General features: G+C 41.2%; 4 protein-coding genes across 6 annotated transcripts in view; 1 reads left to right on the forward strand and 3 right to left on the reverse strand.

The window, feature by feature from the left end:
* Positions 1–7,239: 7,239 nt before the first annotated feature.
* LOC120055927 (protein SMG7-like) lies at positions 7,240–34,812 on the reverse strand. Of its 3 annotated transcripts, XM_039003982.1 has the most exons (25): positions 34,620–34,812; positions 32,889–32,920; positions 27,527–27,644; positions 23,702–23,834; positions 21,868–22,039; positions 21,673–21,744; positions 21,350–21,500; positions 19,457–19,592; positions 19,007–19,169; positions 18,551–18,710; positions 18,268–18,338; positions 18,089–18,149; positions 17,847–17,966; positions 14,824–15,241; positions 14,491–14,629; positions 14,174–14,313; positions 13,705–13,962; positions 13,157–13,525; positions 12,090–12,236; positions 12,014–12,016; positions 11,354–11,428; positions 10,910–11,063; positions 10,586–10,756; positions 10,215–10,381; positions 7,240–10,032 (listed from the first exon to the last, which is right to left on the reverse strand). In XM_039003982.1, the coding sequence occupies exons 1-25, from the start codon at positions 34,643–34,645 to the stop codon at positions 9,919–9,921; spliced, it is 3,570 nt and encodes a 1,189-aa protein (XP_038859910.1). In that variant the 5' UTR covers positions 34,646–34,812; the 3' UTR covers positions 7,240–9,918. The 3 variants fall into 3 exon arrangements, with proteins under 3 accessions (XP_038859910.1, XP_038859909.1, XP_038859908.1); XM_039003981.1 differs by lacking the exons at positions 12,014–12,016; positions 12,090–12,236 and having other exon boundaries at positions 13,705–13,959; positions 34,620–34,803; XM_039003980.1 differs by lacking the exons at positions 12,014–12,016; positions 12,090–12,236 and having other exon boundaries at positions 34,620–34,794.
* A 2,352-nt stretch (positions 34,813–37,164) lies between these two features.
* On the forward strand, positions 37,165–47,855 carry LOC120055561 (nicotinamide/nicotinic acid mononucleotide adenylyltransferase 2). The gene is made up of 11 exons (XM_039003435.1): positions 37,165–37,262; positions 40,802–40,890; positions 41,583–41,650; positions 42,146–42,224; positions 45,233–45,362; positions 45,587–45,667; positions 45,790–45,834; positions 46,060–46,136; positions 46,500–46,601; positions 46,796–46,863; positions 47,537–47,855. Exons 1-11 carry the CDS (start codon positions 37,178–37,180, stop codon positions 47,637–47,639), a joined length of 927 nt encoding a protein of 308 aa, XP_038859363.1. The 5' UTR covers positions 37,165–37,177; the 3' UTR covers positions 47,640–47,855.
* A 3,357-nt stretch (positions 47,856–51,212) lies between these two features.
* Positions 51,213–61,912, reverse strand: LOC120055300 (laminin subunit gamma-2-like). Its single transcript, XM_039003176.1, has 18 exons — positions 61,843–61,912; positions 61,143–61,332; positions 58,335–58,447; positions 57,857–58,072; positions 57,415–57,591; positions 57,014–57,229; positions 56,730–56,866; positions 55,516–55,672; positions 55,055–55,260; positions 54,844–54,923; positions 54,600–54,737; positions 54,309–54,453; positions 53,674–53,820; positions 53,308–53,422; positions 52,697–52,893; positions 52,286–52,447; positions 51,997–52,096; positions 51,213–51,795 (listed from the first exon to the last, which is right to left on the reverse strand). Exons 1-18 carry the CDS (start codon positions 61,910–61,912, stop codon positions 51,542–51,544), a joined length of 2,820 nt encoding a protein of 939 aa, XP_038859104.1. The 3' UTR covers positions 51,213–51,541.
* An 8,754-nt stretch (positions 61,913–70,666) lies between these two features.
* The window catches only part of LOC120055928 (laminin subunit gamma-1-like), an 82,607-nt gene continuing 81,184 nt past the window's right edge, over positions 70,667–72,089 (reverse strand). The window contains exon 28 of the mRNA XM_039003984.1: positions 70,667–72,089. This exon is cut by the window's right edge and continues 1,108 nt beyond it. The gene's annotated coding sequence lies outside the window, so the exon portion shown is untranslated.

Consider the following 72,089-nt stretch of genomic DNA (forward strand, 5'->3'; position numbering starts at 1 on the left):
AAATAATGGATGACATTTTAGCTAATCAGGTAGAACAAATAAAATGGCAGAGTTAGGGAGCAGAACAAGTAGACATAGAAGTTGAAGATATACTAGCAGAACCCATGAGAATACTTTCCGGTAACCAAACCCGTATGTCCAAGATTTTGTGTCCAACAGGTGAATTACAGGAGAAGGTGATTCACTCAATCCAACCAGGAGAATGGGTGTGGATCCAGTCCCTGAGGAGAATAGACGGGAAGCAGCCCCGTTGGGAAGGCCCATACCAGGTTCTGTTAAACCACCGCCTTTGCCATTAGAATAGCTGAGAGAGTCACTTGAGTCCACGTTACCCACTGCAAGAAGGTATGTACCCATGTAAGCACTGCTGATCACACAGAGTTAGGAGAAGAACCGAGAACCAACAGGGTCCGGGGGTTACCTCAAACGAAGAATTCCTACCCCGACAGTTCCACACTGTGTGCGCTCCTAGAAGTGTGAGTATGGGGTGGTACCTAGCAGACTGACTAAGGGCAGGAGAGGGTTGGCGGTTTTTGGGAAGAGTAGGGGCTCTGAGCTGCATCCTAGTCTTTGAAACCTTTCTGATACATCCAAATCTACCACCTGTAGGTACTAATTATATGACGCCATTGTCATTGATAAGAAGTAAAAGATAAACTATATAATTCACTGATAAGTGACTAACAAAATAAGGAGTCAAAGAAGATCATGATGTAGGATTTAAGGTAAACATTAAACAATTACCTAGGAAAGCAAATAACTGTACAGGGATTGTGATGGCCAGATTAAAGTACTCGGCCAACCCACCTCGGTTTTAACTCTTGATGAGTGCCAGTGTTAAAGATACAAGGATGGCACCGAGAAATTAGATAATTTTAATGGCTGAAAGGTAATCGTTAATGTGACGGACTTAGGTTTGGAAGGACAGGAGACAATTCTTAACCTCACAGCACCTATAACTGATGTAGGGTGGGCTCGTACCAGCAAAGGATGTATACAACAGAAACTACCAAAAAGGGTGGTCAGGAAATTGCACCCCGGGGTTATTGGTCAAACCAGTTTGAGTTAGTCATCAGAGGCCAGTTATAGGAGGCTAAAGTAGGTACAGGAGGAGTTTTGACCAGGATGGGGTTTAGATGGATGCTATTGGCATCCTCAGGGAAGTTACAGATTAATACAAAGCTATGGATCAAATAGGTGAAGACTTAACCACTACATTATATTGGTGGTTGACAATAAATATAAATATGGATTGAATTAATGACATCTATTATAAGCAACAGAGATTTGTGAATGAGACTGGGGATGCCGTAAAGGGTTCTCTGACCAATTATCCACCACCTCCCACATGGCCTGGTAAAATAGACTGACTCAATATGTAAATTGGCAGAAAAGGGCGGGGTATGTAGAATGATTGGGATTCATTGCTGTACGTTTATTTTTTAAATAACACAGCTCCAGACGGATCAGTGACCAAGGTTCTGGCAGAGAACTAGGGGGTGGATAATTCTCTTACAAATGGATTTGACAGTACTGTATGTTTGGGAAATGGAAAATTGTCATAATCACTGTGTTGTGGGCCACTTTCACCTGTATGAGTGTTTTGGTTCCGTGTGAATGCTGTTTGATTCTGGGTGTGAAGGTCTCATTTCCAGGACTCTGGAGAAATCGATGACACTACAGATGGTGAGATACGGACCGATTCCGAGCTCTGACCAGTGGAAAGATGAATACAAGTCCCCAGACCTAGTAGATGGACCTGGCTCCTTCACATACGAGGAGCCTAAGCTGGATGAGACAAAAAACTAATACATATTGTTTTTTTGTGTGGTCGATTTTGAGTATAATAGATAAATCGAATGTAAATACATCTATTGTTTTGGTATATTCTTGTATAAAAATGAATGTTTACATATAGTGTTTGATATGTCAGGATTAATTATTTAGTCATTAAGGGTGGATTGTTAAGATATTTTATCAAGGTTTAAGATAAATGATTAAATAATCCTACACAGAAACTTAACCATTAGGATTAGAGGTTATGTAGCATGTACATGGGAAGAAAGGAATGTATGTGTGTGCCTAAAGAAAACTAAGTGGATCATTAACCTGTTTGAACTGACCAAGCTATAACTCTGTGGAGATAAGAGAAGACAGCGATAGCCCCTCCAGGTTTTCCTTACCTGGGGGGGGGGGGGGGGGGGGCTGGAACTGTCAGCTAAGTGGTAATAAACTGTGGTGAGACTTCAGGGGATAATCCAAATAAAGTGTGTATGTATGTGCGTTAGTAATAGAAGGGATAAAAAGAACGGTTTTGTATATGCACGACAGAGATCTCTCGAGAATAAACGCTATTGGTTAATTTGGAGACTGGTCTTTTGTCTATTTTATGCAAATAAGAAACTTACAAATTCTTAGAAACTGACAGTGTTTGCTTTGTTATAATTTAACTGGTTAACGAACACATAGGAAACTAATTCCTATAACAATGAATAACCCTTATGATGTAACTGGAATGATGATAGATGTTATGTTTTTGTTTAATTATTTCACTGCCATACTGTGTTTGATCTTGTCTAGCCATCTTGTCTCAAGAGGACCACAATGGAAATAAGTCCCAGACTTTGTGTGTTATCCTCAATGATTTTATTCATGTGCATGTATGGCTTTTAAGTTTTATGTGTGCTTTTCTTTTTTTTTATGGTTGAATTAATAAACTAAACTAAAAGAGCCCCAGAGTTCCTCTGTGGAGATGGGAGAACCTTGCAGAAGGACAAACATCTCTGCAGCACTCCACCAATCAGGCCTCTATGTCAGAGTGGCCAGATGGAAGCCACTCCTCAGTAAAAGGCATATGACAGCCCGCTTGGAGTTCACCAAAAGGCACCTAAAGGACTCAGACCATGAGAAACAAGATTCTCTGATCTGATGAAATCAAGATTTTACTCTTTGGCCTGAATGCCAAGCGTCACGTCTGGAGGAAACTTGGCACCCTCCCTACGGTGAAGCATGGTGGAGGCAGCATCATGCTGCAGGAGCAGAGAGAGAGTTTAGAGAGATCCTTGATGAAAACCTGCTCCAGAGTGGTCAGGACCTCAGACTGGGGCGAAGGTTCACCTTCCAACAGGACAATGACCCCAAGCACACAGACAAGACAATGGAGGAGTGGCTTCGGGACAAGTTTCAGAATGTCCTTGAGTGGCCAAGCCAGAGCCCGGACTTGAACTCAATCAAACTTCTCTGGAGAGACCTGAAAATAGCTATGCAGTGATGCTACCCATCCAACCTGACAGAGCTTGAGAAGATCTGAAGAGAAGAATGGGAGAAACTCCCCAAATACATGTGTGCCAAACTTGTAGCGTCGTAACCAAGAAGTAATTGGTAATTGTAATTGCTGCCAAAGGTGCTTCAACAAAGTACAACTTTTTTTAAACATCTCAAAACCAGTTTTTGCTTTGTCATTATGGGGAATTGAGTGTAGATTGAGGGGGGGAAACGATTTAAATCAATTTTAGAATAAGGCTCTAACATAAAATGTAGAAAAAGTGAAGGGTTCTAAATACTTCCCGAATGCACTGTAGATAGTGTGGTCTCAATCAAATGGTCCATAGCCTAAATAGCCTATAGGCGCACTTTGATATTGCGCTCCCAGCGGAGAATCAGAGATGAAGGTCAACTAATTCTTAAACTGAGAAATATAAACTTCCTCAATTACAAAGGACATGACCCTCCCAAGGACTACATAAAAAAAATACTAAAGCCTCCCCTTAACTGAAATTGAAAAGAAAAGCATGATCATACCCCATTTTCCTCCAGATACCCATTATGTAAATGTCGATCCATCCCTAATGTTGGAAGATTAGTGTTTATAGAACTATAGGGATAATAGTGTACAATAGTAGGCTATACACCTTCATACAGTTGAAGTCGGAAGTTTACATAAATGAGATTTAATGACTCCAACCTAAGTGTTTCAACCACTCCACACATTTCTTGTTAATTAACAAACTACAGTTTTGGCAAGTCGGTTAGGACATTACTTAGTGCATTACAAGTAGTTTTTCCAACAATTGTTTACAGACAGATTATTTCACTTAATCACAATTCCAGTGGATCAGAAGATTGCATACACTAAATTGACTGTCTTTAAACAGCTTGGAAAATTCCAGAAAATTGTCATGGCTTTAGAAGCTTCTGATAGGCTAATTGACATCATTTGAGTCAATTGGAGGTGTACCTGTGGATGTATTTCAAGGCCTACCTTCAAACTCCGTGCCTCTTTGCTTGACATCATGGGAAAATCAAAAGAAATCAGCCAAGACCTCAAAAGAAATTGTAGACCTCCACAAGTCTGGTTCATCCTTGGGAGCAATTTCCAAACGCCTGAAGGTACCACGTTCATCTGTACAAACAATGGTACGGAAGTATGAACACCATGGGACCACACAGCAGTCATACCACTCACAAAGAAGACTTGTGCGAAAAGTGAAAATCAATCCCAGAACAACAGCAAAGGACCTTGTGAAGATGCTGGAGGAAGCAGGTACTAAAGTATCTATATCCACAGTAAAACAAGTCCTATATCAACATAACCTGAAAGGCCGCTCAGCAAGAAAGAAGCCACTGCTCCAAAACTGCCATAAGAAAAGCCAGACTACAGTTTGCAACTCACATGGTGACAAAGATCATACTTTTTGGATAAATGTCCTCTGGTCTGATGAAACAAAAATAGAACTGTTTAGCCATAATGACCATCGTTATGTTTGGAAGAAGGTGGAAGCTTGCAAGCCGAAGAACACCATCCCAACCGTGAACCACAGCATCATGTTGTGGGGTTGCCTTCCTGCAGGAGGGACTGGTGCACTTCACAAAATAGATGGCATCATGAGAAAGGAAAATGTGCATATATTTTAGAAACATCTCAAGACATCAGTCAGGAAGTTAAAGCTTGGTCACAAATGGGTCTTCCAAATTGACAATGTCCCCAAACATACTTCCAAAGTTGTGGCAAAATGGCTTAAGGACAACAAAGTCAAGGTATTGGAGTGGCCATCACAAAGCCCTGACCTCAATCCCATAGAAAATTTGTGGGCAGAACTGAAAAAGCATGTGCGAGCAAGGAGGCCTACAAACCTGACTCGGTTACACCAGCTCTGTCAGGAGGATTGGGCCAAAATTCACACAACTTAGTGGGAAGCTTGTGGAAGGCTACTGATAAAATAATGTATAAAGATGATTAAATAATTCCACTCTGAAACCATATAATTGTATGAAATGTATTAGAATCATAAAACTATAATCTGATGATGTGTGTAGTTTTAGTCAGAATTAGAACAAGGACCTTTTGTTCCACTTAGTATGTAAGGGGTGCAAGTGTGAAACAAATGATAAGAGGAGCTATCGACAGACAAGCTGGACTACTGAGTTCCTTAGAGGACATTCTGTCTCCACCCGTGGAGGAGAGAAACTGTTAGGCTTGCAGAAAATTATGAAACATATTGCAGATTAAACAATGTATTTGTGTAGTGGAAAAACACCGACTGTCTGAGCAAGGCGTAGGTTAAGATTTGAACTTGTTTGTGTGTGTTATAAAGACTGGGTTTGCATTTTTGTTGTTAGAACGTTCTCGTGAATATACACTTTGATTTTTGTAAATTGGGACTCGTCTGTTTCATTCAACCACAATATTACAAACTCTGGGTTGCAGACTGAGTAGATTAATTGAAGTTTTTTTACATTGATAACAATTCTCATAACAGCTACCCGAAACGTTTGACCCAAGATAAAGAATTTAAAAGGCAATGCAACCAAATACTAATTGAGTGTATGTAAACTTCTGGCCCACTGGGAATGTGATGAACGAAATAAAAGCTGAAATAAAACACTATTATTCTGACATATCACATTCTTCAAATAAAGTGGTGACCTTAACTGACCTAAAACAGGGATTTTCTACGAGGATTAAAATGTCAGGAATTGGTTAAAACTGAGTTTCAATGTACTTGGCTAAGGTGTATGTAAACTTCCGACTTCAACTGTATAACGCTTGCACTAACTATGGAACTGTGCGATGACATGGCCAAGTACTGCATCATGCATTGTGTTCAAACTAACGGCTTGTTCTGTGCTCCTCTCCATAATGATTTAATTAGCCTACGTGTATTTTTTAAATTTATTATCAACTGTTACTAATGATCCTCAGCAACAACCACACGGCTGTGAGTTTTTACAGAGGAAGCAACAGGTAAGCGAAACAATGTAATTCCATTTAATTACAATGTAAGCTATACCAACTGAAGGAAACTAACAGTAAATTGGCTGTTAAATATGTGTGGTTATTAGGCCTACTGACTGATACTGATAGTGGCTAATATTTAACATGATAGAAATAGGAAAGAGAAAGTCGGGGTAGCCTATAATTAAGACATGAGTGCCCATCTCTGCAAGTTAAGGCATAATGGCACAGCATTTCATTAAATTTACGGTGGGAACATTCTCTATACACTTCAGTTTGCTGCCATACTGTATGACTGTTTTCACGTCTCCAATGATAAGGTAAAATAGATTAAAATAAGTCATTTATATTTACTATTTCCTTATCCAAAATCATTACTCATTTACCTAGCTCATATCAAGTTGTAAATTACAGCACAGAAAAAAATCAAGTAGATACTGGTTCCAAGTGGAAATTGCATGTTCACTTGATCTTATTCACGGTTTCCACCAAGTAAAGGTGTGCGGGGGATTACATCAGGTGAATAGCATGCTATTCATGCTTAAATTCAAGGTCAGAATACATGTGCATGTGGCTCGGACCGGCCCTGCTGACCAGTTGTATTTGTTTTTGTTCAGGAACATAACTAGTTTGAATCAATGTGGTAGTCCACACACTGAAATACCCCTCAGCAAAAACTCTTCAATCATTTGTTGTATTGATGAGAGACTAACAGGTGACTTGTGCATGTGGCAAGCTAACCTGAAACCACTGGGGTTTCCTGAGAGTGGTGGGGAGGGAGACAGAGAGCCTGTGTGAAAAGGTTCTAAGATCCTCTTGATATCATTTTTGTCAATGCTACAAAACACCAGTCATATTTGCTATTTAAATCTCTCAATGCTAAACTATTTGTGCGGAATTGCGAGCTGTAGGAAAAATGGTGCACAAAACACCATAATACTTTGAGAAACCATATTTAGAGTAGGCCTATGATAGTCAACAAAAAATACAGTTCAGTGAATAGATAGGGAGAACATGGTTTACTTTATTTAAAGACATAGCTGCTTCTACCGTTTCTGAATGTCTACAGAAAGACAATACAAAACAAGCCTATTTCTGAATGAACCCCCCTTCCCTCCCCATAACAAGTGAAGCATTCTGAATTCCAAATCCTCATGCAGTATCAGTGATTCTCTCCTAGGCAATGAACTTAAACTGGGACACAGTGCTTAATGTTGTTGGTTGGTCATTTTTCAGTGCCTGTAATGTCACACAGGACTATTGAAGTATGGAATGTTACACCTGCCCAAAGTGCAGGGTTCTCTTCCACACATCTTGCTGCGGTCAAACCAATGTATTAAGGATGGGGCAGAGAGGTGAGTACACATTAACAATGTAGTAAATGGCAGAATGCCCAGAGCAGGGCGTTTCCAACATTCTACCCATTACTCCCTCTACCACCCATCTAGACAGCAAGAACTGGTTAGGCTCAACACCACTGACAAACACCATTCATGATGATCCAAACACACATTTCAAATCAGAACCCCTTAGAATGAGCAGATAGGAGAGAAAACAGGGCCACAGTTCCACTCTTGGTTTGATGTGCTAAATAAGGTTGTTTTTTGTAAGCATTTCAGGAAAAATTTGTCCCAAGATTCAGTCTATGTTTTTAAAATACAAATTTAATGCAACAGGAAAAACACAGAAAATAGACACATTTAAAGTTGGCTATAATAAAATGTTCTCTACATGAAAATACAAACACTCCTCCCCCTCATAAAAGATTCAGTCTTCGTATACCTTTTAAATACAAAATGCTTTATGCTGCCTAAACCATAGAGGGAACCACTGCATATAGTCATCAAATTTCTAATCTTATCCAACAGTGACCCCTAGACTCAACTGACAATTTAGAGCTATGCCTCAGACTGGTCCTGGAGAGCCTCTTGAGTCTGCTGATTGTTGCTCAGTGCTTCAGGGATTCCATTATTTGGGAGGAAACAGTCATTATCTGGCTAAGGCGTTTGTCGTGACATCAGAGGAACTTAGCCAATAACAGATTCACACTGGCATACCCCAAGTGACAGGAACTTAATACCCAAACAATTAGTTCAGTTAGTTACACAATAGCCATGTAAAAAGCTGAGCTACGACTTTAGACAAGAAACCATGCAAGCCACTATCCGGGGTATAATATGACGATTACCACTATCCTAGAGGATGAAGCAATTACTTTTGTGATAATAGTAGTGGTTGGAAAGAGGTTACCATAAATCAATCTTTCTTCCCTATTCTGAGCCATGTAGGGGAGTCAGGGACTACTACACCTGTCCTGCCCGCTGTCCTCCAGCCTTAGCCCAGCCCACTGTCTGTCCATCTGGCTCGGCTTGTGCCCCATATTGCTGAACCAGCAGCTTTGCTGGACCCGTTTGCTTGTTTCAATTACAAGACAGTGCCAACCATGATAGTAATAATAATAAGAAAAAAAACTTACCAGGCACAATGAGAGCCAATAAAGATACTTAAAACTATTAAAAAGGCAGAACATGAACAAACGAAAACTACGCAGGTAAGCTAGAGTTACATTTCACCTCAAAGAAAGTTGAGTGAAGGGAAAGCAAGGGGAACGAGGAACATATAAATATAGACTTCCCCCATAAGCAGTAAACTACTGAACAGTTACCCAATATTTCATAAAGCTAAAACTGTTACGAACAAATCACAAAATACAGTATTTCTAATAATTGCAATCTATTAGAGCTAATAATACTATCCCTACATCTATTTTCTCATCCCTTTCTCCGTTTGTTGTTGAGCTAACATTGTGGTGAGCTTTTAAAGCATTCCCATCATCCTCAACTGACTTGGAGATGCACCTCCCTCCTTAGAAAACATTTACAGAAAGCAACAATCTGCAGTCCAATTAGCAAACTGGAAAATTCGCATCTATAGCATAACCTGCTTCGGTATTTTCAAACGATTCTGTGCACAGAAAGACGGGCACGCTTTTACCCCCACATCTTACCATCTGTGGAAATATATCTAGAACAACTCCACTCATTCCTTCATTCATTCCCCAGCTACATAGTCCATCTTCATCCTGTTTCTTAGTCCAAGATAAATACAATTAAGTCAAGAATTCAGTAAGATTTCAGTCTTTTTCCCCACCACCACGTCTACCATTTTAGGCCCACCTTGCCTTCCCAAAAACACCCTGCACCACCATTATTCTCCTCTCTTGTACAGTAGGTAAGTCAAGACAGAGTGGTAGTAAATCCACACCAAGAGCAGCACAAGGAGATTTCAGAGGAGACCAGATACATGGAGTCCAAGTGAAATGGAATGAAGGATGGTCGTTTATTCCCACACTCTCCAGAGGAATTCAGGTGTTGAGCATGGTGACTGGCTGTCAGAGGTTCAGTTTCCTCAACGTACGAATCCTACAAATTAGACCGCGCAGTAGCATCGTGCTCAGCAGCGAGGTGGAGTAGGTGGTGCTTGCACGCCCTCGTTGCCATGCGAGGCACAGAGAGAGCGCGTGAGAAGACTTCTACCGTTCCTCCTCGTCAGCCGAGGGGTGTTTTGAGCCTGTTGGGAAATCGTTTCACCTTCCCCAGCCTCCATATTCCGGTAATTCCGATTTGGAGCGCGTTTATTTTTATTTTTACTTCATCACACAAGTGCTTCTGACTGCAGGCCCTTCAGTGTGGAGGGTTCATGGTGCCGTGGCCCCTCTGCTGCTTCTGCTTCTGCTGCATGAGGAGCTGCTCCAGAGCCGACGGCCCCGGCTGCATCATTGAGCTGGACCAGATGGACTGGGGAGAACAGAGTTACAATATTCTTCTATGACACATCTATTCAACTAGTCTAGTGTAACTAACAGTAGCTAAACCTTACACATCTAAACTAGTATCAACTAGCTACAATAGTATTGTAATATTAGTGGCAATCAAAAGGGACATTGCATGCAATTCTGTTTGCATGTATCGTATGGTACCTTCAGACTGTCAAGGAGCACAGTGGAGGAGTCTTCCATGGGCGACTCCTGGGCCGCCCAGGAGCTGCTGGGGGCGTTTCCCTGGTGCCAGCTGTTCTCGGGGGCTCGGTGATCTGTAGAGGATGACACAGCGGGCAGGTAGTCCAAACCAAACCCACTCACAGCACCTGGACCAAAACAGAGGTTTTCATTATATAAAACACCATGACTTAACGATTACTTAAAAAGTGTAGTGTGTCTGTCATTATACGAAAGTGAAAATAAATCAATGCTAACATTAAAAATTACATTTAAATACTTCAGTGGGTGTAAGTGATTGAGGGGAGGGTTAGAAATATATATATGTATAAAAATAAAAATAACTGACTAACCAGTCTTTTCCACCTTCCAGCGGTCGACCATCCTCCTGTCTCGGCTGTCGGGCGTTCCTATGGGGCCGAAGTTCGAGAAGGGGATGGAGCCGTGGTTGTGTGTGGGTGGGGAAGAGGGTAAACTGCTTGGGTTGGAAGAGTGAGGGGACTGGCTTGCTGGTGTAGAGTGGTCTGTTATGGAAATGGAGAAATATCATTGTAATTATATATAAATTATTAAATGCTTTTCAATATGATTATATTGAAATAGTGACCCTTTCAGACGCTAATAGTGTGATTTAACATTAACAGGGGGGCTGTTGTGATGTTTATGGAGGTAAGTACCTGAGCTGGCGGGAAGAGATGGGGACCATGGAGTTCCTTCAAACAAGGAGTACAGAGAAGGTTCCTGGTGCAGCATGGGAGCATCAGGCTTGGGGTTGGGAGACATGTTCTTCCCATACGCCTGGCTGAAAATGCTGTTTTGATAGGAACTCTCCTAAACAAAAAAACATACCAAGAAAACACAGCTTTCAGTCATATCAAATGTCAGTCACTCCCCTTTGGTTTACAACATTAAACGTGGTATTTCCAACGCAACTGGGATTTAAGAGCAAACATCATTACAGAAGCTCTGTGAGACTGCAGCAACAAAGCGCTCACAGAGTAGCCTTAATCAAACTACTGCCTGTGAGATGCAGTCTACATTCTTTCCCGCACAAAGCAGGCAAAATATGTCTGGCAGCAGGCCTTTGAAGAGCAGAGATTCTCCCATGCATGCATACTGACCTGAATTGGAAACCCAGATAAGGGCATGAGAGAAGACGACTGGCCCATCACCTCAGCACCACTCTCCATTCTGGACTGATTTGACAAATACAGGAGAAGATTGGGAAAACGTTATCAGATAGAATGTTGTGGTTAGGAAGCGCCTTCTGATAAATGTAATTTATTCCATCAGTGTTCGTATGTTTGCTATGAATACTGATAGGGATGGAATGTACGCAATATGTTGGATAATGTCCCATTTAAATCACAGTTACAGTATATGTTCAACCTGATCATGTAAAACAATGTCTCTTATAGTGTACATTGTAGGCATAGCCTACAACATTTTGCAGGAGTCATCCAACATACAACCTCATCTTCCAAAAGCAGAATGACTGTTCTGACAAGTCAAACAAATATTGGGTTGACTTCTGTTAACATAGAATAATGAATAAAACCAACCAATTATATCAACACTAGCCTGGAAAACATATTTACATATACTGCCCTCTTATACAAAGTATGAGCCTTATCTCCCTGCAACTCAATTATTCTACTCACATCACATACTTTGTGAAGGTGAATCAGGGCCTGCATTCATAGTGTCTCAGAGTAGGATGGCTGATCTAGGATCAGGTCCACCCCTGTCCATGTAATCTTACTCATAACTGATCAGCACACTTTCTGAATACGGTCCCTGATGTTTAGCATGCTGGTTAAACCAGGAGGATTACATTAAGCGAAGTAGACTACATACAAATAGGTTTCTTCCTGGAGCAGTGCTAAGAGGACTCGCCATGGCCTGGTAGAAACCATGAGGCTTAGTAAAGACCAGCTCTTCCTCCTCAAAATTTGATAGACTTTTTAAAAGGTCTGGAGGTAGAAGAGGGGAGCTCTTGTTGTCCTAGTGAGAGAATGAAGCAAAAAGGAGGGGGGAAAAAAGAAACAAAGGTAAGCCAGTAAGAAATAGGTTGGCAAAGGGATACTTTTTTCAAAGATGAAGCTCATAAAGGTGGCAAAGAGGAGCCAATAAAAGGTAGTAAAAAGATAGGCCTAGCTTTCCAAAGATAAAAGACTTTAAACCAAGCCCTGTCCTCAAGCTAGGTTACCAAAGGAATGATTGTGCCATATAAGCCCATACATTCCAGTTTGAGTTGTTACAATCATAAAATTTGAAACTAATATAACAGTCCGGTGACTAATCATACAACCATATATTATTTCAACATTCAAATTCCTTCCTATACAAGTCAATCACCTTGAAAATGAGGCCAAAACAGGTGGGAGGAGCCTGCTCTAGTACCAAATCAATGTGATGGCAGAGCATTAAGTAATGCATAACATAACATGGCTCCCAATTGGCTACTATATCAAACAACAAGTCTGCTCAGTCCAATGACAGAACGTATAATCCTACATAGTGGACCTCATCTATCATGGGGTCCAGACGGGACTGGTAGAGTCTTAGACTTACAGCTGGACTTTCCAAAGCCTACACACCATTAGACTGACAGTATCTGCTACAAACCCCAGGACTTCAAACCACATTTTTATCAGTTTCTCTGAGGGAGGAAGCCACAGACCCAATGGACTCCCATTCAACAGGTTTGCTTACATTTAGAGTCAAGTTACCTACAAACATTCCAATAACACATGACAATTAAATACCATCCATATCCAAACCCGCTAAAGATGGAAAAAAAGAGCCCCAACTCCCCATTCCTTAATTCACATTGCTAGGCGGTTGAGGACAGACAATATCAGCCTAGTATATAATCTATCTTGTGTCCTATATCTATGGTTGAGGAGTTCAACAACACTCACCTCAAAGGGAGGTCCTCTGGGTGCGTTGTCCTGGTCTGGGTGGAAGACCCCTGGGGGCGGCCGCTTGCCCATCCTCTCCCCCACCATCTGTCTGTTATCTCCCATGCGGTAGGGAAGCTCCCAGTAAAAATCCTGCATTTTCACATCCGGGTACTTCATCTTCTTGTCCATGCTGTTCTGCTGCTGTAGCTGTATGGGCATCTGCCCAGCCGTTTGCACGGGGTGTTGCTCGAAGAGCTTCAGGGAGTCCTGTGGGGGCATGCCATAGAAGGGCTGCTTGACGGGCACCTGCATGGCCTGCATCTTCTGCATGGTGGGCTGCCCCTGGTGCTGGCCCCACATCTGGCCAGCCTGGTCAACCTGCATGTACTGTTGGTTAGGAGGAAAACAGGACACCTCTATAATAGACAAGCTTGTGCATTTCTTTGAAGTGCATTTATAAACCACAACACACTTTACAGTAGAAAAATAGCACTCCTGTAAATATAAAATGTTCCTGAATGACGCTGTATCTTTCCAGTCCAGAACTATTGTGATCTATAATTTACCTGATGCATCCCTGGATGGTGAGGTGGGCTTCTGCCCAGCTGTACTGGCTGCACAGGCTTAGTGGGTGACTGCTGCTGCTGTTTGGCCAGAGCCTGAAGCTGCACCGACTGCTGCATGGACTGCTGGGCCTGGGAGGGCTGCTGCTGGGGAGGACCCTGTTGGCCCTGGGGGGGCCCCTGGTTCATGGCTCCCGGCCCTGCTGGCCTCTGCTGGCTGTATGGAATGTGCGACGGCTTCCCGGCCTGGACCTGCACCTGCTGGATCCCATAAAAAAAAGAACGTCATTCATTTTTTTGTGTGATTGTTTTTTGGTTCCAAGCACTTTCATTTGCTTACACAAGAGGATATAGGACTGGTTTCCCAGGCAAATTCAGCCTACAGATTCTCCAATGAAAATACTTTTGAGTCCAGCATTAATCTGTGTCTGGGAATATTGCCCTTAGAGTTGAGCAGAATCTCTCCCTGTACCTGCTGGGAGCCAGGCTGCTGAGGGTGGGAGGCCGGCTGTAGGAATGGCCCGGAGACAGACATGCCTGTAGAGAAGGTGAAGCCGGGGTTCATGGAGAACGCCACGGGAGGAGGGATCACATAAGCCGGAGAAGGGAAACCTGGAAAGTTCAACATCAAGTTAGCTTAATGAATTTACATGGCAGAATACAATTGAACTGCAAACAGTTTACACATAAAATAGAGAGGGTTATTCGCTACTCTTAGATCTAAAAATCTTTTAAGTGTAAAACTGTCCAACCTAGGTATGTGATCACTGTGAGAGGTGGTGCTGGTACCTGGTCGGCTGGGCAGGGGAGGGAAGGCTCCCGGGTGGTGGATGGGGATGAACTGGGAGGAGCAGGTAGTCTGGGTCTGAGTGACTGGAGTCTTCCTGGCCTCAGACACTGGTGTCCTCATCTCCGGCTGGGCTTTCACCTGCACCAAGACACAAACTCTGGGTCAGTAGGTAGTAAAAACCCCAGTAAACATGTCTGCGTCCTAAATAGATCCCATAGGGCTCTGGTCAAAAGTAACGCACTATATAGGGAATAGTGTGTCAATAGGGACGCATACATACAATCACAGGATATATTCCACCTTTAGAAAGAAAAACAATGCATTCATGTTACCTGTTTCCCTGCATCTGCAGCCTTCTCATGGCTGTTCTTCTTCACCTCACTCTTCCTCTTGCCATCCCGCTTCTGCTCTCCTTTTCCCAGCGCTCCGTTACCTTTGCCGAAGTCCCAACGTTCCTTCCCTGCATCCTTATGGTGCTGGCTGCTGCTGGGCTCCCTGCTTTGCTCCTGGGGCTTGATGTTTTCCTTGAAAGTCACCACAGGTCTCTCGCCGATCTCCAACACACTGTTCTGGGTCTTGCCCATGGATAGGACTGACTTCAGACCCATGTTTCCCTCGTTGGGAGTCTGCTCTCCATTGGAGGTCTCCTGGAGCACAGGGGCATCCTTCTCCTGGGGCTCCTCAATGGCCAACTCCTCAATGTCAGTGATGAACAACAGCAGACTGTCGCTGAATTTGTACTGAATCAGCCTGGAATACACAGCCACAGGCATTGTCACATACTGTTGCATCTTGTAGGCTATTCGAGTAAGAAGGAAACTACTGATATATTGGCGCATGTGGTAGTTTAGTTCATAAAGGGTCTTTTCACACTGTATTGTTCTTAGTTTTGGGCTATCTTAGCCCCAGGCTAAGACTGTCCCTGGGCTAGCTTATCCTGTGTTTACACAAGCATTTGTTAACTAGAGGTGGGGAGTCGACTACAAAATAATCAATTCCTTGCCCGTCGACTCCCATTTCTGGTTGTCAAGCGTCAATCCACTAGGAATTGACTCTTAAGAGTCTGTATTTTTATTTTTTTTCTCAATGGAGGAAACTAGTTGTCAGTCTACTTCGAGAACCAACTCTCGCATATTTCACAGCAAAGAAAGAGCGAGCGAGAGAGAGAGAAAGGGGAGGGGCACAGCCAGGCCACCATGCAGACAGAACTGTGCATCGATAATCAAGATTTAGGCAATGTCTCGTGAAAGTTACCTAAAGTAGGCTGAGCTATTCTACACGCAACAGACTGAACACACACTAGCGTTTTGCGTAGCAAGGAGAAAGAGCAGGCGAGCCAGAGAGGGAGAGAGGATCGGGGCAGGCAGACAACCAAGATATACGCACGGTTTCGTCTATCTGCATCTCGCAATGTCTTGCCTAGCAAAGCATTGTAAATTAACCAAAAGTATATTAAAGTAAATTAATTCCTACACATCACCTATATTCAAACAAGTTGGCCTTTTATAGGCTAAGTTGCTGAGCAAAATCATGCTCATGTCAGTCCTCTAGAACGCAATTTTATTTACTTTTTTATTTAACTAGGCAGGTCAGTAAAGAACAAATTCTTATTTTCAATGACGGCCTAGGAACAGTGGGTTAACTGCCTTGTTCAGCAGCATAACGACAGCTTTTTTACCTTGTCAGCTCAGGGATTCGATCTTGCAACCGTCCGGTTACTAGTCCAACGCTCTAACCACTAGGCTACCTCCCGGCAATAATGAGGTGGTGAGTGCGCATCCGTTTTGGGAGTCGAGCAAGATATCACTCCGTCGACTCCAACCACAGGAGTCAGAATCAACTTTTTTTTTAAATCATGGAGTCGTGCACCACTATTATTAACCCTGGTCTAAGCTTCAGCCACGGGATGAGGAGTCACACTTGTATTCCAAAGCCATGGGCTTACGGACAAACACGTGACCAATGTTAATAAGGTATTTATTAAACACATCACTTCCTCATTATTTAGCTTCAAGCCTAACATTTTATGATAGATTATTTCCCGAGGTCGGACAGGCAGACTATGTCGTCCACATACAGCTGTGCACGGATGAGACATCAACTTTTCTCATCCAAATCAAATCATGCAACAATATTATCATCATGGATAACTATATCCAATTAAATGTCAATAGAAAAGTTATGATAGATGAAAATGGAGTGTTTGCTTTGCTGCCCTTCCAGCTGAAGAGTTTGACTGCCTTCAGTTGGCTAGCTAAGTGTAGTGGTGGGGAGTTGACATTTTTTTTTTTTTTTTATGTGATTCTTCGACGTCCAACCCATCAACTTCCGGTGTCGACTCCCATTTCTGGGTGTCAAGCGTCGATTCTGCAAGGAATCGACTGCTCGTCTCCTAAGATTTAGTATTTTTGCAACGGAGGAAACGATTTGCCGTAGTCGGTTGTAGATCCCCGTCCTAGGCAATAGATCGCAAAGCAGGGAATCCCCGCTAAACTTTTTGGAAATGGCCAGTTTATTTTCTCATTCATAAACAGTCAAGTGCAAATATGATTCAGCAAGAAGGACGTCTACTATGGATCCCTAAAATAATTATTAGGATCACACTTCAATTTAAATATTATGGGGACACCTTTGGCAGCCAAGCACAAGTTACCAGCATATTATATAGTCTAGACATGACGTTGAAATATATTCACAGCTACATAAAAGTCAATTAAATGTGAATAAATTAAGAATTACAAGGAGCAGTTTGGAAAAACTGATCCTTTGGGATTACTCCTCTGCAGTTAGCCAGCCTGCATAGCAACCATTTTTGTTAGCCATAGTAACCAATGTTTTCTGCTTTTTAAAAAATTGACAGGTGTTTGTCCACATGAGGATGAAATAGTATACATTTACTTATTAAAATACTGTGCAGAACGCATCACAGGCATATGCAAATTATGTGAAAGTGCCGCTTTTGTGATCGGACAGTGAAAATTCTATGTGTTGTTCTTGACCCTGTTTCACATTGGCTATTTTGCCACCAGGTTTCTGGGGCTAGCCCCAAAAAGTCGGTGCTCACCCTGCTCCAGAGCAGGGCCAGCTAGCCCTGGGCTAAGGTTAGTGCTAGCTCATTTTAGAATGAGCAAGAGTGAACACTCGCTTGGCCTTGGAGCTAAAATCTTCCTTAGCCCAGGGCTAAGGCGCAGTGTGAAAATGCCTAATAAGTCAGTAGTGCTAAGGTAGAGAGAGACTGTTGCATTTTTGAAAAGCAGGCCATTTTCAAAGATGGAAACTTTTATATTGGCGGTATGGATGTGGTAGTTGGTAATAAGTCTTTAAAACAGTAGTGGGTAGAGAGTTGAAGACTCACCCTGGTTGGTTTTCTGCAATCCATTTCCCCAGACTGATGAGCCTCTGGTGACGGGCACGGACTGGCAGACCCTCCTTGTCCACAGCAACACCCTGGTGGCCTTTACTGAAGTCAAGGATCCTGGGAAAGGGGTATACCAAAACAGACCAGGGTTAATACAAGAGAACATGGAACATGCTATGCAAACAACCACAGTCTATATGGAAGACAGGCTGAGACAAAAGGGTAAGTAATGCGTGTACCGTAGAGCTGGCCGGAGAGCCAGAAACCCCTGCAGTTCAAACTCCTCTGGAAGTGGAGTCACTGGAAAACAGATAAGGGACATTAGAGACAATCAACAAAATTAGAGCTGTTACACATAATTAGAGCTCTAACCAAGAATGAGCAGAGTATCAAAGCAGAGATTTCAAATGGGCATTACTTGATGCACAGGAAACATCATCTTCCTTCGGTTGGAAACTGTTCAGAATGGACACCAGCCAAGGCCAAACACTGAGGTGAAATAAGAGCAAAATCTTTTAACTAAAAACGCAGACAATACAAAAACACATTCAAAAGTATTCCTGCTATTGCTAAGATCTATAAGAAAGGGTCCAAAAATAATTAAACAATAAAATACACTACAACACCAGAGAAGCAGAATGTATCAAACTAAAATATGACACCTGGAGGGCAAATGTTGACATCGAAAGTGAAAAACATACTACTGTCGTTTGTTCACAGCACTGTCCTGAAAAACAGTGGATCGCAGTTTGAGCCAGTCCAGAGACACCTTGATGGCCGGCAGTGGACATTCTCCCATGATCTCCTCTCCTCGGTTCTTATTCAGTAATGCTTGGCTACACATGATACCCAGAAATGACACTGAAAGAAAGAGGGCAATAAAATACCACCACAAGTAAATCCAATTCTGTCATTCTAATTGGTGACATCCGATAGACTATGAGGTTGAGAAAAGCGTTTGAGACAATCTGCTAGCTGGGCCTTGAAGTTAATACAATTACATCTAAGATGCATGTTATCAAATCCATTGTCAGTACTTCCAGATTTTTAAATATAGAAAGTAACAAACTAAAAACTGCATAACCACGAACAGGCATGTCAACCACAAGGTGAATCGTCTCTTGCATGTTGAGAAACAATTGGAGTTGGGGACATACTGAAGAGGCCGAGAAGTTGGAACCAGCCGATTTGCTCGTCGGAGCTGAAGCTCTGGTCATCTGCTTCGTTGCCAAAGTCCCTCAGATGGTGCAGCTCAAACAGGTTGATAATCGTGATGTGGACCAGCTGCTGGGAGCTGAAGGCTTTCTGTCGAATCAGCCTCTGCAAAAAAATTAAATAAAACAGTGTTTAAGCTATTTTAATATATGGAATTGGGGTAGCTTCAGACACAGATTAAGCACTGGACTAAAAAGCTATTTCAGCAGAGATTCTCCATTGAGAAAGCTTTTCAGTCCAGTACAGGCTTAATCAGTGTCTGGGAAACCAGCCCATAGCTTGTTTAGTGCAGTAATGCAGAGACTTTCATAGAGAAGTACATATCCAAGATCGCTCCATCCTTAGTTCACCGTCAAAGGATTTAAACTTCAATTTTAAGTTGAAATCTTTACCTGAAACTGCTCTTCCAGCTTCTCCCTCAGGTTGTTGAGCTTCTCCAAACTCTTGCTCAGGTAAACGTGACCGTGGAACTTGATGAAGGCCTTGATGAAATCTGACATACTCCACTTTGTTTTGACCTCATCGTGGCTGAAGATAACAGATTGGGATTAAGCATGTATACAACAAGTTCAACTCCTCTCTCAAGTCCACACACTGTAAACTAGGGATGGACTTGAGTAATCGAGTATTTGAACGGACGTCAAAACTCGGTCTTTAACCAGAGAAAAAAAATATATATACACTGCAAAACTATTTGGTGGAATGTGCTGTGGCTGCCCGAATGTCTTGAAGACCACGTTAATTTGCTTTGACTTTAGTGTTACATTTGTGCATGTGCATTTGCGTGGCACAACAATAACAAATCACACCATTCTCGCTAAATTCCCTTCCCCCTCCATCTCGCTCACTCAATTGCGTTCCAACCGCTCCCTCTACACACACGTGCGAAGTCCACGCACAAGTTTCCGTTAGTCCTACAGAAATAAATGCCTAAGAAAACATCATACACAAGCTAGATCTCTTGCCAAAAGACAGTTTATCAGAAATTCTAAATGGACTTGTTGATTAAAGTAGGGGAATATGTTCCAACAACAAGTTTCAGTTTTGGAATAATTGTTCTGTCTTTTTTCTGCTTAGGCTACTCTGCTAACTGGCAGTGCCATTTAGCCTAGGCTATCCAATTCTATAACCCCCCCTAAACATACAGGTTCCACACTGAAAATATGCAAAAACAGTTTGATAAAGAGAGCGTATTTTGACGCATTAAGGCTAGGCCTACTCACCAAATTGATGTCATGGTCTTAATTTATCACTATGCAGTGTTCAACGTGGATTTTTTTATCCATTTAGAAAATTCCAAAAGAACAGGCAGAATAAACTAAATCTATATCAAAAATACAAATTTTGGTTTGTAACCTGGGAAAAAAAATATATATATATAAAAATAGTATATCAACTCCATTTCAAATGATGATTTTTAAGAACTGTTCCAGACACGAGATGAGCATCACTACGCACTGGCAACTTTTCACTTGGAAAAATATTCTGTTATATTTTATTCTGTATTTTTATTATAACACAGGTGTGTCTTGACTGTGATGAGGGCTCGGGAAAAAAAAAAAAAAGAGCGTCTTGTCTGCTAAATTAACACAACAAGGTTATGCCATTCCACAGCCATCAGCTTCTACAAGCAAACACCACTGTGGAGGTTAATGCCTTTTTGAAGACTGTGTTCCATGATATAATATAACCAGTTGGTTTCAATAAATTAATCTTAAAAGGATATGTTTTGCATGTCCCCAATCACATCTTCAAGATATGCGACTTCCTGCATTTGGAAAGTTACATATCTTTAAAACGTGATTTTGACATGCAAAACATTTTGGGACTATATCAACAATGGACTAATAAAACAAATTCCAAATATTGTTTGTGGGTGGAGTTTCTTTAAATGGCAATCGTTTTTTATTAAAAATATATGGCAATTTAGCTATTAGGATTTATTTTCTGTAATGCTACGATAAATGAGGCATTGTTGCACACTGTTGGAATATAGATAACTGCGCCAAATATTTTCCAGTGCAGGCCTTGTATTCTAAAAATAGACTTATTTTCATTCGAGTGCTCAGAAACACATTCTGTGAATACTCAGTCACAAATGTCCAAATGCCCATCCCTACTGTAAACCAGCTGGCTGATATAAACACCTGTTAAGGACATCAAACTTCTCACTAGTCCCTTCCCAAATGATGGTTGATTAAGGTTGGAAAATAGATACAGCTAAGCATAACACCTTTTGAAAAGAGTGGTTGACATGAGGCTACAATAAAAACACTCAATGATACCTTTCAATAGCTTTAGTGAGAGCTTTCTGCAGGTTGGTGGAGGCTGCAGGGAAAGGGAACTTGACGGCGATGCTCCTGCAGTAGTAGAATATCGTTGTGAGGTGGTCCCCTTTAGAGGAGGCCAGGATGGCCAGCTGATTGTAAGGCTGACCTGTTGGAGGAGAAAGACATTGGGACATCAGTGAAATTAACAGGTTAACAAAAGATTTCATATGCTGAAATGATTCTTATCAGGTGAAATTTTGGAAGTTGCAAAGAAGTACATTGATGCTCTGTGTACCAGTAAACAAATACTGTACGTTAAAACTTTTGTAAGTACTTACCATTTGAGGGGACAAGTTGAGCTGCATGTCTGTAATAGGACTCTGCCTGGCTGGTTTGGTTGCGATATCGTGCTTGAAGGGGGGGGTAAGGAGATAAGCAAAACTGCACTAAGCACTGATTGGGAGCCTGATAAAATATTGACCTCAAAATGATCTGCCCAGTGAAATTATTTTGTAGTGATAGTGTGAACTCACCAACGTCGCCAAGGTGGACAAGACAATGCTGGCAGATATAAGAGCAAGAGCTAGGTTGGGGTTTTACAATGGTGCTGGGGTTGGTCTGTTTATTGCTGATAATTCCAAGCTGAGATGATTTCACACGACACGGCAAATCCACGTTGAACACGGTACACAGCTCCTGTAGTAACTGTTAGAGGAAAGGGTCAAGTTACTAAGAGTTGAAGACTTTTGCTTCTGTCATTTCGACATTAAAAAATGTCCAGCATCATTTGTATTCTGATTAACATACTTGTCAATATGATGAACAGCTTACTTAATAAATTCTAGACATACAGTTGAAGTCAGAAGTTTACATACACCTTAGCCAAATACATTTAAACTCAGTTTCACAATTCCTAAAATTTAATCCTCGTAAAAATTCCCTGTTTTAGGTCAGTTAGGATCACCACTTTATTTTATGAGAGAAATGTCAGAATAATAGTAGAGAGAATTATTTATTTCAGCTTTTATTTCAGTGATCACATTCCCAGTGGGTCAGAAGTTTACATATACTCAAATTAGTATTTGTTAACATTGCCTTTAAATTCTTTATCTTGGGTCAAACGTTGCGGGTAGCCTTCCACAACCTTCCCACAATAAGTAAATTAATTTTGGCCCATTCCTCCTGACAGAGCTGGTGTAACTGAGTCAGGTTTGTAGGCCTCCTTGCTCGCACACACTTTTTCAGTTCTGCCCACAAATTTTCTATGGGATTGAGGTCAGGGTTTTGTGATGGCCACTAATACCTTGACTTTGTTGTCCTTAAGCCATTTTGCCACAACTTTGGAAGTATGCTTCGGGTCATTGTCCATTTGGAAGACCCATTTGTGGTCCTTCGGCTTGCAAGCCTCCACCTTTTTCCTCCAAACAAAACAATGGTCATTATGGCCAAACAGTTCTATTTTTGTTTCATCAGACTAGAGGACATTTCTCCATGTGCAGTTGCAAATCGTAGTCTGGCTTTTTAATGGCGGTTTTGGAGCAGTGGCTTCTTCCTTGCTGAGAGGCCTTTCAGGTTATGTCGATATAGGACTCGTTGTACTGTGGATATAGATACTTTTGTACCCGTTTCCGCCAACATCTTCACAAGGTCCTTTGCTGTTGTTCTGGGATTGATTTGCACTTTTCGCACCAAAGTACGTTAATCTCTAGAAGACAGAATGCGTCTCCCTCCTGAGCGGTACGACGGCTGCGTGGTCCCATGGTGTTTATACTTGCATACTATTGTTTGTACAGATGAACGTGGTACATTCAGGCATTTGGAAATTGCTCCCAAGGATGAACCAGACTTGGAGGTCAACAATTTATCTTCTGAGGTCTTGGCTGATTTCTTTTGATTTTGCAATGATGTCAAGCAAAGAGGCACTGAGTTTGAAGGTAGGCCTTGAAATACATCCACAGGTACACCTCCAATTGACTCAAATGATGTCAATTAGCCTATCAGAAGCTTCTAAAGCCATGACATAATTTTCTGGAATTTTCCAAGATGTTTAAAGACACAGTCAACTTAGTATATGTAAACTTCTGACCCACTGGAATTGTGATAGTGAGTTGTGAAATAATCTCTAAACAATTGTTGAAAAAAATGACTTGTGTCATGCACAAAGTAGATGTCCTAACAAACTAAAGCTTTGGCAAGTCGGTTAACAAGAAATTTGTGGTGTGGTTAAAAAACGAGTTTTAAATGACTCCAACCTAAGTGTATGTAAACTTCCGACTTCAACTGTATATCTGCAGAGCTGGCAAATAAGGTTTGGCCAAAACCTAAGATCTTTCAAAAACGTTAACCTACATTCTAGTTGCAACTTACTTGTGTGTAAAATCCACTAGCTGCCTCGAGAAACAAGGACAGATTGGCCTGCACCTCACTTCTATTGGGGTTGGCTCTGTTCTTGGCTTGACTCTGTAGTGTTGTTATTTGATTCTTAAAAGCATGGTTCCAGCTGAAAAGTGAGGTGAGAAAATCAAAGTATACTTTCTTGTTTGAGTTTAATCAAACATCTAATGATAATACATCTAATTCCAACAGTACAATAGTTGTATTGTGCTTGAGAGCAAATTGACTCACTCCACAGTTATTACTAGAGGTGGGACCAAGTCACTACTCTTCGAGTCACAAGCAAGTCTTAAGTGACAAGGTCCATGTCTCAAGTAGAACGAGTCAAGTCCATGTCGCGCATTCTAAGAGCAAGTCAAGTCACACGTTTTTTGAAGTCCTGTCAATATATATATATATATTTTTTTTTTTATCTTTGTCTACTGAGGCTACCAGACAGCCCTTTTCATTGTCTACAAAATATTTTGATTACGTAATAATTCATTTTAAAAACAACAAATTCCAAATGGTTAAGTAAATAAGCAATTTCAAAAGAAAAAGACCAGTACGCCTATGCTAGTAGTAATTGTTGCTCCATGACCCATTGCTGGAGAGCCTGCAAAGTACACAGTTCACATTCTTGATTAGCAAACCATTTTTGGAGCTGCATATTTGTGGCAATCTTCTCTCCCTACAATCTCGTAATACCGTGGAAACAATGCTATAGCTGTACAGCAATCCAGTCGCTAGCTCAGTGATCCTCAAACCTTTTGACACCTCCCCCAGGTAGCCCCTATCATCATCAACAATATCTTAATTTCTACAGAAATTAACATTCATCACATAATATTGAAGGCAGTGCAATGTTACAACTATCTTCAGACATAGCCAGTAGCCACCAGTCTATATGAAAATGATCAATGAAATTGGCTGGTAGCTTAGCGTCACTGTTCTGGCAAATAAGTGTCCGTAGTAGATTTCTTAACTTTTACATAATGTTTATATGGATAATATAAAACATAATCCTACTCATTTTTTTTTTTGCTTTTCAAAAACAAATAACTTTCTGGAGACTAATATGGATTTGCGCTCACGCTGATGAATGGTCATTGGTTAACAAACAGACTCACAATCTTCAGAACCAAAAACGGTATGTTTTTATAAACAATAATTTGTGCAATACCGTAGGCCTATGCTAGAAACCTGATAAAAACAAAGGTATAAAAAAGGTATGTACAGTGCATTTCGCAAAGGACATTCAGAGACTTGTCCCGAAGTCACTCCTGCATTGTCTTGGCTGTGTGCTTAGGGTCGTAGTCTTGTTGGAAGTTGAACCGTCGCCCCCAGTCTGAGGTCCTGAGCGCTCTGGAGCAGGTTTTCATCAAGGATCTCTGTACTATGCTCCATTCATCTTTCCCTCAATCCTGATGCTGCCACAACCATGCTTCACCATAGGGATGGTGCCAGATTTCCTCCAGGCTTGACACTTGGCCTACTGCAGCTCTGATTGGTTATGGCGCACCGGTCTGTGTAGAGTACAGGCCCTGAGTCATGCCTGTCAAATTAATAGAATCCTTCTCCGATGTGTTCGGTCTACAACAAAAATATCTTGCATAGTTACGTGTTGCATACTAAGTATTTCATAGTTTGTTTTGTTTCTTTATGTTGCATTGAAAGTGGCTAATATTGCATTGATCCTTTCACAACTCCAACAATAAATGGAAACGCTGACAGTGTTAACTGTCGAGCTCCTCTGCGGGGACTGATAATTCTTCTGCACAGCAGCCCCGGGTGAGCAGCGCGCAGTTTAGAGGGAACATTGGTCTCAAGTCAATGTTGTGTACCAAGTTATTTTATATCAAGTAGTCTCACGTCATCAAATTTGTGACTCGAGTCCAAGTCAAGTGACTTGAGTCCACACTTCTGGTTATTACTAATCTACTTTCTTTACAGTTGTCTTCCAATCTTACAAATGTAAAATCCAGTTACCTTCTCTGTGATAGCATTTTCACTTTTGGATGAATAGCATGCCCAGAGTGAACTGCCTCCTACTCTGTCCCAGATGCTAATATATGCATATTATTATTACTATTGGATAGAAAACACTCTGAAGTTTCTAAAACTGTTTGAATGATGTCTGTGAGTATAACAGAACTCATATGGTAGGCAAAAACCTGAGAATAAATCCAAACAGGAAGTGAGAATTCTGAGGCTGGTTGATGTTCAACTCATCGCCTATTCAAATCCCTGTAAGATATGGATCTGTTTGCACTTCCTACGCCTTCCACTAGATGTCAACAGTCTGTAGAATGTTGAATGAAGCCTCTACTGTGATGTGGAGCCGGATGGGAGGGGTTTCAGTCAGTGGTCTGGCAGAATGCCAGTTCCTGGTCATGCGCATTCCAAATGATATCGTCTTGCTTTCCATTACTTCTAGAGACACAAAGGAATTCTCCGGTTGGAATGTTATTTGATATTTATGATAACATCCTGAAGATTGATTCTCTACTTAGTTTGACCAGTTTATTCGACCTGTAATATAACTTTTTGAAGTTTCCGTCCGAGTATGCCTGCATCTGCGCGAGCGTTTGGACATGTGTACTAAACGTGCTAGCAAAAGTAGCTACTTGGAGATAATGGACATTATCGAACAAAACAACGATTTATTGTGGAACTAGGATTCCTGGGAGTGCATTCTGATGAAGATCATCAAAGGGAATATTTATGATGTAATTTCGTATTTCTGTTGACTCCAACATGGCGGAGAAATGTTGTTATATCTGAGCGCCGTCTCAGATTATTGCATGGTGTGCTTTTTCCGTAAAGGATTTTTATTTATTTATTTTATTAAATCTGACACAGCGGTTGCATTAATAACAAGTGTATCTTTAATTCTATGTAAAACTTGTATCTTTCATCAAAGTTTATGATGAGTATTTCTGCTATTTGAAGTGGCTCTCTGCAATTTCTCGTGATATTTTGGAGGCATTTCTGAACATAGAGCAAATGTAAACCGAGATATGTGGATATAAATATGCACATTATCGAACAAAACATACATGTATTGTGTAACGAAGTCCTATGAGTGTCATCTGATGAAGATCAAAGGTTAGTGATTAATTTTAACTCTATTTCTGCTTTTTGTTACTCCTGTCTTTGGCTGGAAAAATGGCTGTGTTTTTCTGTGGCTATGTACTGAGCTAACATAATCGCAAGGTGTGCTTTCGCCGTAAATCCTTTTTGAAATCAGACACTTTGGCTGGATTAACAATAAGTTTATCTTTAAAATGGTGTATAATACTTGTATGTTTGAAGAATTTTAATTATGGGATTTCTGTTGTTTTGAATTTGGCGCCCTGCAATTTCACTGGCTGTTGGTTAGGTGGGACGCTACCGTCCCACATATCCCAGAGAAGTTAAGGTCATTCAACAATTCTTTTTTTATTTAATTAGGCAAGTCAGGAAGAAATTCGTATTTACAATGATGGCCTACCCCAACCAAACCCGGACAATGCCCTATGGGACACCCAATCACGGGCGGATGTGATACAGCCTGGAATGTGATAACTACAACTAGAGTGACAACTATTGGACTAAAGAGTATGTTGATGTAAGGTCAAATGACTCAATGAAACAGGAATACATAACATAATTCTGTGACCTTCAGAAAGACAGCAAAACATTGTTTCCCATTATAAAATTAGGACCATCTTATTGTTACGAAGTGAGGCTAAGATCCCTAGACCTAGCAAGAATAGCGATAGAAGGCTGCCTAATAGGTTTAATTACATAACCAATTTAATGTAGACTGGGACTTACAGATCTTGCTCCACTTTCTTGTCCAAAGCATACTCCAGGTCAGTCACCAGCATCTTCTGGTACAAGTCCTGAAGAGCCTGCCTTGAAGTCCAGACCTCTGCTGCGCCAAGCTTAGAATCTAGGGGAAAGGAGGACATTATGCACATTTGTGGCCTGCTGGAGGTCATTTTGCAGGGCTCTGGCAGTGCTACTCCTTGCACAAAGGCGGAGGTAGCGGTCCTGCTGCTGGGTTGCCCTCCTACGGCCTCCTCCACATCTCCTGATGTACTGGCCTGTCTCCTGGTAGCGCCTCCATGCTCTGGACACTACGCTGACAGACACAGCAAACCTTCTTGCCACAGCTCGCATTGATGTGCCATCCTGGATGAGCTGCACTACCTGAGCCACTTGTGTGGGTTGTAGACTCCGTCTCATGCTACCACTAGAGTGAGAGCACCGCCAGCATTCAAAAGTGACCAAAACATCAGCCAGGAAGCATAGGAACTGAGAAGTGGTCTGTGGTCACCACCTGCAGAATCACTCCTTTATTGGGGGTGTCTTGCTAATTGCCTATAATTTCCACCTTTTGTCTATTCCATTTGCACAACAGCATGTGAAATTTATTGTCAATCAGTGTTGCTTCCTAAGTGGGCAGTTTGATTTCACAGAAGTGTGATTGACTTGGAGTTACATTGTGTTGTTTAAGTGTTCCCTTTATTTTTTTGAGCAGTGTATATATTTCTTCGCATATCTTTTTTTTCTAAAAACTCAACTTGAAAACACTCCCCTGCAACCCGCCTCACCAATTTAAAAAAAAAAAAAAAAAAAAAAAGTATTTTACACCTCAAATCTGAAATCCACAACAGAAGCTAGCCAGAAGTTAGCCAGTTCACTGGCTAACGTTAGTATTCAGCTAACCACGGTTGGCGGTCATCAGCTATCCTTTAGCTCAAAAAGCTATCGCCAGTTTTGCTCAGACCAGAGCACACCGGATCTATTTTCTCTCCATATCCCCGGATTTCTACAGCAAGCTCTGGACATTTACACCTGGATCTTGCAGCTAGCTAGCTGCTAACCGAGTGACTATTGGCTAACGTCGGTCCCGGAGCAAACATCAATTATTCTGGAGCTAGCCAACTGAAAAGTTCCATCAGCCACTTCTGGGCTACAATCACCTATCCGGACCCGTTTTACTGCCGATGCGGAGCCCCACCGGGCCTTCACGACTGACTACCAATGTTATCTGCCCGATGGAGTTATCCAACTGGCCCCTCCGTCACTACGTAACCTGAACGCCCATCTACGGCCCGCTAATCGTTAGCCGTCTTATCGGCTGCTATCTGAATAGGTCTATCGGACAATATTCTCGGGCCACTATAACTATATCTATTTTGCCAATTGGATTGGTCCCCTCTACCACACTAATCTACCGACGGAAACACACGAGGCGGCTAAAAACAGACCTCCATCCTCTGCCAGCTTGCTACCCATGACCCGGCTAGCTGTCTGAATCGCCGTGACCCCAACCAACCTCACTACTCACTGGACCCTTATGATCACTCGGCTAAGCATGCCTCTCCTTATTGTCAATATGCCTTGTCCATTGCTGTTCTGGTTAGTGTTTATTGGCTTATTTCACTGTAGAGCCTCTAGGCCTGCACATTATACCATATCCAACCTTTCAGTTCCACCACCCACACGATGACATCACCTGGTTTCAATGATTTTTCTAGAGACAATATCTCTCTCATCATCACTCAATGCCCAGGTTTACCTCCACTGTATTCACATCCTACCATACCTTTGTCTGTACATTATACCTTGAAGAAACCTGCTCCTTTAACTCTGTTCAGGATGTCCTAGACGTCAAATTCTCATAGCTTTTAGCCGTACCCGTATCCTACTCCTCTGTTCCTCTGGTGACGTAGAGGTGAATCCAGGCCCTGCAGTGCCTAGCTCCACTCCTATTCCCCAGGTGCTCTCTTTTGTTGACTTCTGTAATCGTAATAGCCTTGGTTTCATGCATGTTAACATTAGAAGCCTCCTCCCTAAGTTTGTTTTATTCACTGCTTTAGCACACTCTGCCAAACCGGATGTCCTAGCCGTGTCTGAATCCTGGCTTAGGAAGACCACCAAAAATTCGGACATGTTCATCCCTAACTACAACATTTTCAGACAACAGAGAACGGCCAAAGGGGGCGGTGTTCCAATCTACTGCAAAGATAGCCTGCAGAGTTCTGTCCTACTATCCAGGTCTGTACCCAAACAATTTGAACTTTTTAAAAATCCACCTCTAAAAACAAGTCTCACCGTTGCCGCCTGCTATAGACCACCCTCTGCCCCCAGCTGTGCTATGGACACCATATGTGAACTGATTGCCACCCCATCTATCTTCGTGCTGCTAGGTGACCTAAACTGGGACATGCTTAACACCCCAGCCATCCTACAATCTAAGCTCGATCTCACACAAATTATCAATGAACCTACCAGGTACCACCCCAAAGCTGTAAACACGGGCACCCTCATTGATATCATCCTAACCAACTTGTCCTCTAAATACACCTCTGCTGTTTTCAACCAAGATCTCAGCGATCACTGCCTGCATCCGTAATGGGTCAGCGGTCAAACTACCTTCACTCATCACTGTCAAACGCTCCCTGAAACACTTCAGCGAGCAGACCTTTCTAATCGACCTGGCCCAGGTATCCTGGAAGGAAACTTCATCCCGTCAGTAGAGGATGCCCGGTTATTTTTTTTAAATGCCTTCCTCACCATTTTAAATAAGCATGCCCCATTCAAGAAATTTAGAACAAGGAACAGATATAGCCCTTGGTTCTCTCCAGACCTGACTGCCCTTAACCAACACAAAAACATCCTGTGGCGTTCTGCATTAGCATCGAACAGCCCCCGTGATATGTAACTTATCAGGGAAGTTAGAAACCAATATACACAGGCAGTTAGAAAAGCCAAGGCTAGCTTTTTCAAGCAGAAATGTGCTTCCTGCAACAAACTCAAAAAAGTTCTGGGACACTAAAGTCCATGGAGAATAAGTGCACCTCCTCCCAGCTGCCCACTGCACTGAGGACAGGAAACACTGTCACCACCGATAAATCCACTAAAATTGAGAATTTCAATAAGCATTTTTCTACGGCTGGCCATGCTTTCCACCTGGCTAGCCCTACCCCGGTCAACAGCACTGCACCCCCAACAGCAACTCGCCCAAGCCTTCCCCATTTCACCTCCCAAATCCAGTCAGCGGATGTTCTGAAAGAGCTGCAAAATCTGCACCACTACAAATCAGCCGGGCTAGACAATCTGGACCCTTTCTTTCTAAAATGATCTGCCGAAATTGTTGCAACCCATATTACTAGCCTGTTCAACCTCTCGTGTCGTCTGAGATTCCCAAAGATTGGAAAGCAGCTGCGGTCATCCCCCTTTTCAAAGGGGTCCACCCCACTCTTGACCCAAACTGCTACAGACCTATATCTATCCTACCCTGCCTTTCTAAGGTCTTCGAAAGCCAAGTCAACAAACAGATTACTGACTATTTCGAATCCCACCGCACCTTCTCCGCTATGCAATCTGGTTTCAGAGCTGGTCATGGGTGCACCTCAGCCCCATCGATAAGAAACAATACTGTGCAAACGTATTCATTGACCTGGCCAAGGCTTTCGACTGTCAATCACCACACTCCATAGCCTTGGTTTCTCAAATGATTGCCTCACCTGGTTCACCAACTACTTCTCTGATAGAGTTCATTGTGTCAAATCGGAGGGCCTGTTGTTCGGGCCTCTGGCAGTCTCTATGGGGATGCCACAGGGTTCAATTCTTGGGCCGACTCTTTTCTCTGTATACATCAATGATGTCGCTCTTGCTGCTGGTGATTCTCTGATCCACCTCTATGCAGACGACACCAACCTGTATACTTCTGGCCCTTCTTTGGACACTGTTAACAACCCTCCAGACGAGCTTCAATGCCATACAACTCTCCTTCCGTGGCCTCCAACTACTCTTAAATACAAGTAAAACTAAATGCATGCTCTTCAACCGATCGCTGCCTGCACCTGCCCGCGCATCCAGCATCACTACTCTGGACGGTTCTGACTTAGAATATGTGGACAACTACAAATACCTAGGTCTCTGGATAGACTGTAAACTCTCCTTCCAGACTCACATTAAGCATCTCCAATCCAAAATGTAATCTTGAATCGGCTTCCTATTTCCCAACAAAGCATCCTTCACTCATGCTGCCAAACATACCCTCGTAAAACTGACCATCCTACCGATCCTTGACGTCATTAACAAAATAGCCTCCAATAGCCTACTCAATAAATTGGATGCAGTGTATCACAGTGCCATCAGTTGTCACCAAGGCCCCATATACTACCCACCACTGCGACCTGTACGCTCTCGTTGGCTGGCCCTCGCTTCACATTCGTCGCCAAACCCACTGGCTCCAGGTCATCTACAAGACCCTGCTAGGTAAAGTCCCCCCTTATCTCAGCTCGCTGGTCACCATAGCAGCACCCACCTGTAGCACGCGCTCCAGCAGGTATATCTCTCTGGTCACCCCCAAAACCAATTTATCCTTTGGCCGCCTCTCCTTCCAGTTCTCTGCTGCTAATGACTGGAACGAACTACAAAAATCTCTGAAACTAGAAACACTTATCTCCCTCACTAGCTTTAAGCACCAGCTGTCAGAGCAGCTCACAGATTACTGCACCTGTACATAGCCCATCTATAATTTAGCCCAAACTACAACCTCTTCCCCTACTGTATTTATTTTACTCCTTTGCATCCCATTATGTCTCTCAACTTTGCACATTCTTCCACTGCAAATCTACCATTCCAGTGTTTTACTTGCTATATTGTATTTACCTCGCCACCATGGCCTTTACCTCCCTTATCTCACCTAATTTGCTCACATTGTATATAGACTTATTTTTTCTACTGCAGTATGTTTGTTTTACTCCATGTGTAACTCTGTGTTGTTGTATGTGTCGAACTGCTTTGCTTTATCTTGGCCAGGTCGCAATTGTAAATGAGAACTTGTTCTCAACTTTCCTACCTGGTTAAATAAAGGTGAAATAAAATAAAAAATAAAAATAAAAAATTAGAATGTTCTCAGTCAACTTACCTGGTCAAATATATATACACATACATTTCTTTTTTTATATGAAAAAGGAATATGCAATGTCTGTCCCAGGTCTGGGGATTATAAACTTCCAAAACATTAAAGAAAAGGAAAAGCTTTCAAGATCAAAATGAATAAGAGACCATAATATCAGCAAAAACAATATTGTCCGCAATGCATAGTGTCTAATAATAAGGGGTTGTGGGTTAAAACAAAGAAGGAACCACAAAGGTGAGGTGTGAAACATACCTGTCATGTCAGCCTTCAGGGCCTCTGCCTGCCTGCTCGGGTATAAACAAACAGAAGAAGCTAAGTCAATCAATACAGACCCACACTCGACCTTTATGTATAGCATAAACCATAGGAAATTAAGACCAGTAGTATAAACAAAGCACTGTATTTCACATTTAAAAAATAATAAAAACTGAAGGGGATTAAAGTGTGTCCCCTGCCACTGACTGCTCAATGTAATCAAAACATGTAACAGGAGATTGTATTATTTTGACATGCTAGAAAGAGATTGGCTAAAAACTACAGCAATTATGAGTGCAAATGGTTACAGCACCATTTGCTAGGAAACATAAGACAATTTATGCAAAAGCCTAGCTCTCACTATAGCGAATTCCATTGTGCCAATAGACTCAAACACAGCTTTATTGATTGCTATGCTTTCAAATGATAAATTATTACTGTTATTTCGTAAAATAATCAATATTGGCCATATATTGACGTTACTGTCGTTGTTAGCCTGATATCTTCCACCATGTAGCTCAATGGTTGGACTAGGAAAGAAGAATAGACAGGGCTCGCGCTACCAGTGTGGCAGGTGCAGTGTTTCTGTTGGTTTGTTTTCCAAAGCACGATTTGTTATGACATCCCAATATGAGCAACAACCAAATATTCTCTACTCCCCTCTGAAATAAAGTAGCTGTATATGTTCATTAAAACAGAAAATTATTAGTTTAATTTCGTTAGACATGCACAGTGAAGTGTCAATCTAGCAAGCTCGCGCTCAAACAGGCCTAACTGGAATGCATGTTTACCAAATGTCATGTAGCGACAGCCAACGATTGTGGCTACGTAAGCTATACCATGGACTAGAGAAGGTGCATCTTTGATTATATTTGGCTTGCTGCCTTTAATTGTTTGATTTAAATCATCCCTGTATGGTTAATCCAACAACACTCAGATGGGATGGTAGCTAACGTCACCTAGCGTTTCACTAATGCTAAGGCCCATTTAGCTAGCCATGTTTTGAATATTGTTAGCAAGTAACTTTAATGTGGACAGAAAGGTTCACTGCAGTGACTTGCTGGAAATAGTAGCTTGCTTCCAAAAATCACGAATTAGCGAAACCTCAATGTTTGTGTTATCCAATTTATCTAATGGTAGATATCCGGACTCAGTCAGACATTCATTATAAACCAAACTAGAAACGACATGGCCAGCACAGCAGGCTAACTAGCTAATGCTAGCTACCAAAAAAGGGCAGGGGCGCTGTGTAAACTAACGTTATGGATAAACCAGTTTGACATGATTAGGCGAGTTAGTTAACTACATAACTAGCTAGTTCTTGAGCGTGTAAATTAATTATCTACATATTAATTTTGTTCACGACACATGACAAACGTTAGCTTTTTATTTCGCTAGGAAAATGCCCACAGTGGTTAGTATGGTTCGCAAACCTGTTAACTTATCAAACTAGTTTAGCTAGTAATTTAAAGTTAGCTAGCCATCCAAGCTAACTAACGTTAACTGTATACAGTAGCCAGCGGTAACAAACAGCCATAGCTATCTACAGTTAGATACCTAGCTAAATAACTGGCCCTACTCAGTCACACTTTTCGAACATGCTCAGCTTGGCTTCTTGTTGTGCGTTGCTAACTAAGCTAGCATGCCAAATTACGGCGATAGCACAAATACGATTTGACGCAGTATGTAAGAAACACCATTTAATAAATAAATAAAAAACAATTTCACCTTAAGTATTGGCCGCAGAGGTTCATCCTGCCCGATAAGGGTCTTTAGACAACGATTGGTCCAGAAGCAAGAGCTACTCCCGGCGCCATATTGTTCGTCACTAGCAGAGACACCGGCCTTGTGTACACACGAAGATAGAGGGTGCCATAGCAAAGATAGGGAATAAATTAAGATGTCCCACTCACGCGTTTTACCATAGAAAAAGTTGTCACAGTTTGGGTCTGCTTACGTGGTGGCAGCTGTGTCTGATCTGCTTAGTTCATTGTCTCTATTTGAACCAGAGAACACGAGCGAGTGGGATATCTCACTTTCTCATCCACACACTCTGATCTACAATTAACAATAAGGTCAGAGGGGGCGTGGTAGATGGCGAATATACCACGGCCAAGGGCTGTTCTTACATATGACGCAACGCGGAGTGCCTGGATACAGCCGTTCGCCATATACCACAAACCCCGGGGTGCCTTATAGCTATTATAAACTGATTACCAACGTCTTTAGAGCAGTAAAAATCCAATTTTTTTTTTTTTTTTTTATTTAACCTTTATTTAACCAGGTAGGCTAGTTTAGAACAAGTTCTCATTTGCAACTGCGACCTGGCCAAGATAAAGCATAGCAATTCGACACATACAACAACACAGAGTTACACATGGAATAAACAAAACATAGTCAATAATACAGTAGAACAAAAGAAAACAAAAAGTCTATATACAGTGAGTGCAAATGAGGTAAGATAAGGGAGTTAAGGCAATAAATAGGCCATGGTGGCTAAGTAATTACAATATAGCAATTAAACACTGGAATGGTAGATGTGCAGAAGATGAATGTGCAAGTAGAGATACTGGGGTGCAAAGGAGCAAGATAAATAAATAAATACTGTATGGGGATCAGGTAGGTAGATAGATGGGCTGTTTACAGATGGGCTATGTACAGGTGCAGTGATATGTGAGCTGCTCTGACAGCTGGTGCTTAAAGCTAGTGAGGGAAATATGAGTCTCCAGCTTCAGAGATTTTTGCAGTTTGTTCCAGTCATTGGCAGCAGAGAACTAGAAGGAAAGACGACCAAAGGAGGAATTGGCTTTGGGGGTGACCAGTGAGATTTACCTGCTGGAGCGCGTGCTACGAGTGGGTGCTGCTATGGTGACCAGTGAGCTGACATAAGGCGGGGCTTTACCTAGCAGAGACTTATAGATGACCTGGAGCCAGTGGGTTTGGCGACGAATGTGAAGCGAGGGCCAACCAACGAGCGCGTACAGGTCGCAATGGTGGGTAGTGTATGGCGCTTTGGTGACAAAACGGATGGCACTGTGATAGACTGCATCCAGTTTGTTGAGTAGAGTGTTGGAGGCTAATTTATAGATGACATCACCGAAGTCGAGGATCGGTAGGATGGTCAGTTTTATGAGGGTATGTTTGGCAGCATGACTGAAGGATGCTTTGTTGCTATATAGGAAGCCAATTCTAGATTTAATTTTGGATTGGAGATGCTAAATACCCCTGGTATACGTTCTGATATACCACAGCTGTCAGCCAATCAGCATTCAGGGCTCGAACCATCCAGTTTATAATAATATATACAGTCTGACCTCATTGCTTTGGTCAGGTTAAGAACAATTATCCAAATGAATTTGCTACTAGGATGGAATCACCCAGACAATGTACAGTTCCATTCCACAAGCTGAGCCCATTTTTTAAGTATCACTGCTTTAAAGATCCAGACCTCTTAGCAAATATAGCTATGCTCGTTTACAACAGGGAGGATGCAATACTGCACAAGCCAACGCAAATAGGGGTACTTCCAACAAAGGCAGCGGGATTATCCCCCACCTTCGCCACTAGTGTAGCAATTAAGGGGCAAATCGAATTCGGAATAGCCAGAATTGGGTTTGAACCAGCTACACTGCTGTTATGAGCCAAGCACACCACCAGGGCGCCCAAGACCAGATCTCTTTACAGAGAAAACGGTAGCCTACGCTCACATACAGAGAGGCTAAACTGCGACGATGAGATCCAAAGTATGATTTCAGTATATAACCAATTAACATAAACTCAATTAGTAATACAAATATTCTGACAAAAGGGTAGAGTATTTTAGAGTTCAGCACATTCAGTAGGTGGTGACACATCTTCATCTAGACGTGTAGAAATAGGACACGGACAATAGAAACAGTGATAAAATTGGAAGAGCCCAGGCCAGAAGTGCTGGTAATCTTGTCTGTTTTTTCTTGTAAATACTTTAAAAGTTTTATTACCAATATTTGTGTATATTTTTCTTTCAGATTTACTTGCCGCACAAAGTATATAATAAAAGCCAACGTATGTGGCCTATCTATTGTTTAAATTGTATTGTAAAATCATACATGTTCAGATTTCCTGTACTGTGAGTGCCTTTGATCCTGTGCCTTTAATATAGAGGGCAGTGACGCTCTGTATCCTGCGAGGAGACTGGGATACTGCCGCATCCAAATGAACCTTGCCTCTCTCTCTGCGGTCGCTAATAGCAAAACAAAGGAGAACAAATCGGTAGTTGAAGAAAAAAACGAATATCCAGTCATATCATGACGGAGAACACTAAAACGCACGTTATATTGCTGTCTTGTGGAAGTTTTAACCCCATCACTAAAGGACACATTCATATGTTTGGTAAGCATTACCTACGCGCTCTTCTGTATATTTTAAAGATATGTTTTGTTCTCCAGATGTTGTGGGTAGGAGATATGTTTAAAAATGACAATGCGTTTAGCAGTCTACAGTAGGTTAGCATGGAAATTAACCTATATATCAGCATTATAGAATTGCGTGGTGTTGTTTGGTTGGTTGTTGGGTTGGTGTTTTGCCATAGACCTTTATTGGTATTCGCTGTCCATGAGGGAGGTGCTGAAATGGGCTACGGCCTCAGTGACGGAAATGTGATTATGTCAGAATTAAGTTAATGGTGTAATCATTGTAATTTCAGTTGGGGGTCTTTATTTCACTCTCTGTTTCTGAACACCACGTATGAATGACATTGATTAACAACAGAACCATTAAATCTACAGGTTTATATTATCCTATACAGCTATATTGAGCGCACAGTATGTATCATTTCAGTGTAGCCTACGTAGGTATATGCTGCATAGGCCGACCAGCCCTGAAAACGACAGCAAATGGACTTGAAAGAGCAGGCTAGGCTAGTTTGAGATATAAATGCAGCATGTATACGGATGTTGAGCCACTGGACACAAGGGGCCTATTCAGCATGTTTGAGCATTGGTTGCCTGCTAGCAGATACTGCGTCACTCATAATGAATGAGAAATCGTATCTGAAATCACAATAGCATACAATCTTTCTGTGCAGGCGAGCAAAATGTAAAATAATGAGCTAAAACACAACAGGTATTCACCAATTAATGGAAATGCAGCAACATGGCAAGAAAACACAGGCAAATCTATATCTCATGACTAAATATTTTCTCCTTTTTGACTTTATTGTTGTGCTGTACATCCCTTCTTTTTACTGTTCTTTGACTGCTGACATACAATTTGAATAGTTAATGAAGGCAAGCACATTGTTGTCTTTGCCTTAACTGTTGTCAGTTTTCAACTGACATTTAATCAATTAAACAACTGTGGACTATTTCATCATGGCTTATCACTTAGAAAAATATTATGGTTTTCTTGTTACCTGAAACATTACTGGTTCTACACACAATTCAGTAATGGCACAATGTTACAATTAGGGAGATCACATTACAACAGTCAGCCAAATGCATCAGTGTATTGATGAAAACAATCACAGTAGAACTAGTAAAGTATTGTATTTTATAATACACATAAGCTATCTTGCCCATCAATATATAGTAATGTCTATATGCTATAAAAAATGAATGCACCTCTAATGAAGGCAAACAATTTATATAAAAGTGAGTTAAAATTACTGTCATCCAAAATCAGGAATACGAGGGTGCACCATGGGCTAGTACCCTGAAAATGACTAAATCCTAAGAGATAGTCATTAGAATAGAGTGAGTGAAATGATTATGCTGCAGCAGTAGTGAGTGAACCTGGAATATCATGAGGCAGAGGGAAAAAGCATCAATTTTTCCATGACCTATTTTCCAAACCACCTCTCTGCATGCCTTGCAGTGGCTGTTATAGAAAAAAGAAAGTACTCTAGCTGCACACGAGTGGAATGGAAACTCCCCCAGTGAGCCCTTCTGACTCATAAAGGGATTACATGAAACAACAGAAAGTGAAGAAGCAGACAAATGCATGTATCATGGACTAAGACTACAGAATATAAAAACTTGTGGATGGTGTCAGATCATCATACATTTTCGATATTGATTCAGTTTCATCTATGTTGTAAGTCATTGTTAAGAAGGATTGCGATTCTTCTCTTGAGATGGTAATGGTGGTGGCATGTAGCTCATTAATACCTCATTCAAAGTTGCATGTCTTCACTAGTATAACCCTTGGCTATGTTCCAAATGGCACCCTATTCCATATATAGTGCACTACACTCTTAGCACCTTTTTTTCTATCTAGAATCTAAAAGGGTTCTTCGGCTGTCCCCATAGGAGAACCCTTTGAATAATCCTTGTTGTTTCTAGGTAGAACACTTTTTGTCACGTTCCTGACCTGTTTTCCCTTGTTTTTGTATTTGTTTAGTATGGTCAGGGCGTGAGTTGGGGTGGGCATTCTATGTTGTGTGTCTAGTTTGTCTGTTTCTGTGTTCAGCCTAATATGGTTCTCAATCAGAGGCAGCTGTCAATCGTTGTCCCTGATTGAGAATCATATATAGGTGGCTTGTTTTGTGTTGGGGATTGTGGGTGGTTGTTTCCTGTCTCTGTGTTTGTGTTCTGCACCAGATAGGACTGTCTCGGTTTTCACGTTTGTTGTTTTGTATTGTTGTAAGTGTTCACAGTTCGTTAAATTAAACATGTTGAACACTAACTGCGCTGCATTTTGGTCCTCTCCTTCATCCCAGGAAGAAAGCCGTTACACTTTTGGGTTCCATGTAGAAACCTTTTCACAGAGTGTTCTACATGGAACCCAAACGGATTCTACCTGCAACCAAAAAGGTTTCTACCTGGAACCCTTTTTTCTAAGAATGTACTTTCAAAAGTAATGCACTATATAGGGTGCCATTTGGAACGCAGTCCTTGAGTTCATTATTTGCCCCAAACCATCTGCTTTGAAGGACAACCCCAAACTATTCTATTTTTTTTATTTTCTCATTAAGACTCTCCTCAAATCATACACTAGTGTTCCCATGTTCTTAACTTTCTATCTCATACACACAAAAAAAGGGTTCCTAAAGGGTTCTTTGGCTGTCCCCATAGCAGAACCATTTTGTGTTCCAGGTAGAACCCTTTTGGCTTTCATGTAGAACCCTCTGTGTAAAGGGAACCACAATGGTTCTTCCTTGATCCAAAAAGGGTTCTTCAAAGGGTTCTCCTATGAGGACAGCCAAATTACCCTTTTCTAAATAGCACCTTCTTTTCTAAGAGTTTACCCTCTCTTTCTTAATAAATAATGCATTTTCTAATCATATTGATGTTTATGACTTTACATCTATAATGGCTCTGGTCAATTTACACAGGCACTGTACATCACACACTTTGAGCTGAGCTGATGACTTGCAACACATAGGCTCCAGTAGGTTTCCACATTCACATACAGGCTTGAAGAGGGCTGAAACAATGAGTTTCTCTATTGGTGGCATGCAGGCAGTAACTCCACAACAACAACAGAATGAATAGATGAATGCTTGCCCTGTGGTCGAAACAAAAGTCCTCATCAATCAACTTCAATTTGAAAAAGGCTGAAAAAGGCTTCTGGAATTCCTTGATCTGTTTCCCTGGAGATGAACTGTAAAAATTGTAATTTGCACGGATCCACTGGCGAGTCAGGGTTAATTTCTTTTTGTACTGTAACTAAGCAAAATATTCAGCAACACATCAGGTTGATTCACAATAGTGCCCTGTGGAAAACAATTTATGAATGAATGAATGACAACACCGTTATAGACTGTTTATTACAAGCAGAAATTCAGTGAATTAACTTCTCATGACAGAAATGGCAACATTTAGCTGATGGCAGACAATAAGACACAGGTTAGCTAATTAAAACTGTAATGTTGTGCACACTATGAACTATAATAAGTATGTTGACAAATATGTACTGCATCTGCTTCACAGAGAAAGCCAAAGAATACCTGCACAAAACAGGGAAGTTCATTGTGATTGGGGGCATCATCTCTCCTGTACATGACTCCTATGGCAAACCGGTATGAACTTCTTACAGTATATTCACAGACTGCTTTGTTTGGTATCCACGAAGTGGATTTGTTTGATTAACTAACAAACAACCACCTCAACCAATTATCTGATTTGAGTGACAGGAGTGCAATTTAGAGAAAATTAACTGGGGTTTATTTTTATGAATGAGTGATTGCTTTGGGTGGTCCTCCTGTGTAGGTGTTGTTGCTGCATTCAGATTATATAAGCCACCTCTAATTCTATCGTCATCTATTCTCCCGAGCCGTTTCTGGAATAAATTAAAAGCTTGTCCCAGTTTCTCTCTCTATAAGAAACAGAAAACATGAATAATAAATGTAAGAGAAATGCTGTTTCAGTCAGATCATGAATCTTCTGTGCATTTTTTTCATCATTGTGTCTCTAGCACGAATGAGGATTGGATTAGTATGTTATCATTGTTGTGGTTGCACAAATGATTGACATCAGCTATAGAATGTCATCTTCAGCCGTTTTCCACAAATATATGTTCCTCATAGATACAACTTGTAAAACCAGTCGATTACCATGCAGAGGCACACAATAGAGAGAATGAACACAATGCCTGCATCACAAATGGCACCTTATTCCCCAAATATTGCACTATATAGGGAATAGGGTGCGATTTGGGATGCACACAACGAACACAATGTCAGCAGCTTATCGATCCCCTGTGTGTTCACAGGGTCTGGTCCCCAGCAGACATCGTCTCACCATGTGTCAACTGGCAGTCCAGTCCTCTGACTGGATCAGGTGAGTCAGTGGATATATCCAATCAGAACAACAAGACTGCGTCCAAATGGCACCCTATTCCCTACATTGTGCACTACATTTGACCAGAACCCTATGGGCCCTAGACAAAAGTTGTGTACTAGGGAATAGGGTGCCATTTGGGATGTAGTCCAAGTGAATCTTGATTGGCAGTAAGTATCTTGAATGGCCTCTATTAGTCCCTTGAGACAGGATGTGTTTCTGGCAATGTCATTAACAAAACACAGTGTGTGAGGTATTTAGCAGATGTGCAATATCATCAGTCCTATTATCCTGCTAATGAGAAGGATAGAGATCAGTGCCCGTATTCATAAAGCATGAGTAGGAGTGCTGATCTAGGATCAGTTTGCCTTTTAGATTATGATGAATGGACAGGGGGGACCTGATCCTAGATCAGGACTTCTTCTCTGAGACGCTTTATGAATACAGGCCCAGGAGTACACAGCTGTTCATCTATCATGTGTCATTTTCCTGCAGAGTGGATCCCTGGGAGTGCTACCAGGACACATGGCAGACTACGTGCAGCGTGCTGGAGCATCATCGTGACCTCATGAAGGTAAGCCAGGCCATGGAATAATGACTGGCTACGGTTACTCAGACCACACTGTATTGCATGAGCTGTATCAAGAGCAATTTGATAAAATATGTGGTAGTTCAGAGAGAAGAGAGTTCAAGGTAGCCTACACTAAATGCATCAGACTTAGCTACTGTGTATGGAATGTATTCATAGATGTTGAATTAATACGCGGCCCACTGGCTAGTTGACATGCGTAGTGGAAGTATGTATAAGGACTAAGAGCAATTTGAACTGTTTTTTATAAATGACCTGTATCTTTACTGTATGCTGGGATTGTTTAAACGGCAACTAAATATTACGTTCTTTTCAAACATCTACTGTAGTATCAGCCTGGTATCAGCAGAAAAGCGTCAATCTGGTTTATGTGAATACATTGCATTCACTGGGGGAATTAGTGTCACGGTATTGATGCCTAGAGTTAAGCACCAGATACACGATGCCCAAGTGAATACATTGCATTCAATGGGGGGGAAGATTAGTGTCACAATATTGATGCCTCGAGATAAGCTTCAGGGTCTTGATGCCTAAGGGAATACATTACTTTCAATAAGATTGATGCATAGATATATATCAAGAAGTTGACACATAAGTCAATTGCGTTCATGTCTGTTGGTTTCCCTCCCTCCCTCCCTCTCTTTGCCTCCCTCTGCCTCATCTTTATCCCCTTTCCTTTTCTTCTCACCCCTCCCCCTTATTTCCCCCCTCCATCCACTACCCTTCCCTCCCTCTCTCTCTTTTTGTCTTCTATCTCTCTCATTCTCCCTCTTCTCTCCCTCATTCTCTCTCTCGCTCTCCTTCCGACTCTATCTATCTCTATTCTATAATCCCCCTCTATATAGCAAGAAAGTTGGTGCTAAATTTGAAATGTGTAATTTGGTGAAAGACTCAGACAGACAGACACACTCACAGACAGACAGACAGACAGACACTCACAGACAGACAGACAGAGCTCCTCTAGTATTGCAAGAACATTGTGTCCAATGGAGGTCAAAAATAATTTTGTGCCGATTTACTTTAAATTTCATATGCCGGGTCATAACAGTCGCCCGGTCACAAATGTGTACAATTCCTAGAGTTAAGGTGCTTTTGATTGACATTGTTAGAATGATTGAGGCTAGAAACACAATTCACATATGGGATAGTTCAGCAGACACTCCCGATGAACGCAAGCCTACACCTGACCATGTGAAATTAACTCTTCACAGTGAAAACTTCGTCCCACAGAGAACACAGCTTTTTTCCATAGAAAAACATTACGTTCAGCCATTACATAACCATGATGCCCCCGTGGACTGTGATTGAGCTAGCTAACCATCCTTACAGACAACCTGATCGCGACCTTACAGGGATGCTTCGTGATGAGGTTCAGCTTCCTATGGCAACGGGAAGTGGCTTAATTCATCCACAAGATGGTCCTTTATACTCACCCTGTAGTTACACAAAAATACTGCATTCCGTCCTCTGTAAAACAGTCAGTTCTTAATGTCAAAGCTTGAAACTGGGGCATTTAAACTGGGGCAAGTGACCCCAGGGGGCCTTATATTGAATTTCAGCGTCCTGCTATTATAGGAAGTTACTAAATTGGGGAAAGGGGAAAGGGGATACCTAGTCAGTCCAACTGAATGTATTCAACTGAAAAGTGTCTTCTGCATTTAACCCAACACCTCTGAATCAGAGAGGTGCGGGGGGCTGCCTTAATCGACATCCACGTCTTCGGCACCCGGGGAACAGTGGGTTAACTGCCTTGCTCAGGGGCAGAACAACTTTTGTGACCTTCATTGGACACAATGGTCTTGCAGTACCAGAGGGTCTATCTGCCTGTGAGTGTATAAGTCTGTCTGTCAGTCTGCCTGTCTTTCACCAAATTACACATTTCTAATTTATCACCAACTTTTTTGCCTTGAATGCAATGTATTGACTTATGTGTCAATATCTATGTGTCAATATCTAGTCTGTGGAGGTGGGAGAGAGGAGCGAGAGGTGGAGGTGGGAGAGAGGAGAGAGGGGGGGTGAAAGAAGGGGGAGGGAGAGAGAAGTTAAGGAGGTGGGATAAAGAAGAGGTAGAGCGAGATAAGGAGGCAAATAGAGAAAAAGAGTAGGAGGGAGGAAGAGAGAGAAGGGGGAGATGGAGAGGGGATTAGAGAATAGAGAGGAGAGAGCGAGTCGGGGGAGAGGGAAAGAGAGGAGAGAGAGAGAGAGAAGGGAGAAAGAGAGAGAGAGTCGGGGGATAGGGAAAGAGGCGAGAGAGAGAGAGAGGGGGAAGAGAGAGCGAGAGAGAGAGGGGGGGAGAGAGAGTCGGGGGATAGGGAAAGAGATGAGAGAGAGCGAGCGAGAGAAAGAGAGAAGGGAGAGAGAGGGGGGAGAGAGTCGGGGATAGACAGAGAGAGAGACAGAGGAAGGCAAATAGAGGGAGGGAGGGAGCGATGGAGAGGGTTGGTGAATAGAGAGAGAGCGATAGAGAGAGGGAGGGAGAGAAAGAGAGCGAGCGAGAGGAAGGGAGGGGGAGAGAAGAGAGAGATGAAGAGGAGGGAGAGAGAGGGTGGGGGAGAGAGCGATAGAGAGAGGAGGGGGAGAGGGTGGAGGGGTGAAAGAAGGGAGGGAGAGAGAGAAGAGGAGAGGGAATAAAGAGGATGTAGAGAGAGAAACAGAGAGAGGCAGAGAGAGAGAGAGCGAGAGTGAGCGAGAGTGAGCGAGAGGGAGAGAGAGAGAGAGCTTTGGCGCTTATCCGTAGGCATCAATATTGTGACACTAATCTTCCCCCAATTGAACATAATGTATACACATACGCGTCATGTTTCTTTGATGTGTATCTTTTTGCTACAAACCTACCAGATTGACACTTTTCAATTATATCATGTTGGTAGTATGTGACAAATCCAATCCTTCTGTCAGAATGTAGTCAATCTGTTTGTGCTGCTGACCTAAGCTGGCTCAAATGCAATTCTCTGGGACTGAAAATGTCAATTCTGGTGTTTTCCTGTCCACAGAGAGTCACAGGGTGTATTCTATCCAATGTGAACACACCGTCCACAACTCCAGTGATCGGCCAACCACAGAATAAGACTCAGACTGCCATCTATCAGAACCACAACACAGTGAACAACAAGCCCACCGCCAGTGAGTGATGGTGTACATACACAAACGTAGTTGAGATAACATTTATGCCATCTCGATTAGGATGAGAATCTAGGTCTAATATTTTGAAAATGTATGATTGATGGAAAAGAGGAAACGTTGTTATAATGTACCAAGAAATGAATTGTCTGGTCTGTAAATATTTTTCAATGGATGTAATTTGCTGCTAGAAAATGTTGGATGTTTTCTTCCATATACCTAAACAGTTAAGCTGTGGGGGAAGATGAGTGAGAGCTTGGGTAAAATTTGCTGTGTTCGCCCCCACATTGACCGTTTCACCTTTGTCGGTAAGTAGGCTACACAAGCAACTTCCTGAAAAACATACATTTCTAAGTGTATAGTAAGTTCACAATGATTGATGAATTAAATTATAACCTTTTCTTGTATCTTTTTTATTTTATCTCAAAAGATGAAAATGCCAACCTTGGCACTGCAATGCGATATGAGGAAATTGGTGAGTTAACACTCTTTTGGTATGTCTCCATAAGATTTATGTATTACCAATATTGCATACAGTCTGTATATCGTCAGAATACAAAAGCTTTTGCTTAGGTCATTCGATTTTCACTCAACAACCCATAATAACTTTCTTCATTATCGAATCATTGAACAGGAAGTTATCTTATCCAACTCTTTGTTTATTGGGTGTCTAATTTCTGTCTTCCTCTCTATTGTCCAGAGTTGCGCATCTTGCTCCTATGTGGCAGTGATCTTCTGGAGTCATTCTGCATCCCTGGCCTATGGAAAGACAGTGATGTAAGCCCTTCGTTCTTTCTCTTCCCCATCTTCTTAGGTCTGTTGTGAGACTGTCATTCACGGAAGAATTATGTTCATACTTTGCATAGTATACATTCTTGCCTATTGGCATGCGCTAAAGTTATATTAAAGCAGACATAGGCAGACCTGTAGAGGTCAAAGGAGACACTGCAAGACGAATAGTTTTAAATAAGGACGACATTTTAATCTATCCAGTGTCCACTTAGAGGCATGACTGCAAATAATGTAATACCCTAATGAGCATAATGCTGCATCCAAGATACTTTACCAAAACTATTACAGTCACCCATTTCATTAGCATTGCAAGGTAATACTGCAATGTGTCATACAAATGGTTTGCAGATGGAGGTGATTGTTGGAGACTTTGGGATTGTTGTTGTGCCTCGGGACGGAGTTGATACAGAGAGGATAATGAACCATTCCTCTGTGCTGCGCAAGAACAAGGTAATATTTACATTGTGAGCGTATGAGTCATGAGCTTGGTGAAAAGTAGAAAACCAATAAGCTTGATAATGTAATCTGTAAGAAGCTTATTCTGTTAATGGCTTAACATATAATCAACTCTGTACCATAGATAATTAGAAATGTCAATGTATTAATTGTATAATGTGTAAAATATCCTCTCTTTGTTTTTCCAGGATAACATCACTGTCGTAAAAGATGATGCCAACCACCCTATGTCCATTGTCAGTTCAACCAAGAGCAGGTTAGTGTGAATTATAAACTGGGTGGTTCGAGCCCTGAATGCTGATTGGCTGACCAAGGGCATGACAAAACATGTATTTTACTGCTCTAATTACGTTGGTAACCAGTTTATAATAGCAATAAGGTAACTCGGGGGTTTGTGGTATATGGCCAATAAACCACAGCTAAGGGCTACTGTATATCCAGGCACTCTGTGTTGCGTTGTGCTTAAGAACAGCCCTCAGCTGTGGTTTATTGGCGATATACCACACCTCCTCAGGCCTTATTGCTTAATTATAATTTATCTACCATCCTTTGGGCCTCCATTAGGAATATTTAAGAAATAATTATGGACTGTTCTTTATTATTATTGTCACTTTTTCACTGTGGACTCTCGAAAAATTTGGTTATTTTTCACAAATATGGATGTCTCAATGTACCACTTTGGTTGCTGTTTAGTGTCTCTTGGGAGTAACCACAACATTTGCTAAATATTAGGGGGCAGTTTCCCAAACACAGATTCAGCCTAGTCCTAGACTAAAAAGCTATTTCAATGGAGATTCTCCATTAAGCGTGCTTTTTAGTCCAAGACTAGGCTTAGTCTGTGTCCAAGAAACCGCCCCTAGAAGTTGAACTAAGCTGTTCCCGTAGAACATTAGAATCATTGTAATTCTATGGCTGTTCCCTTCCCTCAGACTGGCCCTGCAGCATGGTGACGGCCATGTAGTGGACTACCTGAACCAGCCAGTCATCGACTACATCCTGCAGAGTCAGCTCTACATCAATGCTTCTGGATAGGAACTACTGCTTTGGCCTGCTGGCATATTGTCCCTGTCTGTCTTTCATGTGAAACGTATACTCCTCTTGAGCTACTGCTTTTCCATTTAAAGATATCCATATCCCTTCTTACTGTATCATGGTGACTCATCTGACCTGTGGATGTACAGCGAGGTGCCTGAGAGCTGTGTGTACGTGTGGACCACCTTCACAACTGACTTTGTGTAGGCTGCGCCGGCCGGGCGGGATAGAGAGGGGGGATGGGGTTTTGGGCTGTGTCCCAAATAGCATAACTTTCCCTGTTGTGCACTACTTTTGACCCGGTCAACAATAGTGCACTTTATAGGGAATAGGGTGCAATTTGGGATGCTGCCTTGGTGTCATTAAGAGAGGGTGCAGAGATTGTAACCTATTGAATTTGGGCCTTTGCTGTTGATTTAAAATTTGTCCGTTTTTAGACTGCATGCTTAGAATGTTTCTGTTTTGGCATGAGTACTTACTCACTTTGTAGATATATGTTGTGAAAGTGTTTGCAGAAAAACTAACATATAGTGGGTACCCACCTCTCACTTCATTTTCTGTTCACTCCAAGTCTACTGTATGTACAGTATCTGTATTAATGTATCTGCGACTGCATATCAATGCCTAAAGGTTTGGTTTTCAGTGGGCATTGATGCAAAATGTACATCTGTTTGCACTTAAGAGAATGATTTGAACGTTGATTTATTTTTGTGTGCAAAGGATTTTACACGTTTCTTCTGCTTGCCACCGAGAAAATGACCACGCCTCCCAAAACAAATGCAATTAACCTGTTTCTTACTGTGTGCTATGTAGCTAGATTATTTTACATATAGAGGAAAAAACAACAGCACACACTATAGAAGTGCATTTCATGTGCCCTGGGGATGAATTCACATATGCAAGTCTCTCACTCTCCTTGCACATAACACTCTGTCATAGTAACATCAATCTGAAATAAATGTGTTCTAATGTTGTACTGCAAAGGAAGTGGAGATATAGCCTTTGATCAGTAGTTTCTTACTGAAACTCCTCATGGTCAGGGCCAAGACACTTTTGACAGTTTAGTTTAATGAGCATTGCTTTAGATAGTCTTACTGCAAGAAAGGGTAAATAGGTGTGCACATTTTGGTTTAATAAGTGTCTTTAATTGTGACCAAAGCATCTTGCATACATATTTACAGTAGCTTTATATGTGTCCATTTGGCTAAGATTATTAGGTTATTCAATTTTAATAGCCGATGAAGCAAAAGTAAAATGCATTCCACTATTTCCGGAAATCTCATGGTTCATGATTTTTAAGAAATAGACACACAAGTGCTAGTTGTCCATGTAGTAATCTCATTCTCCAGCCTTGTGGAGAACATAGAAATCTGACATGATGCAAGACTATCAATAGACAATTTTCAAGTCGTGTCGAAAGTAATATTTAATTTTATCTGGAATGGCCAGAAAACATTCAAACGGGCATATTTATAAAACAAACATGAGTTGGAGGGTTAAAACTATTTAATATTAAGGCATTAAACCTCTCACTTAAAGACTCCATTATATCAAAATTATATCTAAATCCAAAATGGTTTTTGAGTAGGCTACTATGAGAGGCACATCTAATGTTCAAAAGCTCTTTGCAATTAAAACCAACCATTTGACAATCAAATCAAATGTTATTGGTCACATAAACATGGTTAGCAGATGTTAATGCGAGTGTAGCGAAATGCTTGTAAATGGAACCCTGTTTAAAGCCATACAGAATTGGTTACAATTCCAATTTCATCCTCCAGATGAGGCGTAACAAATATTACAGAAAATAATATGGCTAAACTCGAATGTACTGATAGGGGAAAGACACACTGTTTTGGAGAAAATGTATAAGGAAGGTATCATGTTCATGAATGACATTGTAAATAAGGACAGTCAAATGTTGTCACACAAGCAATTAACAAAAGTCTATGGAGATGTATGCTCAACATAAAAGTATAACCAACTCATTGCAGCTCACACATAAAAATGGATGGGGCAATTACTCATAAGAGAAAAGGATGAATTAGTTTGTCTGCTGCCAGTCAAAAACCATGCATGGCTTAAAATGACTAGTATAAATCGTAAAATGTATCTGTTTTATTTAAGCTTGAGAGGTTTGACAACTATACCGCATAGAATTCAAGCTATTTGGGAACAGATTTTTGATGTTTCAATACCACGGCATCAGGTTTATGAACTGATATATAAAACAACATTTGACACAATCTGTTATTTTCCATTTAAACTATTATATACAATTCTTGGCACAAAAATTATGTTCACTATAAGGGGCATTGAACAGTCAGCCTTGTGCAGACTGCAACCAAGAAATAGAATCAATAGATCATTTATTTTTGTACTGTGCTTCGGTGGCTCGCTTTTGGAGTCAGGTCCAGGAGTGGTTGTTGAGTCATAATGTCTGTGTTCAGATGGACCTACAAACAGTACTGCTCGGAGATCTGATAAACCACAATCAATCAATGGGAAATATGATTATATGCTTTGCTAAAATATTTATTTTTAGAGCAATCGTGGTAGAAATTGTACAAATAGAGGGGTTCAAGACTCTTGTAAGACATTACAGTAAAATAGAAGGATGTATTGCAAAAGGAAATAGTAAAATGGTAATGTACTGGGAAAGACGGGTTAGTCTGTGGACATCTGAGGGGTGGAATTATGATCAGAAGGACTGGTTGAGTCCAGTACAAACAGCAGGAGGCTATAGAAAGGATGCAAGTAATATTATTTTATAGACTAATCTGTCTGCTAGTTTCATAGCTGATTACAAAACATACTATCAGTAGTACACTGTGTAAGATGCTCCAGATTCACAACACTGCTTCTTTATGTGTGCTCCAAATGTAATACATTATGTACAAACTGAACTGGGTCCAATATCCCTTCAAGCCGATGATCTTTATACATGCATCCCTTGAGTCTTTCTATCAAACACATCTCAGCAGGGTACTCCTTACATACACAACATCAGTTACTTTGTATTCTTCAAAGACTGGTTTAGATAAACAAGATGTAGTGGAAAATCTGATATGAAAAATAAGCATTGTCGTGGTCCTAGTTAATATGGGCCAATTTTAGTGTACTATAGTCTCAGAGAAGGTTTCATAGAACCTGCGGCTTTAATTTGAGCTGAGTGGGATTAGATGACTTAAAGATATAATATCAAGAGATGTTTGATTTTATTCTGTTCATTGATTTATTTGGATAGGAGTCCTGAAAATGATTTTGGGGGGAATCCTATGTAATATGCGCTGGGTTGGAAATGATTTGTATTTTCTCGTCTTCAACTGTGGACTGACTGGACTGACACAATATAACATCTACTCTGAGTTCATCAATACCTCCATAATAAACCAAGTGTGTAAAAATATATATTTTGTAGTTGCTTACATTGTTAGTAAGTCCCTCAGTTGAAGAGCAAAAGAAAGACACATGAAACACATTCATATTAATTGACATTCATTCAATGTGTTTGTGTTGCATTAAGTGGCACCAGGTTTGTATTGTTAAGAAAGGAATAAATATTGCAGTTTATTTTACAGAATACAACAGAAAATACATTGTTTTCAACACTTACTAGATCACTGAAAATATTGCTTCTCTGGAGTCTAAAACTTCACAGAATTTTTTTTTGCAGACAGTTATAAATACATTTAGTTTAACACACATTTTTCTCACACGTAATACCATAACACATTCAGAATTATTTTCCAAACACTTAGGCATCCCAAATGGCACCCCAAATGGAGCCCTGCTCCCTATATAGTGCACTACTTTTTGACCAGAGCCCTTTGGGCCCTTATGCACTATAGAGGAAATAGGGTGCCATTTGGGGTGGAACATTAGATCTTTGAATAGGGGGATTAAGGTTTCTCAATAGGTGGGGTGTTGAAGCAGCCCTTAGGGATGTTGGCGTGGATGTCCTCCAGGTTCCTGATGTCGTCCAGGATCATATCAATATCTAGGTTGAGGCCTGACAACCTGGCCCTCTGGCCGGCCTCCTTCTCCTCCAGGTCCTGAAGCCGAGGCCGGAGCTGCTGGTTGACCTGGCCACGGGCACTGGAGATGGACTGCTCCAACTCACCCAGCCTCTCCTCGTCCACACTGCCTGGCTTACCTGTTAGGAGAGGAGAGGAGGGGGGAGGGATGGAGATGAGAGGAGAAGACCAATGGTCAGCACCAGCTTAAATCATAATGTCATAAATATGTGTTTTTTTATGACATTAATATGAAGATAGGACGGTGAGTGAAATAAGACAAAACACATGTGGTTTTGTTTCGTTTGAGTTAGCTGATTGTAGTTGTTGGGGGAATTTACCGATCATGCTCAGGAGGTTATTGATGACCAGGAGTGTTTCTCCCACTGCATCTCTAGTGTGCTTGGCGTTGATGTAGGCACCCGTTCCTCCCATTAAAGCCTGAGGGAAAGAACATTACAAAGCATTAGAAATATTACAGACCTTTCATTTGGAAAAAAGTATTTCTTTTAAGAACCATTTGTGTGTGCTGGAGTTGTGTACTGGAGTGTTTCACATGAATCCTTTATATTGACACAGGTTTGTTAAGGTATAACATGTCATATCTGAGGGCATCACACTAAAACGGACCTCTGCAGCTCTGTCTCTCTGTCCCTCAGCATTGGCCCTCTCTGCCGCCACTTTGGAAACAGTGGCTACTGCCTGGTTCTTCAGGTCCTGCACGTCCCCTTTCAGCTTGGTGGCGTCCTTCAGTAGATCAGCGGGAGCTACTGGTAAAGAGCCGGACATTCCCTGCAGACAACAAGAAACAGTCAAATGAGCTCATTTTGAAGTTTCCATGCGAGTATTTTGGTTGTGAATAGGTCATGTCTGGAATTGAATGGGCTCATATGCATAAGTGACTCGAAACATTAACCTCATTGTTTTCCCAACAGACATTTTCCTTCTAGAGACTCTAGCTAAATGCACAAGCTGTGGATTAGCATATGAACCCCAGTTGGATATTTCCATTGAAAGGAAAGAGTCTGTTAGTTAGGGTACCTCCAGTCGAGAGACCACATCTTCCAGCCTGCTGAATGTGCCCAGTGCATCATTGTAGTCATCAGACACACTGCCTATGATGAATAAGGTCTCTGAGTTGTTGCCAACAGCTTGCTGAATGGTGGCATTTATGCCAGGGAGTCTCTTTATGGCCTCGTCCGCCAAAGCCTTGTTCTTGCTGATCTGGCCGTCAAACCCTGTAGGATACAAGAGATTTAGACATAACCATCAGTGTTTTCTGGCAGGTGTATCTATAGTGTATCAGTATCTAGATATCTTTTTTTGTTATACAGTTTTAAATATATTTGCTATGTTGTAGATGCTATGTCATAAATATTTGCTTTTTAGATGAGAGAATCGTTGTATTCGGTGCAAAGGACACACAATAAAATGTTATTGATTAACTTACAGCTGCTGTAACTGCCTGTAGTGCTGTTGAACGTCATTATTGATTCAACTGAGAAATATAAGCTCAGATATAATTACAGTTACTGTGTGTCTGTGCTTTTCTAATATGTGGGAAGGCCTTGTCACATAATATGCTGATAGTTTATTCATATTTCTACTGTGCTGTAGATGGAATAAGACCTATTGAAATGTGTAAGTCATACCTCTGAGCATCTCCAGCGCATCATCCACCCCATCAATGTTGTCTGTGATAGCCTTCAGGGCCAGTTCTGTGTCAGCCTTCGCTGCATTCGCTCTAGCAAGGAGCTGGTCATATTCCTGTACGAGAGAAATACCAACAATCAATATCGTGCCAGTTATTACCATTTATAAGGGTTAGTGAAGTCATTAGCTAATTATACACTATTGAAATACTTCAGTTGGATAATCTATCAGTGAATTTCAGACGTCGCAGGAAAGCATTTCTCAGAAACCTTTGAAGGTGGAATATAAGATATGATATACTACCAATCCTACACAGAAAGTTTTCTGAAAGCTGATGAGTGAATAGTGAAAGGCCTCAAGTGTACCTGTTGAGCTGCCTTCCCCAGGGCCAGGAGGTCCTCTACTGCAGCCTTGTCCTCCTGGGTCTCCTCTTGTAGCGCCTGGTACTCTGTGAGGTTTTCCTCTACCCGTTCACTCAGGCCATCCAATTTAGCTGCCACACTGTCAATGTCCTTTTGCCAGAAAACAGGAGCTCATTCAGACTCAGCGTGTTGTGCAAGTGTAATTACATACGCACTAGATTCCTCACCAGTCAGGTTTTAATTAGATCTCCTCCCCTTCTTTGCATTTTTTGCTGACTCATATCCTTGATTGTTAATTGCTTTGTTACGTTTGAATGTAAATTAGCAAGGAACATTTTTTGAGATCTAGCTTTACAAACATGCCATGAGACAGGTTCAGTTGCCAATGGTTAGACACAATGATTTCATACTGTTCATAGTGAAAGGTGTTGAAATGTAATGCTCTTTTCAGCTCTCTAGGACACAAGCACATTGTGGGGGAATCCTTCTCTCCCTCATTTCCAGGACGGAGACACTGTATATCGATCAATATTTGCCTATTATGATTTTTAAGATATCTTGGAAGACTTGACCTGAGAGCAGTCACCAAATAGAGACCAGAGAAATGAGCCTGCTGAGAGGCCTGTTCTGCTCAATACCTTGAGAGGACCAGGGATGTTCAGCTCCAGGGAGGCTATCTGCTCCAGGGTGTCAGCCGCCATCCTGCTCTCATCTTGGGCAGAGCTGCTTAGGCGAGTGGCCAGGCTCTCCATGGCCTTCACCTGGGCTGAGTTCTTATCATACCTGACCAGAGGAAAACCAAATATAACAAATATCAATATAACAACAACGGTTCATCAATGATGTTATTATGCAGAACATTACATGGCTGGTAGTAGAGGATATATCGTCTACTGTATTTTGACAGGAGATTGACATGAGTTTCTTACTTGGTTTTGAGATCACTGATAAGCTCTCTGATCTTGTTTTCCCTTGTCATGACAGTTCTCATGAGTGCCAGGGACTTCTCTGACTCTGCAAGAGCACTGTTTGCTGTCTTCTCCACTGTCCCCGCTTTGCTCTGATGTCTAATAAACAGTTACAACATAGAGTCATCCTTAGCACCACAAGTCATTTTCTGACATGGGATTTTCCAGTCTGTATGAATGGGACATGGAGGGGTGCAGTACTCACTTGTCAGCCAGGCCTGTTGCTCTCTGAACCAGAGTAGAGAGGCTGTCTGTGTCCACTTCTGCATCACTTAAAGGGAATTCCTAACATCGGGGTGGAAGGTAAACACTAATGAAACAGATCACTAACACGCATACATTGACATATTCATATCTCCTTATTTGATGACATCAGTGATAAAAGTAGAATACTACTGTACTACTATATAACTCACAGCTTGTTTGATGTTGAGTCTTGCCTCTTCTAGTTTGCGCCGCACATCATGAATGAGTGTCTGGATATCAGAGACCTGTCGTTGGTACCTCTGGTCCTGCAGCTTTATGTTGTTGATGGTGTTGGAGATCACCTGGATGTCTCTGCCTTCACTCAGCTGGGTTGTACTGATGTCTGAGAGCCGGGCCTGTAAGTCTTTCTCTGATTCTATTCAATAGAACAAAACAAAACAAGTCACCAACATGAAATCTTTGCACTTCACATATAAACCGAAAGCTTCACAAACTGAATGTGAGACACATTCGGGTGTGACAGAGATACAGTGCATGGACGGTGCTTCACCATGTTTCAGATGCCTGGCAACCATCCTGAATGGTATTAACATATGTTGACTAATTAGAAAATGACTGATCCTCTGATCCTTTAAGTATCTATGATGTATAACTATTATAAATGACTTACCAGAGAGTGTCTGTGCATTTCTCTGCAGGTCTGTGACTATGTCCTCTGCTGCTCTGATGGCTCTCTCCATCTGGGCGTCGTTCACTGGTAGACTGCCACTCTCTGTACCCGTAAACAGAGTTTCTATCTCCCGCAGTTTACGAGTGTACCCCTCCATCTGTGACACATGACCCAATTGGATAGGAAAGCTTTAACAGAGCTTATGAAAGGTTATTCTCTGGTGATAGATGAAAAGAAAGCTGGCTGGAGGCCAGCACTCACACAATATTTGGGTCTAGATTGGCGAGATAAATTAAAGGTTAACAAAAAAAACATTTTTTTTTTAACCTCTGCAATACTTTACTGTAGGCCTACATATTACATTCAGAATATGTAATTGGAGGCAAAGTGTGAGATGGAGCAGTAGATTCAAACCCTGAAAGGTATTCATTATGAAAGAGAAATAACTTCATAGGTTAACTGTTTTGTTTCAATACTTCAACTAGTCCTCCTTTCAATTCCTCCTCCCACACTACAGCCTGAGGGGAGGGAGCACACCAAGTGTCACCCTGTTCCCTTTTTAGTGCACTACTTTTGACCAGGGCCCTTGGGTTCTGGTGGACATTAGTGCACTATACAGTATATGGAATTGGGTGCCATTTGGGACACAACTTTCATCTTAGTTCACAGGATGCGTAGGCAATGCCAGAGAGAACACACCCCACACAAATATTTAATTTACCTGTCAAGTACTTTCCCCTCCCAGGTAGAGGTAGTATATTTACTGAGAGGATCTGATGAAGAAATATTCTTGCAAAAATACTAATGCCAGATCACAACTTGTAAGAAGACAGTAAACCTCTTCCTCTCGTAACAAAATCCTTGTACAGCTATTTTCTCGTTGACCCACTAAGCTTTAAGGATGTTGAACCAGCGACAAGGTGAGCACAGCCAGAACAAATACCACAGCCAGAACAAATACCACAGCCAGAACAAATACCACAGCCAGTAGCCTTATTTCTGGTCCAGTTATTGTGTCCGCATCTCAAAAGGAATCCTATTCCCTATACAGTATAGCCTAGTGTACTATTTTTGACCAAGGTCTGTATATAGGGAATAGAGTGCCATTTGGGATGCATACTGTGCTGCCATTTAATAATTGGAGAGAGCACAATGACATGTTGGACCTGAATGGAAAAAGAAGACATTGATCAAATAATCCCAGTGGATTTTACCTTGGTCTTGACAGGGTTGAAGCAGGAGGGACACGCAGAACGCTGGCACTTCAGACCCTCAAAGCCTTCTCTGCATGAACACTGGCCCTGGTCACTGCATTTGTTGTACAGAGAACCCTGGGAATTGCAGCCACAAGCTAGAACGCAAAATTAAAAACAGTTGTTAAAATGTATATAAAATTGCAGACAATATTTGACTGTTAGAAACTAAAGGAGGAGCTATGTGCATCGTGTCTACGTGTGAAAGAGCTGGATATGGGGAGCAAACAAGGTGTTATCCTTACGTTTGCATGCCTCTGATGGCATGCTGTGGTGATATCCATCCAGACAGCTCTCACAGAAGAAGCCAGCGGTATGATTCAGACATTTCAGGCACTCCCCTGTCTGCGGGTCACAGCTACTGACACCGTTGCACTGGCAGCGCCGACAAGGCCTCTGGACACCATTTCCCCCCAAGGGATTGCCATAGAAACCATCCTGGCAGGTGTCGCAACGTGAGCCTATTGAGAGTGAGGAGGGAGGAAGAGGTACAATATGAAATATCAAATATGCAAATAGCTGACATTGAATAATGAATGCCCTAGTACTCTATCCCATCTAACAGCCATGGTCTGTGACTGTGTCCCAAATGACATCCTATTCCCTATATAGTGCACTACTTTGACGAATTGTGACAGTGACTCACCAGTGGTGCCAGGTGGACAGAGGTCACACTTGATCTTCACGGTTCCTGGGCTCACAGAGCAGGCAGCTCCATTGGGACAGGGACATTTCAGACAGGACCGTGGCTGGGCAGGGTCATTATAATACCCCAGCTGGCAGGTCTGGCGACCAGGGGTCTCATCTGCAGAGTAGCAATCTCCTGTGGAACGGCACAACACAAAATCACACACACACACACTTTCATCAAGACATTATTTGTCCTGCATTAGATTATTTTCATTATATATGAACATCGTTTTTCAAGCATTGATTTGAACTTCTATAACTTGTCCAGGGAATGACATACTGCAAAAGGAGGTTTGTCCTGATGAAAATCAAACAAATCTCATCATTAATAGCAACAATACAAAATATATTAACACAAACATACAGTAACACTTGGACAAAGTTAAAACGTCACCAACCTGTTTCAGAGTCACAGCTTCCTCCTCTACAGCTGCAGGGCTCACAGGAGCTGTATGGGCCTTTGCTTGGAGAACTTCTCTTATACCCTAAAGCACACCTCTCACAGAACTGGCCCTCGTATCCCACTGGGCAGCTACAGTTCTGGACCCAGGCAGCAGGGGTACCGGCCCCCTGACGGGCAGACTCCATATGTACATTGTCAAGGTAACCGCGCCCTGCAAAGGACAATAAGGTATTGAGCTTTATTGAGGGATTGACAAGAGATGAAGAGAAGGCAATGTGTTGAGGATGTGTACCAGTGTCATTTTTGATAATTGATTTAGAAAGATTACATAATAAAAATGAAACTACTGACATAAACTTGATATTAAACTGTTCCAAAGCACTTATTTACGACCAAGGAATGACTCTAAGGATCTATTTATGCAAAACAGTAACCAATCTCATAGTCTGAGTCATACAAAAATAAACACTTACCATTTTCCCCAAATGTCCCACGGATTTTGATGGCAGTCAGATTCTGGAGGAGTTTTTGAAACTGGAAAGATGACAGGAGGGGCCTCCATTTACTGCTCTGTTGCTCATCCAGTCTGAGAATGAAAGACACAGCATGCAATGTTTACCCAAGACGTGCACAGACTCATAAAGCATGAGGGAACATCAGTATTATGCTTATGGATTTCACAGTCACACTTTACACCACCATGTCCTTATTACTGTAGTTATTGCTGTAATTACATTGTAGCTATTGTAATTATTATTCGTTTTGCTTATCATGAATATGAGAATAAATATGGAAACATGTATTTTGATGGAAGCACTGTATTAAACTACTATTATGGTCACGATGGTGCAGAATTGTTGTGAAGCAGGATTGGATTTGACCAATTAGAGATAAGCTGGTTGCCAAGCCATTTCCCCTTAATTGTAATTAATTTGAATCAGACAAGCAGATGACCCTCTGGCTTACTAACTGTTATCAAGCTTTTACATTCAATCAGTGTGAGAAAAACATTGACCCCTTCACACTCCACATTCACAATGTGAAATTGTCTATAATGTGTTTCTCAATTGTTATCTTTGGCATCCATCTCACTATTCACACCTGCAAACTTATCTCCTGCAGACTAAATTATGTTTGTACCTGCCCTGAGATGGACTGTTTCCTATCAGTCGGTACACTTGGTACCCCATAGCTGTGTGTTGTACACAACTTGACTGTTTCCTATCAGTCGGTACACTTGGTACCCCATAGCTGTGTGTTGTACACAACTTGACTGTTTCCTATCAGTCGGTACACTTGGTACCCCATAGCTGTGTGTTGTACACAACTTGACTGTTTCCTATCAGTCGGTACACTTGGTACCCCATAGCTGTGTGTTGTACACAACTTGACTGTTTCCTATCAGTCGGTACACTTGGTACCCCATAGCTGTGTGTTGTACACAACTTGACTGTTTCCTATCAGTCGGTACACTTGGTACCCCATAGCTGTGTGTTGTACACAACTTGACTGTTTCCTATCAGTCGGTACACTTGGTACCCCATAGCTGTGTGTTGTACACAACTTGACTGTTTCCTATCAGTCGGTACACTTGGTACCCCATAGCTGTGTGTTGTACACAACTTGACTGTTTCCTATCAGTCGGTACACTTGGTACCCCATAGCTGTGTGTTGTACACAACTTGACTTTTTTTCACATTTTGTTGTGTTACATTTTGAGTGTCACTGATCTACACATAATAACCCATAATTTTAATGTGGATTTTTGTTTTTTGGAAATGTTTATAAATTAATAAAAAATGAACAGCTGAAATGTCTTCAGTCAATAAGTATTCAACGCTTTTGTTATGTCAAGCCTAAATAAGTGCAGGAGTAGGAATATGCTTAACAGGTCACATAATAAGATGCATGGACTCTGCTTGTGTGCGTTAATACTGTGGTGTTTAACATGATTTTTAAATGACTACCCCATCTCTGTATCTCACACATACAATTATCTGTGACGTCCGTAAGTCAAGCAGTGAATTTCAAGCACAGATTCAACCACAAAGACCACTGAGGTTTTCCTATGGTTTGCAAAGAAGGGCACCTAGTTGGATAAAACAAAAAAAGCAGACATTGAATATACCTTTGAGCATGGTGCAGTTATTCATTTTACACTTTGGATGGTGTATCAATGCACACAGTCACTAAGCAGATACAGTTGCCCTTCCTAAATCAGTTGCCGGAGAGGAAGGAAGCCGCTCAGTGATTTCACCATGAGGCCAAAGGTGATTTTAAAAGAGTTACAGTTTAATGGATGTGATAGGAGAAAACTGAGGATGGATTAACAACATTGTAGTTACTCTACAATATGAACCTAATTGACAGAGTGAAAAGAAGGAAGCTTGTACAAAATTAAAATATTCCAAAACATGCGTCCTGTTTGCAATAAGGTGCTAAAGTAATACTGCAAAAAATGTGGCAAAGAAATGAACTTTTTTGTCCTAAAAATAAAGCGTTATATCTGGGGCAAATCCAACACAACATATCATGGAGTACCACTCTTCATATTTTCAAGAATGGTGGTGGCTGAATCATGTTATGGGTATGCTTGTCATCGGCAAGGGATAGAGAGTTTTTGTTCGATAAAAATAAACAGAATAGAGCTAAGCACAGGCAAAATCCTAGAGGAAAACATGGTTCAGACACTGGGAGACAAATTCACCTTTCAGCAGGACAATAACCTAAAACACAAGACCAAATATACACTGGAGTTGCTTACCAAGATGACATTGAATGTTCCTGAGTGGCGTAGTTACAGTTTTGACTTAAATCAGCTTGAAAATCTATGGCAAGACTTGAAAATGGCTGTCTAACAATGATCAACAACCAACTTGACAATTTTTTTAAAGAATAATGGGCAAATATTGTACAGTCCAGGTGTTTAAATCTCTTAGAGACTTTCCCAGACTCACAGCTGTAATCGCTGCCAAAGGTGATTCTAACATATATTGACTCAGGGGCTTGAATACTTATCTAATCAAGATATATTAGTGTTTTATTTTCCATGAATTGAAAAAATATATAAAAACTTTGATATTACAGAGTATTTTGATTAGATCGTTGGGCAAAACAAATGATAATTCAATCAATTTTAAATCCCACTTTGTAACACAACAAAATGTGAAAAAAGTAAAGGGATGTGAATACTTTCTGAAGGAACTATTCATAACTTCACGTTTTGCTTAATGCTAGTATCAAGCGTATACGTCTACTACAATGCTCTGCCTGATTCCCACCTGAATGTGTAGGTGATCTTCTGTCCACAGGGGACGATGGTCCTCAGGTCTCCCAGGGAAGCTGCCACTCTCAGCCCAGATCCCTCCAGCACCACATCAGCCGTGGACGGGTGGCGAACCCCTCGGTCCAGCCTCAGGGAGAAGGATATGTTCTGACCGTAGCTCAGCTCCTGGTTGCCCAGGTAAGAGTCTAGCCATCACAAAATAGAACAAGATCAAGATAATTTTAGAATCATAATAATTGATGAATGGGGACTTAAAACCCATTACAGTCCATGCCCTGTCTAAGCTGGAGGGGGACCATTTAGCTATTTGATTTTGAATTTTAAGACCCCTTGAAGTATAAAAAATATATATAAAAAATGTATCTGATTAAACATTATATTTGGCTTTACTGCTATTAGCACATACAAACGCATTGAATGACAGATTCACTACATGGAACAACAGACAGAGATATAAGAAAGATCAGGAAACATTTGTATTTAACCCTCTATTTTTGGCACTAAACAGTCTCTAAAGATGCTTTCATAAATGTTTCCAACTGGTACTGGGGGAACTTCAGATGAGTCTTGTGAGGCCTGTGGGCTTCCTAGAGCAAATCAACCAACATGTACGTATTTGTGAGAATCACACCTTTCCACAGAGGGGTCATATTAGTGTGTAGCTTTTCAGACAGAATTTGGCAGATCGGCTGTACCGACTTCACACGAGTCCCAAGATGCTTGTGGGGGTTTTAGCAAAACCGATGGTGTTCGTGGGAGTCTCATCTTTCCATACAGGGGTCATAATAGTTTGTAGGCCGAACCGTTCTAATGTTACAGATGATTTTGTGAGCAGACACATTTTTGGGATGTCTCATGGTCTGACAAACATAGCTCTAGCTCTGTCATCTTTCACCGCAGATGCAGAAGTACGACATTGGTGGATGTGGTGAATTGAGACGCATGCCAATGCAAAAATATATATCTCTAGCTTAAATTGACAGATTTTTATGGGGGTTTTTGTATCATGCTAATTTGATTTCCGTGGGGGCGCATGTAACATATACACTACATGACCAGAACATCTAATTCCAACATCAATAATATGGAGTTGGTCCCCCCTTAGCTGTAATAACAGCCTTCACTCTTCTGGGAAGGCTTTCCACTAGATGTAGGAACATTGCTGTGGGGACTTGCTTTCATTCAGCCACAAGAGCATTAGTGAGGTCGGGCACTGATGTTGGGCGATTAGGTCTGGTTTGCAGTCGGTGTTCCAATTCATCCCAAAGGTGTTTGATGGGGTTGAGGACTCTGTGCAGGCCAGACAAGTTCTTCAACACCGATCGACAAACCATTTCTTTATGGACCTCGCTTTGTCTACGGGGGCATTGTCATGCTGAAACAGGAATGGGCCTTCATTAAATTGTTGCCACAAAGTTGGAAGCACGGAAACGTCTTAAATGTAATTGTATGCTGTAGTGTTAAGATTTCCCTTCACTGGAACTAAGGGGCCTAGCACGAACCATGGAAAACAGCCCGAGACTATTATTCCTCATCCACCAAACTTTACAGTTGGCTCTATGCATTGGGGCAGGTAGCGTTCTCCTGGCATGCGCCAAAACCAGATTTGTCCGTCGGACTGTTAGATGATGAAGCGGGATTCATCACTCCAGATAACGCACTCCACTGCTCCAGTGTCCAATGGTGGCGAGCACCACTCCAGCCGACGCTTGGCATTGAGCATTGTGATCTTAGGCTTGAGTGCGGCTGCTCGGCCATGGAAACCTATTTCATTAAGCTCCTGACGAACAGTTCTTGTGCTGACATTGCTTCCAGAGGCAGTTCGGAACTCGGTAGTGAGTGTTGCAACCGAGGACAGAAGATTTTTACGCACTACTGGCTTCAGCACATGGCGGTCCCTATCTCTGAGCTTGTGTGGCCTACCACTTCGCAGCTGAGTTGTTGTTGCTCCTAGACTTTTCCACTTCACAATATCAGCACTTATAGTTGACCGGGGCAGCTCTAGCATGGCAGAAATTTTCCTAACTGACTTGTTGGAAAGGTGGTATCCTATGACGGTGCCATGTTGAAAGTCACTGAGCTCTTCAGTAATGTCATTCTACTGCCAATGTTTGTCTATGGAGATTGCATGGCTGTGTGCTCGATTTCATAAGCCTATCAGCAACAGGTGTGGCTGAAATAGCCGAATCCACTAATTTGAAGGGGTGTCCACATACTTTTGTATATATATTTTTGTTTGATTTTTTTTGTAACGGAAGGTAAAGTTTCAAAAATAAGAGGGTACAGAAGTCAGGGCTAAGAGCTGAGAGCAGGGAACAGTGAAAGCAGCACTCACCAGGGGCATAGAGGTAAGCAGGCATGATGTCTTTGGAGATGACCTCAATGTCTTTGTGAGTGGGCGACCAGCGGAAGTGGACTTGGGATGGGGTCACACCATGAGCTGTGGCCGCTCGCCAACCCTCAGGCCCTGATAAACAGAAGATTCACACACATTTAAATAACTTAAAATTAAATATATTTCAGGTGTTTATTTTATGTTCTGATCAAGCGTATGGGTGTTAACTTACCATTGTCGAATGTTGAGGTGATTGTGTGGACTGAGTAGCCCTTTGCTGGTGAGCACTGGGTCGAGTGTCCATAGCAAAAGCAAGGTAGAGATTGAGCGGTCACTGAGTTGTCAGTGAGCTGACCACTGCATAAGAAAAACATGAACACACATTTGAATTAGTCAATAATTAGTCAATCTTTATTCTAAAATTCAATAATGAAAGGAGAGGCAATACAGTAGATCCTTTTGAAGTCCTCTCAGTCCTTTAATTTTATGCCCCTATAATTCCATTCTTGTACTTACCAAACAGTACAATGTAAGTAAATGTAAAATGTATTTTACCTGTTAGCACAGCCATTTGAGCTGATAGGTGTTCCATTGGGGCATCGGTCACATTTATCCCCTTGTGCTCCCGCTCTACAGCTGCAATGTCCTCTACTGTCACAGTGGGATCCTACAGAACCTGGAAGAAACCACATAGACACCAAACATCAGGGGCCGTATTCATAAAGTCTCAGAGTCTCAGAGTAGGAGTGCTGAACTAGGATCTGTTCCATGTAATCTTACTCATTATGATTGAAAAGGCTAAACTGTTCCTAGATCAGCAGACACTTCTGAATATGGGCCCAGGTATTGTTATCATTCAATGTTCCCTCCTGTTCTGTTCACTCACCTATACGGCTGCAGTTACATGGCAGACACCTGTTTCCTTCCCTCTGGTGGTGGAACCCCTCCTTGCACCTCTCACAATGCCTTCCCTCAGTGTTGTCTTGGCAGTCCACACAATGGAGGCCCCCAGAGTCAGGCAGGCAATAACGTGACTTTCCATTGCATTTACAGATGTCTGCTACAGGGGTGACATACACATTGTTCGGACATTTGTGAGCACTGTGTATAGAATCATAAAAACATTAATTTGAGTATATTGGTTAGCCTATGGGATAAGCAGTCTCCCCCTCATAAAGTCTCTTGAACACCGTGAAGAGTTAGCTATTGCACTTTGACAGTCACATAAAATGGGGAAATGTATTATTATGTAGGCTCCATCTTTATACAATCTAAGGAGGGGTTGGCAGTAGCACAGCCTCAGTCTTTTCTCACAGTGATGTAAACTACAGTCAGAGGCCCAGATCTCATAATACCTTAATCCCAAGTGATGAGAAATGAGAGATTCTCACAATAATATCAATTATTCCCACTGTGGGCAACAACATGTTTGCAATCAAGCAAATGTCTGTTTGTTTGCTATGGTAATGCCACAAATATTTGACAACCATGTTCCCGAGCATAAGCTATACTGAGGATATCAAGTTCTCATTTCACACACTAAATGATAACTTTGAGGAGTTCCTGTGGTAATGACAGGCTGCTGCATGTAGCTGTTTTTGTCGATTGGGTAATATAGAAAGGTACACAGAGCTCAGAACCTAAAGTCGTCATGCCCTAAGAGGAGATAGACTTTACCCATTACCACATGAGTCATTGTCTGCATCCCAAATGGCACCCTATTCCTATTTAGTGCACTACTATTGGGCAGGGCCCATAGTAGTGCACAACATAGGGAATAGGATGCCATTAGGGACAGAGTCATCAGCAATGCAGTGATTCAGTGCCTCCAGGTCGATATGGTTGCCCAAAGGCTTAACAACACTCAGCTCAGCAGCTCCAGGACTTAATACCTATATCTGCCCCACCTTATCACCTCACCACAAAGTAAGTAACATCAGAAAGTGTTGCTGATTTACTCTCTTCGCCAAGAGTACCACAAATAAACATATCCACTTTCACATAAAGATCTACTGTGAGACCTTCATAGACTATAGAGGCTCTGTAGTATTATCATGTTTCTTAAAGCACAAACCCCTTTCTCCTAAATGCATACCTGTATTAAAATTCATTAGAGGAAATGTGCCATTTTGATATCTACTGCTATAGTTACAGAGGCAGAATACACAAATACAGGTGTATAGGAATACAACAAATGCTGCAGGTAGGCCAATTAGCTACAATAGTGTTTTGTAGGGTACCTCCTATCGTCTGAGTCTGAAAGAAGTCAAATAATTCTAAATGCATGTCCCCAACTCGAAAACAACAACCTATTTAATGAATGTTTTACAATTCATTATTACATTATTCAAGGCTAGCAGAGAGGAAAGATAAAAATATAGTAGACACTCACATCCTCCATAGCTGTAGGTTCCTTGGACAGACAACCAGGTACAAAGAGAAAGTCCACACAGAAATATCCAACTGCTCTTCATGGTCGCAGAAACTCTAATAGAAATTAAGAACATCAATAGTCTCATATAAGTAAACTAATGGGCTTATCAGGCCGGCTACACCTAATGCTTCTGCCCAAGATACCCAGGTGAGCTTCTTTTAACACCTCCCCTGTGGCAGGCTGTGACACGTCGGGCACAGTCTCTCAGCTGGAAGGTTACTCACTTGTGATTCAGAGCCAACACACTGGCTGTGCTCACTCTCTCACAGGAAATGGCTGGCTCTGTATCACTATTGTGGAAATTGTCAAGACGCGAATAAAGGGGAGCGTTGTTTGATGCAGCACGAAACAGTCACTCACTCAGGGTTTTTAAATACATTTTTACATCCGCTTTACAGTTCAGTAAACATACTCTGAAAGACAATGTCAGAATGGGAATCAATGCTTATAATGCTTGTGTATTTTCACCTTTTCAGCAAAAGCATAATTACTAATCATCTCAAACCAACATATCTGACATAGGTAATTGTTGCCAATTATTATGAAGGGTTTGGTATTGTTCTGCTGATGATTACAACTGAGTAGCCAAGAACATCCTGAGAAAGAACCTGTACAAGCTGCTATATAACAAATTATTAACCGGATAGCTTGGGTCCTGGATGCTGATAGAGCATTTCAGCCATGTGTATATCAGACAATATACCACAGATATGACACACAAATACTTGTTTACTGTTTTATTTATGTTGATAACCTGTAGATAATAGCAATAAGGCACCTCTGGAGTTTGTGGTATATGGTGGTATATGGCCAAAATACCACACCCCCTTTTTGCTTAAATCTAACATGAGGCACCTACTACAAACCAACAGTTGAAGCTGTACGTTTCTTCAATCATGTGATGAATGGTTTTCAATAATGTGATGAATGGTTTTCAATAATGTGATGAATGGTTTTCAATAATGTGATTAATGGTTTTCAATAATGTGATTAATGGTTTTCAATAATGTGATGAATGGTTTTCAATAAATGGCTCAACTTGATTGCTTTTTTTTTATCCAGGAAGTCCCATTGAGGTCAGAAAATCTATTTTATAAGGGAGACGTGGGAACTGTTCAATCCAATGTCTATAATCTGCGAGGGTCTGTTTTATTTGGAAACCTGAATATGTTCCTAAGCAACAGCACTTTGGAGAGACAACATTCCTTGAAGTAATAATAACTTTTCCATCTCCTCAAATGGTTGGCAGTTTATTTACCAATGCACAATGAGAATGATTCACCCACTTTGTGTCTGAGCATATGGACAGTATTGTTTGGCTTTGGTTGGGGAACACTCTGTAAAACAAGTAAGCATAATAACACGACAAAAAGGAACGAGTCAGTTACAAGTGAAAGAACTGAAAGACAAATTCAAAACTAATTTCACATCATACTGTATACAGTATTTAATCATATTTGTTCAATTTACAAGGCAACTTTTTTAGTCACCTGTACAATCGATCTGATATTTTTCTTTTGCCTCCTTGGAAATAAGTTTCCATGATTGAAATACTGTACAGATTCATTGAATGTATCTTTCATTGTTCTATAGCCACACCCTTGGTATCAGACGTGTGGCCAGACAAACAGCAATAGACATCCATCAGCGATGAGTAGATTCCTGATAAGTGAAAAAAGGTGCCTAAGGGCTATGAGTTTAGTACTGTTTGCAAATGGCTGCCACACCCTTATAGTGTCATTATCTGACACAATGTATGCAAGTCATACACACACACACTCATACTCACACACAGACGCAACCGCGCCCTAAAAGCCACACCATTCCCGACACGCACAGGCCCCTGCCAACACCACACCCTCAGCTCATACACACACAAACACACAGAAGCTCTATGGTGGTGATTTGCTGTATGTACAGGAAAACATGCAGACGACACATACAAGAAAGCAGTTAGACATTTCTTATCTGTGCAGTGACGCATTAAGACTGTGTCAAATCAATGATGCGAAATGCGCTAAACTGTGTCCAATGGATTCAATACAGTGACAACGGCATTCATATAGACGAAATTGCCATAATCAATAACCAGAATGAATTTTGACTGAATTATTTGTCTTCTAAAATGTAACGAAAGACAGGGCCTGTTCCTATAGAAGAAGTCTATTTTAATTCTTAATTTCTTAAGTAATTCATCAACTTGCTTTTTGAAAGATAGCTTTTTATCAATTCAGATGCCCAGATATTCATAAGCAGGGACACGATCAATGAGGGCACCTTCCAACGTGCATATGCACAAATAATCAGATACTGATTTTCCAAATCACGTAAAAATGTAAGTACTATACCCATTTCAGCTCAACAAATAATGGAAAATTGAAGCTCTGACAGAGCCTGGTCAGCTGTGGGGGCAATAGCATACACCACAGTGTCATCAGCATACAGGTGAAAGTATATATATATTTATTTATTTTATTTTATTTATTGAACAGATAAACCAATATTATTAATGTAAATAATGAAAAGAACTGGACAAAGAATCAATCCCTGTGGGACACCCTTTGTCATGTCCAGAAAACCTGACTTAACACCATGAGTAAATACACACTGTGTTCTGTCCTTTAAATCATTTTTCAAACCGGCTACATGCAGCCTGGTACAGGCTAATTGACGAAAGCCTCTGAATAAGTAATGAGTGATTCAGCGGCGAAGGCTTTAGACAGGTCAATAAAAAGGGCCGCACAATGTTCCTGCTTGTAAAAACAATAAAGAGCATAATTTTAAAACAAAGAAGTGGCAGAGATAGTGCTATGACCTGGTCTGAAACATGACTGGTGTACATTTAGAATACATTTCGTAGTTAAAAAGGATCTAAGTTAAGAATTTACGATGGATTCTACAAATTTTGCTAGGCAAGAGAGTTTGAAAATGGGGCGATCATTATTTAATTCACACGGGTCACCACCTTTGTGAAACCTTTGTGAAGGGGGAGTATGTGAAGGGGGAGTATCTTTCCAGACCCTGGGGATGGTACCAGAAATAATTGTATTCAAATAATTGAATCTGATATGCTTAAACTCGAGTCAGAAATAGTGGTCCCGGCTTCTTGAGCCAACAGCTTTGCCAGTGACAGCCCAGTAACCGAGCTAGTCGGAACTACCCGGGGCTAGCCTGCTAATGTTATCGCCAGGATCCAGCCAACACTATGTATTAACAACAGCACTAACATCATTGCTCCAAACTAAAATACTTCAATTAAATGTCTCTTAAAATGTATAAAACAGAGAAGCACTATCGCCACTCTCTGCTTTCGGGTCACGTGACAAACCAATACGGTGAACCCAACATTGAAATTCAGAGGAAATAATGTAACTTATGTACTTTTCTAACACACTTCTGAAAATGTGCAGTCAAGATCTGGCTGCTTAACTAATTTGGAGGGTGAACGAGGGGAGATTTCTGAATCTTTTTTGGGGATCATGAATGCAGCAGCTGAAAATAAGTGTAGCATCTCATTTTGAGAATACACTGGCATGTTTCACTGCACAGATAAGAAACATTGTGGCATCTATAGCTATTCATTCAAAGGTCATAGTTTTGTGCATAACAGTTGCTGAGATGCATCTTCCATTTATTTTAATGTACTTTCAAGATTATCATCAAATCAATAATGATTTATAAAACAGTGTTTCACAATCAATACACAGCAGAAAATCCAACCATAACATAACTGGGTTGTTCTGCCAATTAAGTGCCTTTTTAGTGTAACTTAGTGAAAACAAACTTGAGTTCACATAATTTGAACATTGTCATAAAGAGCACATGTTCAACTTTTCCCATCTAAAGAGGTAAAATAAAAAATGACCATAGTGCCTATTAAGTTCAAAATAAAGGAACAGGGTTGACAACTTGATCTTAAATCAGCCGTTAATCTCTTAAGGGGGATTTAAGCTTGTGTGCAACAAGGAGGTGCAATTGAATGCAAAATTCACCAAAAATAAATACATTGTTTAACCATTTCTAGCGTGTCTATCTATGGGTAACAGGGTTGGCGTGAAATGCTCAACCCACTCAGTTTTTCACAACAAAACATCATAAAATGGCCAGAAGAGTAGAACCTGCTCACCTGCTTTGACGTTCAATGTTTTAGAATTTTTTTATTTTTAAGGAATAGTTACACTATATTAAAACAAGAGTTCATTTCACCTAACATGGTTTATTTTTTTACCTTAAAATGAAATCACTAATCACATTAAATAATCTTTAGAAATTACTTTGTTAAAGCAACACAACAACTAGTGCTTTACAATGATGGTGAAAACTTGGAGAAGTTTTTGGGTTAAGTGGGTTAAAATCTGCCTAGAAGTCACAGAGGGTGCACGGCGGTATAGGTCAAAATGCTGAACTTCGGCACTTTAACAAGTCTTTATTCATATTAAAAAAATCTGATGTATACAATTCTCCATGTAGTCTATAGTAAAGCAGAGTTTATTTAATATAACAGGCTTTTAAAATTCAATATTTGTGCACATTGACATATATATTTTTTTAAAGCACTCATTTCATGTAACGACCCAACTAATAAACTGGAACATATTGTCCCGCATGTTCTAAAGACTAAATAACCTCAAGATAAAACTACATTGCGGAGTAGACTGGAGTAGATTCATGAGAAACATTGTCATATTTCCGCAAATGCAATGTAGAGAACACTGAGTCAGCATGACATTCAATACAATCACACATCAACTGTTCCTGTAATTATTTTTTATTACTTCAATGTTACGATTGAATTTACAGGCAAATGGGTAACAAGCTGGGTTTTCTCAGGTCCTTACAAATGAAATGTTTCAGTGACTAGGTGCCTTGTATTGTATTGTATTGTACGACAGAACAGAAGATGCCCTCCATAGCCAAAAGACCACAAAAGGATTGTGCAACACATACATATCATCTACGGGTACAAAATAATACAAATACTTGAGACATTATAAATTAGAAATACTGTTTTATACATCAAACAGTATGTGCTGCACATCCGTCCACAGCAGCGTGGTGACCTGGAGGAGTAATAGAGGGTAAAAGATGGTTCACTGCAGAGGAGATCGTTTTAGTCCCTGCCACATCATCTTATAAAATTAGGCAAAAAGTTAGCTAAACATAACGTGATAGAAGGCTAAGGAAAGGAGTGAGTATTGGTGTATTGAGGATATGAGCGATGTTGAACGGGAACTGGAAAGGACGAATAGTTTCCAGGTTATAACCTATTCATTTACTGTATGGAGGCTGGCTGACTGATGTTCTGGACCCGTCGACAAAATCCCTGCTGTTCTACTGAAATGTAAGGACACCATGTAGTGAACGTGTGATGAGACGAGTGTATGTTTGAAATGTAATGCAATGTGTGCGATAAACGTGATGCCCTCGTTAGGGACTAAGTGATGTGAATATTACAATCACATATTAAGGCACAAAACACTAAGAAAAAAAATGGTTAACTAGCAACTTGTGACCAATCTTATTTTCATGGAGACAAGCATATAAATTCAGTCAAATGAAACGTTAGGCTTAATGTAGATAGATGGCTTCTTTAGGGCCATCCCTTACACACACAAGTCCTGATCTTGTCAGTCAAAGGTAAAGGTTCTTGTTATAAAAGCATTCATCAATTAACTTGTGACCACCCACTGAGAAGTAAACAAATGAATAATGGCAGAGCTATGAGGCAACAACACTGAGCCATGTATACAAGCATATTATACCACAGAACTTATCATATATATTTATATATTATGTGGAGGTTTCAGTTGATTGTTTTTGTGATAGAACCTATACGAGGTGGCTGTTGGGCCTTGGGTTTAACAATCAGCCAGCCCTGAATCATTTAAGCATATATTTACACAAATAACAATTCCTCACTCTTTATCATCATAAAAAACATTCACACAAAAATATAACATTTGAAATCATTATTAGCACCAGTGTATCAGATAAAGTCTTGCTACGCAAATGTACAAAGTTGCATAGTGTAGAATTTTGCCTTGTAGTGTAGAATGCTAATGTGTGATTTGCAGCAAACCTGTATTAAGCAGCAGCTTCGGGAGGAAAAAACAAACAAAAATCATGAGTTGTAGTGTTAAAATAAATGATTTAAATGATATTTAACCATGATG

This window comes from Salvelinus namaycush, chromosome 11, assembly GCF_016432855.1.
Source record: "Salvelinus namaycush isolate Seneca chromosome 11, SaNama_1.0, whole genome shotgun sequence".
Lineage (NCBI taxonomy): Eukaryota > Metazoa > Chordata > Actinopteri > Salmoniformes > Salmonidae > Salvelinus > Salvelinus namaycush.

Bases quoted from the DNA above. Each gene is read 5' to 3' on its own strand.
- LOC120055300 (XM_039003176.1), bottom strand. From the start codon at position 61,912: ATGAGACTCCCACGAACACCATCGGTTTTGCTAAAACCCCCACAAGCA. The intron at 54,738-54,843 runs GTGAGTACTGCA...ACTGTTTATTAG, and splicing joins GCAACAGGCCTGGCTGACAA to ACATCAGAGCAAAGCGGGGA. The intron at 51,796-51,996 runs GTAAATTCCCCC...CTCTCCTAACAG, and splicing joins TAACCTCCTGAGCATGATCG to GTAAGCCAGGCAGTGTGGAC.
- LOC120055927 (XM_039003982.1), bottom strand. From the start codon at position 34,645: ATGAACCTCTGCGGCCAATACTTAAG. The intron at 23,835-27,526 runs GTAAGTCCCAGT...CTCACTTTTCAG, and splicing joins AAGAAAGTGGAGCAAGATCT to CTGGAACCATGCTTTTAAGA. The intron at 22,040-23,701 runs GTAAGTTGCAAC...TTCCTCTAACAG, and splicing joins CTAGTGGATTTTACACACAA to TTACTACAGGAGCTGTGTAC.
- LOC120055561 (XM_039003435.1), top strand. From the start codon at position 37,178: ATGACGGAGAACACTAAAACGCACGTTATATTGCTGTCTTGTGGAAGT. The intron at 45,363-45,586 runs GTGAGTGATGGT...ATACCTAAACAG, and splicing joins GAACAACAAGCCCACCGCCA to TTAAGCTGTGGGGGAAGATG. The intron at 46,602-46,795 runs GTAATATTTACA...TTGTTTTTCCAG, and splicing joins CTGTGCTGCGCAAGAACAAG to GATAACATCACTGTCGTAAA.